This window comes from Melanaphis sacchari, unplaced genomic scaffold (assembly GCF_002803265.2).
Source record: "Melanaphis sacchari strain LSU unplaced genomic scaffold, SCAv2.0 Contig50_pilon_pilon, whole genome shotgun sequence".
NCBI classification, from domain to species: Eukaryota; Metazoa; Arthropoda; class Insecta; order Hemiptera; family Aphididae; genus Melanaphis; species Melanaphis sacchari.
This window is the reverse complement of record NW_020271344.1, coordinates 525177-583430: the sequence shown is the minus strand read 5'-3', so window position 1 is coordinate 583430 and position 58254 is coordinate 525177. Positions and strand designations below refer to the sequence as shown.

Below are 58254 nucleotides of genomic sequence, written 5' to 3'. Positions count from 1 at the left end.
AAAAGAATTTAAATAATTTTAAATTTAATTTAAAAAATATATATATTAATGTACATAATACTTGTGTATAATACTTGTAACTGTATAAGTATTACCTTTTTTCTAGTATTTATAAATTTATTATATTAATATTAAGCTGTATAGAATTCGTGTTTTTTTTTAATTTTTAATTGTATTAATTATTTTATTTTTAATATATGTTAGTAGGTAGATACATACCAGTAATAATAATATGTTAGTTCATTATAGGTCATATAACGTTCTCTATATTTTTTTTTTTTATGAAAAGTATGAGAGTTAAAATATTTTTCAGGTAACTTCCTTTTCCTGTTTTTCAATCGTTTGAATTTGAACCGCATGCCATATGATAATTAATGGCTATCGAGTGATGGGCATTATGAAATTGACCTAAAATTGTACCAACTTGTTCAAAGTGACTGAAAATTATTTTAAATTACTGCATATATTTAATATAATTGCCTTTTCTTGATAGTAATTACTAGGTACCTTATTAGTTTATTACAGTAAAAAACAAAATCTTATCAGAAATAAAAAAAAAAAAAATTATGCACCTTTAAGAACTAATTACTATTCAATTTACTAATTTGCAGAAATTTATAAAACTGATCTTTTTCATAAATGTTTTAGTATGTCTTAAATCTGAACCTATGTTGTAAAAAAAAAAATAGAAAAAATAATATTATCTAAAATAAAACAAAAATACAATTATTTATAATTATTTGCAACTTTGAAATTTTCAAAACGTACCTACATTCTCCATTCTAAAAATATTGAATACTCATATAGTCATACGTGATTAATAATGACTAATAATAGACTCGATGGACTTAATAAATATTAATAAATTAGAAGAAATCTTACAACTAGAAGTCGGTTAAGTTATTTAGAAAAAAAGCATCTATACTCTCTTACATCTTCAGATATTTGACCCGCAAAAATTATCATGGAATAAGTCGCTCAACTATTTAGTAATTAACTAGATTCAATATTAAACCATTGTATACACGATAAAAAAGTATTTAATGAAACGGTCTGTCGGTTAATATTTAATGGATATTTTATTATGTAATATTCCTTAGTTATTTATTTTTCTACTTGTATTTTTTTTTTTAAATATTGCATATTTCATATAGTAATTTTTATAATATTAGCTTTAGTTTATTTGTTTAATTTAAATGACAGAACCAATGTGTCATACAGTGGTGTAAAAAGATTCGCAGTATAAATAACTTAAAATGAATATAAATGTTTTGAAAATATCATTATAGTAAATACTAAATAGTACCAATAGGTTCAAGTCTCTATAGTCTCTAAAAATAATATTTTTTCTAACAATTAAATTATAAAAAAATGTTTCATTTGTAATTTTGTATATTATTTTAATTTTTAATTTTTGTGAGAATAAATTAATAAAAGTGTATGCATTTTTAATTACAAAATAGTGTATTTATTTTTAATATTTTTCAATTTTTAAATGGAAAACTTGTGAAGGATATTGTATCTAATATTCAAAATTTTTGATCCAATCTAAAAAATTTATTTAACACAAAAAAAAATGTAGAAGCCTTTTAAATAATTTTTTTTTTTGTCATTTCATTGAGAATAGAAAATCACAACTTACGTAATTAAGAGAGTGTTTCAAAAAAATTTGTACTTATGTTTTTTTGATAATTTTATAAGGATATACCCAAATAAATTTTAGGGAGCCTAGTCTTAAATTTTCACGCTTTTTTACTCAAAAAATTTTACTAACATTTTATCATAAAAATAAATTGTAATTTAAAAAAAAATATAGTAAATGTCTATACATAGTAGTATAAAAGCTAACACTTTTTGAAAATTATATCACATCTATAAAATACTAATATAAGTATTTTGTGGAAAATTTAAGTCTCTACAGTTATTCGTTTTGGAATTACAGCAAATAAACAGAGTGGATTTTTTAGAAAATACGCTACGATTTATCGATTTATAAGTTCTAATTCTATAATTATCGATAAAAAATTATTCACTGGATCAAAATTCTTGAAAATTTAATACAAAATTCCTATATCTGTATAAAATATTAAATACATAAAAACAATTTTTTTAATAATCATTTAAAGTTCAAATGTTAACAATATTTGTCAAAATCACGAAAATTTACAAATTGTTTTGCCGTTGTAAATGTATAGAATTAGCAATTTTTTTTTTGAAAATTGTTAGAAAGTATTACATTTTACCCTACTAAAGTACTAACTAGAACTAATTGGCTAACATAACCTATACTTTTTAGTTTTTACTGCTTCTTAGTTGATGTAACATAAAAATAAAAATACGCACAGAGTTAAGAAACCAATACATTCATTGCTCCGTTCAAAAATTTAAATTTAAAAATATTGATTATAGTGTTATAAATTTATGATTTTAAATTATTGATAATATTATTTTTAAAGATGTAAAAAATTAAAACTAAACATAATATACATGATTTATTTACAATTGTGTAGTGTATACTTGTATAATAATATTCGTTTATAGGAGGAAAATATTACGAATAGACCGGCTTCTGGGTGGTATTAAAGCTTATAATTTAATACATAGTACCCCTATAAAATCATTCTTTCATTTCGCAATGTGAAATCCATTGTTAGAAATTTAACACCTATAGAAGCCCTTATTTCCTACAAGTTTTATATGGTATAGGGGTTTGTTTTTTCTATAACTATTAGTTATAACTTATAACAATACATTTCTCAACAATAACTAGTAACTACTGAAAGAGTAGGCTTGTATGTAATAAACAATAGGTAGATAATAATGTTTTCTGATAGTCTTGTTTAGTCTTCCTTTTTTAAATGTGATTAATATTGAGTATATCATCATTTATCGAAATCTATTTAAATCTGTGTTTGTGGTTTTATTATGTATTTATGTCTATTGGTAATGTTTTTCAATTGAAAACTATTTATTTAATTATAATTTATATTTTATGTATTTGATATATTTTACGTGTTAAATTTAAAGTCATAAACTCATGAATGCTTTCAATATTGAAAGAAATAAAAAAGATTTTTGTCTCATTAGTAGTATTTGTAATCGCGTGCAAAAACACGTTTTAGTGTGCTGGATTTTATAATATATTGTTTCCTAATGTGATTTATTTAAACTACCAAATAAAACTACCGAAGTAAAGAACGCAACATTCTTGTTTCCCAACCTTGGTAAATACACAGATGCGCTTGTCGCTTATTGTAATTTTTTTTTTTTTAACTCAAATTTTATGCTTGACGAAAGTATTTAATTTGTTTATAAAAATTGTAACTCGTACGATATATTTATAATGCAATTAAATAATAACTTTATTTTGTCTACTTAAAACTTAATATGCTAATATCTAAATTAATAACACGTATAATGTGTTAAACAAATTAACATGGAAATGCAATATAAAACTACTATATTCACTATGTATATCTTCTTTATCTTTCTCTATTAAATAAAAATGTAATAAAACTGGTTTTGAGTTATTTGAGAATTTAACAATTTTGGACACAAAAAACCTGAAATTTATTATTTGAAATTCTAAAATTTTGTATGTTATTACTTATTACTTTTAAATTTAGTTTTTAATGATGAGTTAATTTTTAATAATAATTTCAAATAATTAAATGTTTATATCTACAATAATAATATAAACAGATAAAACACATTTTAACATTATATTTCAATTAATGATTACTTAATTTTGTTTCAGAAATAATAATGAATTGAACTACCTTAGTCAATAACCACAATGATTTATTGGGGAATTTTAATTCCAATTTTAATCACTTTAGGATTTTCAAGAAATACTTCTGGTATGATACTAATTTCTTTGTCAAAATTTTATGAGTTTTTTGTTTAAGTTATATTTATTAATCTATTTGTGACTTTTGTTTCTAGCAATTGGAATTTATTTTATACGGTCACCTGAATCATTGGTAGCACCACTTCACGATGAGGTAGTGTTTGACTGCACTCTTAATATTAATGTAGACAACATAAAATGGCTGCATAATTCAAAGGATTTTATACATTCAGCTCCAGTACATACCAACAGTAATAGTAGACTTGTTGTTAAAGTAGAAAGTATTGCAGAAACTGGTGATTATCAATGTGTGGCTACCATTGGTGCATCCTCTTTGGCATCCACAGCTGCAACATTAAGTTTGGCTACGCTGAAGGAATTTGATAATCGTCCATTATTATCAAGTGATGATAAATTTAAAATTACTGCAGGGAATACAATTGCTTTGAATTGTGGAAAACCTATTCAAAGTGATCCGCCTGCTTTAATTCAATATTATAGAAATGGTCAGCCATTACTCAGAACTACTCCAGTATCTTCAGCTGGATCAGTACTGTTGAAAAATATTCAATCTGAACATACTGGTCATTACTCGTGTTCTGCAACCAACAATATTTTATCCCAAGTAATAAATTCATCTATGTCTTTATACTTGGATGTACGTTCAAATCATGCTGCACTATCACCAAGGTTTATAAGTAAACCACCATCTTTATATATTGCTCAAAAATGTAAATATTTATTTTCAATAATAATCATTGGTTAATTATTTATATACATTTAATTTCTAAATTATTTTATATAACATTTTTTTTTTTTAAATAATTTTGAAACTCATTTATATATTGATTTTTACAAATATATTATATTCTAATAATTTTAGATTCAAATGTCAGTATTGAATGTGCTCCATATGGTGAACCAGTGCCTACAATTAAATGGCTTGGAATTCATAAGAACATAATTATAAATGACAACAAAACCAATATTGAATCGGGTTTGTTGACTATACGTAATCTTAGTATTGAAGATTCTGGTGTATATGACTGTATTGCTGAAAATAATCATGGGAAAATCAGTCATTCTATAACACTTCAAGTTCAAGGTATCTAAATATTTTTTGACAATTCTTATAAAACATATTTAATTTATCAAGTTTTTTATTTATATTTTAGAGCTGCCCTATGTTAAAAATGGTCCAAGTGAATCTGTGGTAATAGATGAAGGTAGTTCAGAAACATTAAAATGTGAAGCTATGGGAACACCAATGCCTAAAATTATTTGGTATCTTAATGGAAAACCGGTTAATGATACTAATATACTTGTTAAAGGTTAGCTATTTGTTAACAATAATTGAACAATTATAATTTTTTTTTTTTTTAATTATCTTATTCAGGAAACATTTTAACTTTAAACAATACTAAAAAGTATCATGCTGGATTTATTCAATGTTTTGCGTGTAATATTTTGGGATGCTCATATTGGGCTGCTATGATTCAAGTTAATCCAAAACAAATCACACAACTTACTTCTCAACAACATTATTATGAAGGTGATTTTAATAATTATATCATTAAAAACATAATCTGTTAGTTTAATTTGTTTGAAAATAGACAAGCCCGCCTTTAAAATATTAAAAACAGTATACTATACGCCTGTACAATAATATTGGCATTAAATAATTAAGAGTTTATGCATATTATGTAGAAGACATAAAACATGCATGAAAACATTTTTTTTTTCATTAAATATTTTTGGTTTTTACCTATTTTAAATAATATGCAAATAAATTTTAAAGATATTGTTCTATTAAAAACAGTTAATTGCACTAAATTTTTTATTAGATTCTACTACACGGTCTCCTCAACGAGACAGGAAAGATAGAAACCATAAAGGTAAAGGAAGAAAAAAAGATAAAAAAAAAAAGGGAAATGGTATGTTAAATTATAAAATATTGTATAGTCTTTGTATACAATTTATTATTTCAAATTGTCAATGCTTTATATTTATATAGAGATGGTTCCTCCTTCGCAACCAAATGTAACCAGATTAACAGAAAATTCAGTAATGGTACGATGGTTTGTTCCTCCAAATGATGGACTGCAAATTCGATTTTTTAAATTACAATATAAAGAAGTTGGTGGTAGTTGGAATACAAGCAGTGATGATATACAAATGCATATTCGTTGTTATCAAGTAGACAAATTATTACCTGATCATGATTATGTGTAAGTGTTTAACATAAAAACATTGTGTACTTAAATTAATTATTATACTAACAATAGAAACAATATTTTTCTAATTAATCTAAACTACTTAGTCAATAAACGTTAAAATTAATTACATTTTTGTATAAGACCCAGGTTTTATTATTTAAATATATCATTATCTAAAAATAGTTTTAACGTAAGCTAATTTATTTTATTATTATAAAAAAATGGTATGTTTTACTACTTTTACTTATTTTAGAAATTGAGTTTAATATTATTAAAAAATATAATTTACTACTAATGGACTATTTTTAATAAAATAAATCTTCATTATCTTCAGGTTCAGAGTAGCTGCAGTGTATTCAAATGATGACAATAAATCTGGTCCTACTTCAAAACATTTCTTTTTAAGTAGAGGACCACCTAACAGATCTTTAATACCTCCAACTTTAGTATCAGCCAAAGCTGTTGATAGTACTTCTATATTATTAGAATGGGAGGTATGTAGTATAATATATTTTAACAATTTTTATCTCAAGCATTCCTATTAAACACTTATGACTTAATTTTTAGTACCTGAATTCTGTACTAGCTCCAGTTCAAGGGTTCTATGTTTATTATCGAGCTACTAGTACTGCGGGCGATTACACAAAAGCCATTGTAGATGGCCAAGATACCCGTGTATTTGTTGTTACACACTTAATGCCAGATACTTCGTATGATTTGAAATTACAAAGTTTTACTGTACATGAAGCTTCTAATTTTAGCACCATACTCACACACAAAACATTTGGTATGTATCCTAAATCAAAATAAGTAATTTAAATATTTACAAATGTTATACATATACAGTGGCAGCTCGTGGTATTCGAAATGGGTGGTGTGCAATTCTTGCAAAAGTTTATTAGAAAAAAAAATTAAGTCTTTATCTAAAATATTATAGTACAATATTATTGAAATATTTATACAAAGTTTTAAAAAATAATTTATATACCTATAAATATAATACCTTATAACAGCTTTTCTCAAACTGTGGGTCGCGACTCACTGGTGGGTTATCAGTCAATTTTTACAATTTTTTGAATTATACAGTTTCCAAGAAATGTATGTTAAATTAATATTAAATATATTATTATGGTATAATATTGTTATTATTAAAAGTACATTTGTAAAAATATATTGATTATAAACCTATACAATAATAAAAATAATAATTTATACCTATTAAAAGTACCTAATAAACAAATTTTGTTAAAAAAATTTAAAACTTACAATTTTTTTATTTTATTTAATTGCTTTTTGAAAAGTGACACCATGTGGCCCATATGGGTCGTAAAAGATTTTTTGGGGGAAATTTGAGTTGTGGTACTAAAAAAATTGAGAACCACTGCCTTATAATATATATATAATTTGAATTAATTAACAAAAAAAAAAAATTAAACATTTTTATATATGAATTCAAGTCGTTTCCTATAAAATAATAACCCATATGGAATGCTGAGGCTACCGCGTGTGCAGCAATCGCTGCACACCACAATCCCATTAATTTTTGTCAACCCTCTACTCAATGGCCAAACAAATTTACACAGACAAACGGTGTTCTGACTGAGCTGTATACCAAATGATGTGTATTTATTACATAACTTCAATAAATTGTAGGAGTAATATTTTTGGGTATATAAGCAAATATAAATTTTTTTTTTAATTAATACAATATTATACGATAAATTATTATTATAGTTAAACTTAAATTGTATAAGGAATTTAAAATCCATTTTTACTATTTTATCTGTGTTAATTTATGTGGTGTGCGCACACTTGCATACAACCTAAACACGAACCACCACTATACATATATATAAACTTTTATTATTGTTTATTAGTATTATATTATGTTAATATTATTTAATATTAAAAAAATTTTAGGAGAACCTAAAACAAGTACAGATACTCCAAAATGGACTGACAACATACCAGATAATGTTGCAAATAATAATAATGTATATTCGACAATTGGTGGTGTGAAGTCACTCTACGTTTTGTTTGGTGCAGCTGTTGCTGTAATTGGAGCTATTTTACTACTTATATTTTTTACTGTGTGCATGTATAGCAAGCGAATGTCGTCACACTCAAATTCGCCAGGTAAATTATTGTTTTTTTGTGTATACCTCTATGTACTGTACTGCTATCACAATGCTTTAACTATTTTCTGTTTAATCTCTAGAGCTTAATAAGAGTTCTGAAGCAGTATCAGGACTAGAACCATTATCAATGAATGGGTTTGCCCTAAAAAATGGGAAAATGGTTAATGGATGCACTTTACCAATGGCCTCTGACAATACACACGGACACACTCATCCACCCAACGGATATGTGATACATCCAATTAACATTACTAGTAATCCACTTGCTCCTGATGCTAAAGTAAGTTTTATTTTATTGATTTAAAATTTGTATTTTTAATAAATTATTGAATTAAAAATGATAAAATGTATTTACTTTTAGAATGCTATAGAAATCTCTTATTTGGCAAATCATAATAATAATTGTTCTGAAAATGAAATTAATCCATTACCCAGACGAGCTATGCCCTTGCCTACAGATACTCAAAGGACATGGCATTCTAAAGACACAAAAGATGAAAACTATGTTTGAAGTAAAAGGAACCATTGCTGAATACAATGTTGTTTTTAATAAAAAGAACTTTGTTCATCTGACAGACTGAAAGGCGGTTTTATAAACACATAGATAAGATAGAAATCTACAAGACTGAATGCAAAGTCCTGCCAATAAATTGCTCATTGATTAGATACTTTTAAAATTATAACAACTCAGTTTTATTTATGTGAACAATTATTTTGTGTATACTTTTATTACACAGTCAACATTTTATACAAATGTATAATTGCATATTTTGAGTACAATTATCAGTATTGATATTTTAATAATTGCTCTTATTTGTTTGTTAACTATTTTTTTATTTTTTATTTTTACATTGTTTTTAGTTATACAGGGTACTTATGTGATTTAGATTAAGGATTTATATATATATATATACAATTATAGAATTTAATTTTTAGTGTACCCTTAAATATTTGTGATGTGTGTGTTTAATTAATTTCAACTAACATCAATAATAAATATCTCATCAACATATTCTAAAATCATAGTTAATTTTCAATACAATTTTGGTATAAACTACAAAATTTATTATCTGTCCAGTAAGAGAACATGCCGATAACATGCTTAACACCTTGCTGTTGAGACTGGTTTCACAATAACAGGGTGTTTCATATGGATATGTACAACAGATTTTTTTCAGTTCACCGTGCATTCTCTCGCTGGACAAAGTATAATAAAAATGTTATATCATTGCCATTTATAATAGTTTAAATATTTACTTATATTATTTTAATTTATGTTTTTATAATTATTAATTTCATAAATATATGTTACACTACCTCATTAAACTACTGCCCAAATGATCAGTTTTAATAGAACTGTTACACACCCGTCACTGTTATAAAATATTCTCTTGCTATTAATTTTGTTCGCTCATATTGTAATTCAGTATTAACAGTAACTATTTTCTACTTCCTATATTTATGTTTCTTGTATTATGTTATCTGAATTTTTAAAAATTTTAATGTATAGTTATAAATAATTTAACAATGTGTTAAGTCAAAGTGCAATTTTAGTTTATTTTTACATAAATCGTATTGTAAATTAATTTTTATATTACATTTTTTTTTTTTTTATGTGTTCTGTTATTTTCTTTACAAACCTTTCTTGAGTAACCATTCATTAACTTTTGATACATGATCCCCATGAATACATAAATGACCACATACTTCATGTACTTTAGTAGCTATTATTTTTTTATCTCCATACACTCTAGTTAAATATTTCTTCAAGGCTTCTTCTAACGCCCATATGTTGCCATCTACATTATTTATTTGAGTTATACGTCTTGTTCCTCTCATGGAAATTTTAAGATATACAGGTAACATATGATTGCGTGTACGATGGACGAAGTAAGGATATTTTCCAAATGTTGCTATAAAACCATGAATAATAATTAAAATATATAAATTGTATGATTATATTCAAATTACTTTGAACAATGATTTAGTATGATTAGAGAATTATGATGTTTAAAAAATATCATCTATTAAGTTTTTAAATAATTTGGTAATTTAAAAACATTAAAAAAATATATAATACATTACATTTTTAAATGGATATAATTTCAAAAATTAATTTTTTTGAAAACTTAGAAAAGGTTAAGTAATTAGTTATTAATGGTAAAACTTAATAATTAGAATCTATACAAAGTGAGAACAAACAATATTAGTAAATGATTGAATTGAAAAGGCACTCAGTAGTGGCACCTGACTAATTAAATTGGTGTACTCGAGATAAGAACTGACTGGTGGTAATCAGAATTCAGGGGTTATGTTGGAAGATCTTCAAATAACATATGGACATATGACTTTAGATGGCGGCTTGATTTTGAGTAAAATTAATAGTAGTATGATTTGGTAAATTTCATAAATTAAGGAGTAAAGACAATTTTACAGTGGAAAATTTTAAAGTTAGAAAAGCAAAGTGGAATTGCTTACCAAATCTATGTTTATTAACAACTGAATACATCAAAACTTCAAATTCAGAAATTCTAAGTTATAACTGATTAACTGCTGGTCAAAAATTTGATTTAGAAAAATATTCTACTTGGAAATTTAAAATTAAAATTGTTTTCAATAAAAATATTTAAGAATATTTTTTTACTAAAATGTTAATTTTTTAACTTTAATTTTGTTAATTGTGTAAAATAATATACATTTTTTTATAATTTTTAAGATGATAAATGTAACCTGTTAACTGTTATAATAATTACAATATGAATACATATATACACATTAAATATTATAATGAAGTCAACACATTATTTTGATGTTGTATACCTGTTTGTGGCTGCCATCCTGATGGCAAATCTTTTCTGTCAGATGGTGCTGGTATGAAAGTTGACGGAAGTAGTCTCTCAACAAATTTCCATTCTTCTGGAGAAGATGATACTTCATACTTGGCATAATATGATGGGTCTTTAGCTATTGGGCTTGAACGATATGATGAATCACGTTTGCATATTAAGTTCTATACATAAATAATAAGTTCAAAAAATTATTAATAAAATTCATAGTTTTGTAGGTAAATACAATTAATACAATAAAATTACCATTAATAAAATTAGACTTTCAATTAATTACTTTGTGTTTATTAATTAACGCTATAAAATTAAATTTAAATATCTAGATTAAAAAGTATATAACTAAAAATGAAGATTGACAGATAATTGATATCCAATGAAAATTTAATGGTTTAAGGTTACTTGAAGATGGTAAAAATTTGTCATGAAACTTTCTTGATTAATATAAAAAATCAAAAAAATCAATTTCCTATAGAAAATTACAAACATCTTACCCATTACTTTATACACAATTGTTAATTGGGTATTGTATCATGAAATATTTAAAATTGACTTACATTTAATTGCAAAGACATTCTATTTCTTAGTGTAGTGTTTTTGAAAAGTATTCGCAAAGCCATGACGAGTTACTAACAAAATTGTACTAAACAAAAGACAACAATTATTCCAATACCTATAATAAAATCGAAAATATTAATTGTAAATTGTTTTATGGCATACAAATATATTAATAATGTTTTATTAAAAAAGAGCTCAAGTACGAGAGTAATAGTGAATAATTAGTACCTACTACCTAAGATAGTGGCTTCTATCCTTGGTGTGATCCTTAGTCTTTACTTCTTAAATTTATGAGTTCAAGGCACTGAAGGCACTATCTTTATATAATATATAGATATCATACACGATAAAGATAACATTTTCATTTTTTTATCACACTTCTTATCATATACCAAGAAAATTATTCGTCTTTTGGTAGCATATAATTTATGCATAGATAATAAAATAAAAGTTTGAGTAGTTTGACCACGATTGGCACGATTTAAGACTAAAGACTTTCAAGTTACCTAACTACTCAACATATAATGAACAAGGCATTTTTTTGAAGTCTGATGAATAGCACCGATTATAGACCATAAGATCATATCTAACGCCCAAATGGCCTTTAATATTGCTAAATATTTTATACCACAATTTTTTGTAAACATCACAAAACCAATAGTACTCAGGCCTCGTTGATCGTAGAAACATGATTTTGGTATCAAAATAATCACGAGAAGTTGTACTAAATATTCTTAGAACAGATTTTTGATATTTAAATTTGCTGATTTTATATAATTTTTTAAAAAAATGAAAATTTTACAAACTTCAAACACAAATAAAATTGGTTAGAAAAAATATTTTAAAATTCTGTTCCAAGAATATTTAGTACAACTTCTCGTGATTATTTTGATACCAAAATCATGTTTTTACGATCAACGAGGCCTGAGAACTATTGGAAGTACGAAAGCATGTTTTACGGTCGATTGTTTTCTACTGTGACGCCCTCTTAATAGTTTAGTAATTGAACATGCCATGTCAATCAAATTAATTTCTTCAATTATTACTTCGGAAGAAAGTATTAAGTCATTGGCTAGCTTAATTTCATTTTTTATTTTTAATAATGTATAAACATACTATAGACTAGTCAATTAAAACAATATTAACCTCTATACACTGTCGCTAAGCACTTAATATTTTTATACATTTTAAGTTTTAACACAACGAATCTTTTTTCTTATTAAAATAGTTATGCTTTTGCAAAATCGTAGTTAAGAAGTAGGAACTAATTTATCCTAAATTTTAAAATAAATTTTAAATACTTATTTACAAATATATAAGTATTCAAAATAAATATAAATTTTTTCTAACAAACCTCATCGCGTGCGATGATATTATATACTTATTGGAAAAATTGATGAAATGGGCTTTTCTTTAGAATTTTGATGTCGAAGACAAATCTTGAATAAAAAAAAAAAAGATACCTACACAATACTTTTCTGCATTAAATCATACAATTTAATATTTAAATTCTTTGTGTGTGTATTTAAGTTGTAATATTATACATAGCTGTAATGGCCTATAACTCACCTTAAAATGAAAATATGTTATGTTTTCACTACACCCAATAATATTCATAAAACCTAAATGACAAAAATAGATCTAATTACATAATACATAAGCATATGTAAACACAGACTTCTATCTCAAAATAGAATTTCATTTAATTTCATCTGTTTTGTGCTTCTATACTAAGTATAGAAATTAGAAATCTAAAATTATTCTAGCATTTAAACAATAAAACCGTTTCTTTCAATTGCAGCTATGGCCACAGCCGCTTGATTGTCATAAGAATATGTTACTTAATAATATTACAACCACAACTTAGTATCTTGTTCTTCGAAGTTCGTATGTTTTTTAGTTTATGACAATCGCATTTTGTAATCTTAGTCCAACGTTGCGTTTGCATCAGGTCTATTGGTTTTTTAATTATTATTTATAATAATTAATAATTGTGATAATAATTAACTTCAAATTTATTTGGAAGTTTGGGACAGTTATCACAGAGTACAGGCATACGGTTATTACTTATAAAAAAAAAAAATAGTTATTACTTATTACAATATTACAGTTTGTACTGTTTGTAGTATTTGTACGTTTATAGGTATATAATTCAAGACTGTTTTATTCTTCCATTGTGAAAACAGTCAGCTGGCGTGTCATCCTGTACCAATCTGTTAATGATAAGAAACCTTTTGTTGTTTTCCTGAGCAAATACTAAATAGTTAATAGACTCATTTTTTCAAATACTCAACTAAATAAAAATTATAGTGATACACTATTGGTTTTGTCATAATTAATTGATAATTATTAATTTTACGACCAATTTCAGCCAACCGCGTATAGTTCGTGTTTTCAAGCATTGACTTTATGTTTCATCGTCTTAACTTAATGTCCAACGAGTACACTATGTTCTCATTGATACAACACAACAATTAATTACTGATCACAATATGAATACTACACGGTTTTAATAATAAAATAAATTATTTATTTTATTATCGGTGATTATCGTGAAATGGCCGGCAAAACGCCATCCGAAGTATGTACCTGCTTAATATACATTGTTACAATCACACCTTTATTATAATAAAAAATGTCAATCATTTTTCATTTTTACATAGAAAAGACTCCATAAAGAATTGATATCGCTTGTTAAAGAACCTCCTCCAGGAATGGTTGTAGATGCTGATCAAGCCGAACAGAACCTCAATATGTTAGTACAAAATTAATTTATTCATGTGTTGATTTAAAGTTTAAACAATTCTTATTTGATGATATACATGTAATATAATTACAATATTTTTATTTTATATATATCCTTTGATTATATTACATATAACATAGGAAATTTACCTTCAGCAAAATCATTTTTTTTTTTTTTTTTTATTGTTCTTGAGCCCAGCACTTAAGACCATTAGCTTTAACTATGTGAAGGTACAATTGATTTTAAAATTTTTTTTTTTGGATTATAAAACACTTGTATGTGTGTCTATGCCATAGATTCGTTGCTAAAAAACCGGGTGGTCACCCACCTGGTAGTTAGCGACGCCGGCCAATGCTTGACCTTAGAATACGTTAGTGGCTGATGCCAATCACTGCACTGGTAGTCTAACTTTAAGGTGGCTTCATATGTAGCAATTATTTTTAATAATTACAAAGTTAATTGACTTAAAATAAATAGTTCTTTAAAAATTATATACAGTTACATCTTACAAATATTTATTACAAAAAATCTAAGAATAGATTGAATTGATTTAGTTAGTTTATTCTCTTTTTTTTAACAATATTTACATTTTAAGGCAAATTATGAATATAAAATATGCAATTTAAAACTGCTTATGACTGTTAAAAATTGAAAATTCATTATAGAAAGTCATGTATAAACATATTGTTCTTATCTTAAAGTGGCTAATTCATTTTGATATTAAAGCTAACAAATAATTGATTCAACAATTGGTCAATACAAATTTACTATGTTGTCAGCTTCCATAACTATTTTTCATTTAACTAATATAATCTGATATTTTAGACTTTAAAAGGTTATATCATTGTACACATTAGTGTCAGTCAAACAAATTCCTATAAATGAAAATAATTTTATACAATTATATATTAGGTAAAAAAATAAATAAAAAATGTAATCATTCCAAAAATGTAAAATAACATTTTCTAATAATCTATCCAACTATCATTTAAGTACTTACTTATTTTTTTTTAGTAACTTAATATGATTATTTGTTTTAAAATTAATTAATTTTTATAAACCAAATGTTTATATATCTTTATTAGTATATAGTGTATCAACAATTTTTTTTTTTTATATGATGTTTAAATCTTAAATCTTATTTTGTAGTTGGACTATAAACATGCAAGGCGCAGAAGGTACTTTATATGATGGTGAACAGTTTCAGTTGCAGTTCAAATTTGGTACCAGTTATCCTTTTGAGTCACCTGAAGTAAAAAATATTTATTTCATTTTAATAATATATTGATTTAAATTTATTTTCATTTTTCTTAGGTTACATTTGTGGGCCAAAACATTCCAGTTCATCCACATGTGTATAGTAATGGGCATATTTGTTTATCTATTCTTACTGATGACTGGTCACCAGCTTTATCAGTTCAATCTGTCTGTCTTTCAATTATTTCTATGCTAAGCAGCTGCAAAGAAAAGGTGATTTCGCAAAAAAAAAATATATGTAAATAATAGTATAATTACTATAATTTTTATTATAATTTACAGAAAAGACCGCCAGACAATAGTTTTTATGTAAAAACTTGCAACAAAAATCCTAAAAAAACAAAATGGTGGTATCATGGTAAGCAAATGAAATTCCATATTTAATAAACTATGCACTATTGTAGTTTATTATAAAAATGAAGATTTTTAATTTAATTATGGTTTAATTCTTTTTTTTTTTTTTTGTTTAGATGACAAAGTTTGAAGCCTTGAACATCCATTATTTTATCTTTTCACTATAATATATTCTCATTTAGTGAAAACTGTGATCTTATGTTTATTGCAATTAAATGTACTCACTTTAACAAAATCATTAATTAGATCCAGATCCTGTAAAATGTACATTTGTTTATTATAAATAAATATGATTACCTTTCAATTATACACACTAATAAATATATAATATACTATTATTTTTTTTAAGTTGAATAGTAAATTAAATTAAAAAGTTATCTCAAACCACATTGCTATTAACATAAATTATAAACATTATATTTCAAGGGAAAAAATATTTGTAAAATATAATGTAATTATAAACATTACATAGATACATCTATATATTAAATTGTAAATCAAATAAATTAAATATATAGTTGTCAATCCAATTATTGGTTACGTCAAAATAACTTAAATGACACATTTTGAATTATTTAATTAATTGACGTGGATTTCAGATTTAATATATTTTAATAACAGAATTTTTGATCATGTTTTATTTCATATTTGTTTTTAAAACTACTTATCCTCCATCTAAATATGTATTACATAAAATAATATAATTTAATTTACTATGTTTTCAACCTTATTTTAAATATTTTAATTGGTTTGTCTCTCTTGTAAAAAAGTTTTTTCTACCAGTGGTGTTCTTATTTTTTCATACTGGCAAGCTACAAATATTTACATTTTTCTTTTTCTCTTACAAAATATAATAGTTAAAGAACATGAATATCTCTAAAATGCATTGAACACTCAATGATTTAATGTATTACCATTTAGGTAATCATTAGTCAACAATTTTCAATACTTACTGTCAAACTACTTAGTATTAGTATTAATTAATTTATTTTATAAATTCACTTTTTAATGTATATATTAATATTAATTTATTATATAATTTATATATATATTGTTTAACTACTCAATAAAACATATTATAATGTTTATCATTTCAGGCTCAACAAAGTATTTTTTCAAAAACTTAATAATTTTGTACAAAAGAATTTAACTTTAGTAGCTTATTATACACCTGTCATAAAACACAGCATACGATAGAAAAGTTATCGACCCATTCAATTTAATGATTTTAATTGATCCTAAAAAAATTATTGGGCCATTTTGATAATTGGCAAGCATTTTAGAGTTAAGAATTCCAGGTATTTAAATATCTTCAGTCATACGTTACTTAGCTGGCCCAAATTTTATGCAGCTCTTCAAAGCTTCAAGTATAACTTCAAGCCTGATAATTTGAGCTGACTGACAAGTTTTGAGAATTTATAAATAAAGCACAATATAACTTAGAGAAAAATGGTTTATTTTATTAAAATCAGTAGGTGATCCTATTTTGAATAATCTTTTCATAGTTACTGACATGTGATCCCATAAAGTTTTTGATAAATTATCGGTATTTGCCAATGTGTAAGATCTTGATTTGTTTTTTAATTCACTATTTCAGTTTTTCTAAAGTGTGAAATTAATTTTTATAACCTTTTTTTCAAGTTCTAAAGAAAAAAAATCTCACATGCTCAATTCAGGTGAGTGCGTAGACCATTCCTTGTCCCCCCCCCCCCCTATGAGAGACAATCTCACAAAAAAACTAATTTTATTTTAAATCCAATAAAAAAAAAAAAAAAAAATAATGCATTTTATTAAAAATAATTAAACTAACTTGACTGGGGTACACTTGTTTTCTTTCCATTTTTTTTTTCATGTGTTATACACAATTTATTTTTATATTCTTGACACTTGACAGTTATACCCAATAAGTTAGGTAATTCTAAAAAGTGAACAATCATTAACTAAATTTAAGTATATATTTTACTAAATTATTCATCTAATAGTTATTTATATATTGGATTAATGGAACATAATACAAACATAGTAGGTATTATCATTTATCATACAATTCAAACGAATTATTTAATTTAATTATTAAAAATACGCCAATATCTAATAATAAAGTGGTTATAAATGTTATGATGTATTTGTAATTGATGTAGTGTGAATACATAACGAGGTAAGCTACCTAAACGAATTATAATGAATCATGGTTATTGATTATTAATTATAATAATAATTATTATTTTGTTATTATTGCATAGTTTCCAAAAAGCATGAAAAATAATTCCCATTGTTATATGAGTTAAAATAGCGTAGAAAACAAAAAGAGCTCAAATTGGGTTATATCAAACTAGAATCCCTCCCAGTTCCCACACTAACACACTGTTTCCGTCTATGATTTTAAAAAATATACTCAATTTTAGATATTAGTAAGTTCACCGATAGTTGTCTCAAGACAAATGTATTCTATTGCAAATTCTTATTACACTTCAATAAAAAAAAATTTTTATAATAATCATAACATTCATAACTATTATTTAAATACACGTATTGGCTAATACCTATTATCAAAGTCTCTAATACAAATAAATTCGAATAACTTATATTATTATAAATATCTTAACGCAGGTGACGTAGTAATAAATGATACATTTTTCAGTTCTTCCTGGAAAATAATCAGCATTAAATCAACAACTGGTTTGGTTAGTGATTTTCATTTTACCAAAGCTAATTTTTATGCACTAATTCTAAGAAATTTAAAAGAACAGTTCAAATTGATTATTTATATTCTTTAATAAGACACATAACAATATTATATAATATTTAGTATACTAACATTTTTTTTTTCATTATTTTCATAAAAATATGTATGTACCTACGGCTACAGCTTGTATATTCCTTTAGTTTGTTACCATTCTTAGAATAACTATTAATATGTAAATATCACATTCTTGCTTTAAATTAATTTATACAAAAGATAGTTGTCAATACTCAATAGGCTTGTGTAGATACTGCTTTATTGTGACAAAAATACAAAATTGTGTCAAAGCTAAAATGTGGTGGTGATTAACTTCCAAATAGATATTGAGTAAGTACTACCTATTTAAGTATTTTTAATTAAAATTTATATTTACACATTGTAAGTATTATATTTATTTATATATTTTTATATATTTGTATTTTTGACTTACAAAGTTATAATATATAAGTTTATAACACCTAGTTAAAAAAAAAATAAAATATTTACTGTCAGATGGTCGTCTTTATTCAGAATCATTTTTCATCATAATATTTAATGATTTATCCGTTACAGTTACCTACCAACTTGATGGCATGGTAGATACATATGACATCTACTCTACAGCAAAACTGCAAATACCTCAGTTTATTTAAATGTTGTCTTAAAAACATGCAAGCTTGAACTTAAATACAAATTAGTCTAAATAAGCAATAAATTATTCTTAGATTTAAATTACACTTAATAAAAATACTTTATAGTAAAAGTAAATAGTATCTAAAAAAAAAAAAAAAAGAATTAATGTGATGATTTTTTGTATATTTTGGTATAATTTTGGTATTTTTATAGATATAATCTTAGCCATCTCATTTATTTTCGTTGTCTTTAGATATTCTCGTAATTGACTAAGTAAATAATATCAGATATGTATAACACCAAACCTATACCTTGTTTGCCGAAAAAGAAAAGGATGTTATTTCGCGCATACGACTGATGCTGAGAAAAGGTGATTTGAGTGATTACAGTAGAGATCGCCAATCTATACGTTTATAAGTTAAGCCATAATCCTCTGTTCCGTGAATAGAATTGCAGCTAGTTAAATTAGTGGATATACTTATTAATTATTATCGACGAAATAAAATTCTGCAGTAATGTATTTTTTTGCTTCATACATTACAGTTACTCATTACATTAAATCACAGGTATACGAGTATTATTAATATTTCTATTTTATCTTACAATGATTTTTAATGAAGTCTAAAAAAGAGGTATTAGAGTATATATTAAATATTTTATTATAATACAATAATTAACTTCAATATAAATAGGATGTTATCAAGATTCAAAACTCATCGTTAGAACTTAGATTTATTACTAGTTACGACAATAAGAATTAAGGAACCTACAATAAAAATACAAATTCCGCTTTTAAAAAGTACTATTTTTTGGGCGTTTTCAAAATCGGATAATGATTAAACTATTGCGAAGCCGTCTAATAATTTATACAAAGGTGAAAATGTTATGTTTTATGCATGGCCATATCAGGGTGGTTTTCAAAATTCAACTGTTATGTAACCATTAATACTTGTCATTATCGTACCAGCAGAAAACATTTTACCAGTTATATAGGTTTGTGACTATTTCACCCACTTCCCCCTGCTTATTGTTTGAAATGATCATAATTTGTGACATTTTAAAATAGATTTCTATCAATCACCCTTTGAATGACAAAAAAATACATACCTATCTTCTTTTAACATCATTAAAAAGGTTATTTTTATTTAGGTACCTATTTATTTATTTATTTATACCTATTGGTATTTTTTGTTTATGTATATTATTTATTTATAAATATCTCTTTTATATATTATATATACATCATTAATTATAAAATTGTCTGTTTATTCTTAATATTGTAATATTCAACTAAGGTTTTTTAAATTACCTACTTGTATTGTTTAATACATATTATACACCTATTCTTATTTTTTTCTTATTAATTTTTATAGTATCGACATCGACAATAGTTGAAATAATATTTACTTAATGTTTATAGAATATGTTTAGAATATACGAAGTACTTAGGTACTCGTATTTTTACATTATCATATATTTTTTTACTTAGTTGTTATGTATTGTATTTGATCTAGCATACAGCCGTTTATATTAATAAATAAATAGCCATTTACTATTGGAGATAAAATTCACATAAAAAGCTACATGCTGACTTTAGCCAGGTTTTAATAATCATATAATAAACATTACCTACTATTAGAGAGGTATTATACGAAATTTTGAAATGTACCTATCATTATTAGATTTTTTGATCAAAGTTATGGGTTAACGCCGTTAACGGTTAATTATAACTCCTGATATTTAAAGATATTTAAACTGAATTTAATTATGCTTATTTGTGTAAATTTATCTATTTATTTTGGACAAAACTGGGCTGGCCAATTATACATATACTATTTCGTTGTTAAGGCGACCACATACTAGAATATTTAACGTAGGTTTATTGTACTACGAAATAATAATTCGTTTTTGAAATATTCTCATTTTTCATATTTTATTTTAACGTGATATAGCATAAAATATACCACATTACGCTACAAGACGATCAAATCCTCGAATAAAGCAATGAACTGCCTTTTTGAGTTACTTTTATCGTCGGACAAGGACGATTATCCAACAACATCCGGTTTTGCTTGGCTTGAATCGACATTTTTCCTATTAAAAGTTATTGTGTGTGAACTGTTTTCAATCTGGACCGGAACCTTTAATATCTTCATCTGGTGTGCCCACGTTTTCGTCGATGTCTATTGCCTTACTCCTACTAAGGTCGATCATAATACAACGGAAAAAATGATCCGGTTTATTATAGCAGTCGGGTTGTTCATCATAATTCTGATGATTCTAGGCATCTTCTACCTTATTACGTTCAATTTTCTGAAATACGTAATGGAAGTCGCGCTCTGGATCAATATGGTCTGGGCCAACATGCTCCTGGCCTTCGGATACTGCCGGGTTTTGATTTCATTTGTCACGACAGTCATGGTTGTTACACGCTTGATGTACACATTCCGGGTCGTTGCACACTCAATCTACCACGTGCTTGGAACCTCCTCTATCACGTTTTGGTTAAGATGCCCAGACAAATATTTCACGATCAATAGCCTCATTCGCTACTCCATCTTCATCTATGGACTTGCTTGGGCTACCGACATGTTCTTATTAATCTATATCTTGGGATTAATGATTCTAATCAAGCGTAAAACAAAATCAATGCCAAGTACTTACGTATTCTTCGTTGGAGCTCCACTCTTAATCACTGCAGTGTACTTCAGGATTTCGAGTTTATCGTTTTTCATGTTATAAGATTGTTAATTAAAACTGGTTAAATATATGTTTGAGATTGTTAAGCTAGAATAAATAATATTATATTATTACAAATATTATAAAATTCTTGAAAATCACTGAAAATATACAATAAAATTAATTTAATTTAAAGGTATGTTTGTAAATTGTAATAAATAAAACTTCTTGTCGATTATCGAACAGAATATCCAATATGAAATGATTGGAATAGTAATCACCTAGGTTGGTCTGGTCACTTATATGATTGACTTATCAATAACATAGAAAACATTTGATCTTTTCTATGTACTTCCGCAATTCTGCAATTAACAATAAATAACAGTGTAGGATAGTTTACCACTGTCATAAAATGCATACTATAAGATCATTGATATAGCTGGTAATCGGGTACTACATAATCACTTAAATAGGGTATGAGCGTTGCTTTTTGAAGGGCAGAGGGGAGAGGGCTGCCGCCTAGTGTTGTAAAAAATACCCATGTATTTCAGTAAAGTTATCGTCTGTCGTGTTATAGTTATTTTTTTATTGTAATCGCTCAGTGGCGCAACTAGGGGAAGGAGGTGCAAATGGGTCTTTAGCACTCCTTATTTTTTTATATCTATCTATTATTGTTTTAGTGAAATACCATGACTCTGTGAGGGATTAACAGTTTTAGCACCCCACATTTTGGAGATTTAGTTGCGCCTATGTAATCACTCCTCTTTCAACCACACTAAATAAAACTATTATTGGAGTGGGCAATAATATTTTTGGTATAAACATAAAATGTTTGAAAAAAACCCAAAAATATTCATTACAAAAAAAAAAAGAACATACTTAAAATACCATCCAAAATACTTCATGTTAAAAGTATTTGAATACTTTTACTCAAATACTTCAAAAGATGTTTTTAGCTGAAATAATTGTCACACAACCACTGTTCTAACATATTCGTATCAACTAATAATAACTGCCATCAATAAAAGTCACAAACAATATGTGTTACTGTGTTAGTGTATATTCAATAATTTTTTTATTTTTTCATAAAAAAAAAAACAACCAACATTTAACTGTTTTTGTCCGATATGGACTAGACTTAAATTGTTTATTTTCCAAGCATACCTACCAGTCTATTCTACTCATACATAAGTAGATACCTACGTCATAATTGGAAGAGTAGAGTTACTTTGAGTTTCAACAGCAAGCTGACTTACAAGAATGAAATTTATCGTCATCGCTATTAATATTATGTTCACTACATTTTTAATTGTAGTACCCAAATATAAAGACTTTTAAGCACACAAGGTTCAAATTACACATAAAATTAAAAACTATTAGCTGAATTACCCGTTGCTGCCGGGTTACTCTAAAAAAATAAGATTTTGGATAATTAAACATATATAAATATGAACAATGAATACATAGTTATAATAATACGATAATGTTTAGAAAAAACATAAAATGAAAATTAATATATATACCTATATGGCTACATACCTAACGCGTTTAGTTCATTTTGGTACCAGGTAACCGTTAACATTTATAAAAATGGGGGTCCATAATATATATTATATTGAAAATAAATCATAGTCCGTGAGATTATATTTTTTCAATATAATATAGTTTCCAAATTATTGATTGCTGAGTTCCAAGATCATTTAACTAGCCAAGCTATAGCGAGAAAATACAAAAGAATTATGTAATAGATAAATGTAAAACAAATTGACTTTGGAACATAAGGTAAAGATTCGTATTTTTAGACGTTTCGATTATCAGCAGAAATTTAATTTTTAAACAAACTCGTTAATACAATATTGTCACTTGTCAGCCTACTGTAACCACTGAAAACTCTATATGATATCATGTAGAGACAGTTTATCACTCATCTACAATCTGTATTTAATATTTAGTTCACTAGATCAGTGCTTTCGTATCGTCTTTATGAAAATTCGAGAACATTCTCTAGTCTCTACCAGAGTTTATGAAATCATGAATCATGAGTCATGATCGTGTTTCAGGCCTTCAGGGTAATTTATTAGATTATATTGAGCCGTAGTTGATAATAATTTTTTTTTTATCTTCTATTATCTATGAGACATCGAGATAAAGAATATTCTTATGAAGTAGGCCAACCGAAAACTTAACACACCAATCAGCTGATTGGACATTTAAGTGTTGCTTTAATTTTGTTTCGTGGTATGACTGTGCTGTTTGTTTTGATTATAATTTAATGACGAATAAAAAGATTAGTAATAGTGGCTAGTGCGCATAAAAACAACGTAGAAATAACAGTTGTGATTAATATTTACTGTTTACAAATACGGAAGAATTTTTAATCAAACTTACACTGAATCAAATCTGTGGGATTCGATATTGTGTCGTGAACGCTAAAGTATATTTGAACAATCCAACGACGCGTTGTTAAGCAAAACGAACGAATTCAGAGTGTTGTTGGGCCTAAGAAAAACGATTACGCATTTAGCGGTTTTAACCAGGCGTAGGTAAGACGATGGCAATTCCGGTAGTCGGTATATTTATTTAACGTGTGCGAATATTTTGTTTCGCTAGAATGAGAAGATGGCTGCTACTCTACTAGAGAATACAAAAGGGATGACCGATTCCGAAACTCATCTGTTGTCTTTCAGCCTCGATAATTTGGAAATCGATCCCACCAGGTATAAATTATTGTTTGTAGTACAGTTGATTTTCAAGAAATGTCTCTGTTTTTGTTTAAGTACGTACATTAATGATAAGAACTTTTGGAGGGTTGGATACGGGAAGACGTGATTTAGATTATTAATTATTGCTCTATTAATAAATTTCGTTTCACGATTCAAAAATATTGACATCTTTTTTTTAGATTACCGTGTTTATTTTGATTCCTTGAAAATAATGTGTTTATTCTCGGTGTTTTTATTATTTTATAATCCCCCCTCCAGCCCTATCATCACAACTGTTTTGCAGAACAGTTTATTTGTGAAAGTAGAAAATAGATTAGTTACATAAATAGAAATATCTATTTTCAGTTTTTGTCAAAGGTTAGAATTTTAGTCAATACCAAAGTATTAATTAGTTTATGTGTACATTGTACATACAATATATATTTATTTTATCGTAGGAAAATTAAAAGTATTTTATTAGGCAACTAAGTGTTATTGTTTTTATGAATTTTACATTCAATTATAAAATCTTATTTTAAGTTTATACTAGCCTGTTTAAATGAAACTCCTGAACATAGATCAAATTATATTTTATACTAAGAAATGGTTATTATATTTTTTAGGCCTCATAAGTATCCCGGAAACATTGTTGAAAAAGATAATGACAATAAAGAACCCTATCCAACTGGTTGTGTAATATGCCGTTGCATGAATACAAAATCACTAACCTGTGCATATCCTCAAAAACAAAGTACTGAATTGCCAACAAAAGATTGCATTCTAAGGCCTCCTAAGTTAAACAGAGTAGAGAGGTGTAAGCAACAATATGCAGCAGCATCTCCTGTACCTGTCAATCGAAGGTTTAATCGTAAACAATTAAATCGAAAATGGTCGACTGATGATGAATTTCTATCAGAATTATCATTGAACAATAACAATAATAGTAATGAGTGTACCAATGTCATACCATGTACGGACGATGTAACAATTGACGAGTTGGCCAGTTATTTTGAAGATCTAGTTCACATTCCTAAAAAAATGTCTGACATGGCTGAACTGATGTACAATTAAACACATATAGATCATTTATTGTTATTCTGTTTATGTTTTAGGTAAAGCTTTTACAAACTTAAAAGGATATAATAATAATTTGTTGTAATCAATCATATTCGATTGTTATATTATGTATAGCAATTGAGAATACTGTTTTAAATGTTAAAATATGAATTGTTGTCAATGATCGTTTTAAAAGACCAACTCATGAAACAGTATAATTATATAGCCACTTATTGAATAATCATATGATGTGTATAAGGAAGTAAATTACTAATACTTCATTACTATTCATTATGTAATATACCGATAGTCAAGTGTGTATTTTCAATAATTTTTTTACTAAAATAGTTTGGTTGTAAGAATAAAAAATAAATATATATATATATCTACTCATCACTTAAATTAATTTAAATTTTTTCTTAAGTGCATATAGTTAACTATTTAAAATTATACGAATTCTATAGTTTATTCACATGTATTTTTCATTAATTATTTTACAACTAAAATGTAAAACAAACTGCACATTTAATATTTTTAATAAATGAATCTAACATTTTCCGAAAATTACTTATCCTTAGCCATATATAAATTGAAATTGTATTAGTTAGGCAAGGTTTTGTATTAATTTTAATAGAATTATGTGAAATGTATTTTGCAGAAATCATTAAATATTAGTTATTATCTAAATTATGAACAGTTATTAGATTTTAAATATATGCAAAATATCATGACATGGGTAGAAAGATTATATTTTAATATTAAAATGTAATAATTGATCATAATTTGTGTGTAATAATTTTTATTACTTATTAACAAAATAATGTTATCTTATATTTTAAATTTATTATATTTTTTGTAGAACATGTAATATCTATTCATTTTTAAGCATACAAAATAGTAAGCTTTCAACTTTTTAGAATTTATAAATATATCTTGTTTAATTGTTGTTTAATTATATTCATGTGTAATTTTAATTAAACATTGTTTTATTTTAATTCAAACAACCAAACCAATTTAATTTTAGTAATATTACCTATATTTTCTGTTTTAAAATTTATAAACGTACTTATAATTATATGTTTTATTTATCTACTAAAGTATTTTATTGAATAATTTTTTTTTTTTGGAAAGGGTAATTATTTGTCAAATTAAAGAGTGTAAGCAATCTCTTGTTATGTCAAATGTATGTGATTTTGCATATGACTATTATTACCAATTACAATTGAATAAATTTAAAATAAATAAGACTTATTGTTTAATTTTATAACTTTTTAAGTAAAAAAAAAAAATTGATTGCTCAATATTACAAGTTATCTTTAATAGTTATTTAAAAAATTCTTTTGTAAAAATGTGCCTGATAATTAATGCAGTTATAGCATAACGCCAAGCATTCCATATATTTGATATCATACAATACTGTTAGAGATTTATTAAATTATACTAAAGTACAATTATTTATATAAACAGGTAGAAACAGATGCAATGAATGTTTATTAAAAAAAAAAAATTAATCATTGATTATTAGAACAGCCTATTTTTTGTGCATCACTCTTTGGACCATTTGCACATCCTTTCCCACAACAACCATTGACTGGTCGATAATTTGGTGTCCAGCCACCTAAACTATTATTACTATAATAATCCATTGGATAACTTTCTTTAGAATTGAATTGAATTTGATTCATAACTACAGCACCCTCGTAAGGCGACAAAAATGGTTTTTCAAATGCAGTGCCCCAATCAATAGACAACCGCGGACATGCAATCTGTATCCAAGCATCAACTGTATCCCCAAATAAAGATAATTTCTGTGGAAATATTTCTGATAGGAGAATAGTCACAGAGTTCTTCAAATGTGATCTCATTTGTTCCTAGAAATGACACAGTATAATACAAATTGAATATTATTACATATAATTACAAATAAGCACATTTAAGCAATAAACATACATGAAAATAATCCAAAACTTTAGTACTTCCTTGTCTGCCTAGAGTGCCTAAAATCAAACCAAAAGTTTTTGCATCTTTAGCTCGTTCAATTGCTTTCAGCCTCGTATCTTTCATGACATCATGATCATAGTATTCTCTAGTCAATTTTCTTTCATAAGGGTCATACCTAAAATGAATGCATATGTCACAAATACTATTATACTGGCTATTGAATAAAATGTGTCTCATTAATTGATAATAATAAGAACAAAATGGAAAGTAAAATTTAAATTATTAATATTTATTTTTTAAATTAATCTTTATTTTAGTTTCAAAGCTTAATTGTTAGTGTAACATTATTTTTATTTATTAGAATTTTAATATTAGTCTTATAGTATTTAATAAAATAAGTAAGAACTTAATTTATTAAAAATTGATATTTTTATTTAAATTAATAATAATTGGTGGACAGTAAATAGTATAAACTAGTAAATTTGGAAGCTACCTAATTACCTAACAAATAATTGTTGATTTAATTTGATATGTTAATAAATATGTTACTATGAAAGAAAATTAAAGAAATCTATCCGTACTTGTTTACCTGTATGCTGCAAGTTCAGGATTAGCTATCATAATGGATTCTAAATGGAAACGACCATCACCTAAATAAATCAAGCAATCAGCGTCTGAAACCTTTGGTGAGGTACATCCCAAAATTTCTCCGGGTGACAGTGGTTTTTCTTGAGGAACTTTTACGCAAAAACTAAATAGAAAAATTATGAAAACAGAAAAATCTTTAATCAAGGTGTAATTTAGAACAATAATCATAATGTTCAACTACTAACCCGTCTGTTTTTAATTTATTAATCAACCCTTGCAAAGTGGTGACAAACTGAACTGTGCTTACAAATAATAATCTCTGTTGTTTAGTAAAGTTCAATTTCACAGTTTCGATAAGGTGGATAGCGTCGATTTTGATGTCGACAAAAACATATAACACTTTGACCCCTTCAGTTTGGTCAACAGGAATGAGACAACTGTGGCCATAATGCACCAACAGGTCGACACCAAGCGCTTTGGCCGTGAAATCATCAACACAACATGCACCGTAGGTAACATCTCCCATAATTACCGTGTCTGCACAGGTGAATTTTTCGATAATGTCGCACAACTGTACAGCAAACATGGTCAGGCCTTCGGGCATTTGCAACGCAACGCGCTTGGCTTGCATTTGACGTAGTCGCCATATGGTTTTCGGCAGTTCAAAGTTATAGTTGGATGGTAACGATTTTATAGCGGCGATTAGTTCCGGGTCGTTGGTAATCTCATCGGGTATTTTGTTCAGCACTTTGGCCGACGGTCTGAACACCTTCCGTTCGGTTTTAGCCTTTACGACTACGGCATCAGACATGATCAATGTTTCAATTAATACACCGATACCTCATAAAAATAAACCAACTATATTCATATTCATTCGATTATTTACAAATAATAATAATCACCAATTGTTTCAAATGTTGAGCATTAAATATTATTTAATAAATTCTTTGAAAAATTGAAATTTTGAATTATTGGCCTAAGTACACAGCCCACAAGGTGACAAGATAATAAATATATTATTAATTTATTATCACAATATAATCAGTAATGTTAAGATTTTCAAGTTTATTATTTTTTATCAAACATAACAAAAATTACAGAATAACAATTTTAAATATCTAAGCATTAAAGCACGGAATAATTCTCATACAAGATCACTGAATAGATTAATTATTAAATTTTGTTTCATTTTGTGGTAAGACCATAAAAAAACTAGAATGGATACTTTTACAAAATCTTCTGTGAACTCGGATATTTCATTGTTAATATACCTACTAATTTTATCATGCATAAACTTGATAATTTTACGACTATTCTTTTCTACTTTATATAGATAAAAAATTTCAAATATGTATTAATTTAAAATGGTATGAACTATGAATGTGTGGCGTGTGCATATTAAAATTTGCATAAGACTCACAGGAACAGCATAAAAATAATAGTTTAAAGTTTAAACAGAAAAACAGAATATACCTATCATGGTAGTTAGTAAGGAAGTCAAAGACTAAAAAATAAAACTTATTATAATAAAGCTGTAGTGTGCATATAATCACAGGTAGCATTTAATGTTTTAAGCTTTCAGAAGATCCATTTTTTAGTAGGCACAATCTAGAAACTAAAAATTATATTTTAATCTAAGATCATATAGTTGAGATATTCAGTACTATCAATTAAAAATTTAATTATAGCTACTACTTACTAATGATAGTATTTCATGATTCATGAAATGTACCCATAAAAATTAGGGTCAACATTTTTGTGAGTAGTGTGATAGCAAAGGGTTATACTGGAGAGAATCACACAATAATACGTATTATAGCTCAATTATGGGAATGGTTAATAAATTCACGCTAATATTAAATTATAAACAAAAATATATTTTAAATTTACAGATACAAATTATTTTTTAAATAATTATCATAATCTTTTAATTGAGAAAGAAAACCAGCATTAGGATTAATAGTTAATCTTGTTTCTTTAACGAGTTTGAAAGCATGTTCAAAACCAATTTTTAAATGCTTCATAACATATGCTATAACAATTGTTGGTGAGCGAGATATACCAGCATTACAATGAATAAATACACGACGATTCTGTAGACGAATAGTTTCAATGTATAAAAAACATTCATTAAAAATACTATTCATATTGAATGATGGTAAATCATAGGCTTCAATAAATTTGTACATATAATTATTGTACTCGGGTACTGTAACACCAATACTTAATACATCAGTTATTTGTAATGCATTTAAAATATTTGGATCACAAGCAATATCTTGTGAGCCAAAATATAAAAACTCAAACACATGGCCAGCATTAAGATCTGGATTTGAATCAACAATAAAACCATAAGATTGTTCGTTTAACAAACATTGTTTTTTAAAACCATCTGCTAATTTTATTTCTTTAAAAATAAGACCACTTTCTGTAATTACTTTTGTTTCAACGCTTTTTAAACTTTTTTTTTTACTTTTTAATTGATCTAAGAAACTCATGATTTTTAATCTTTTCAATTGACTTGGCAGTACGAGCTTCAAGTGCAATTCTTCGATTTTCTATACGTTGTTTCACTATTTCTTTTTTTAAATCTAAAGTCATTTCCACAGGACTTTCATTATGAACTGGTTGTTCCACTTTATTATATTCTAATGGTAAAGCTAAGTCTTTTTCATCATATCCAATGTCGTACAAATATAAGCCATGGCTAGGTGCTGTTGAAACTTTTGTATTCCAACTATTAATTGACGGATTATCAAACATGTATTTAACATCATCATACGTAATTATTTGCTGTGCAACTTTAATTAGCACACCAACCGTACGTCTAATCTAAAAACAAAAAAACAATAATTTAGTTGAAGTATGATAAAATGTATAATCGTATATTTTTTACTTATGAAATACCTTAAATCATTATAACTTTAAGGATACAATAATTTAAAAATATTTAAAATGTGTAAAAGTCTTCATGTATATAAAAACAGAAGTTTAGAACATGGTTGGTGTTTACAAGTGTGTTAACACTTAATAGTTATATTTTAATATTATGAGTTAAATATGATGCAGCAGCAGGTATCAAAAGTCATAATTCAGTCATAGATAAACGAAAAAAAATAAATGGTACATAAACTTTTTTTTTAAATGTATAAAAAGATGTCTTAATCTTAAGGTTAATATAGCTATTAGGAGAAATAGCTATATTATACTAAGACTTCATGTACATGAAAAAAATTATAGAACTTTTGAATATTCAATAATTAAATAATAAATGTAAACTGTTTATTATAAATTAATTCTATAAATAAAATCAATACTACTGCTATTAAATTAATACTTAAAAAATACTAATGAAATTAACAGTTAAAAAATAATAATTAAGTGCATGTTGATCATAAATTCTTACTTGTTTGTAAAGAAATGATTTTGCATCAATATGAATATCCCAATAGTTATAATATTTATCAATGTCTGTTGGATAAAATGAACGGCCTGGAACTATTTCAATATTATTCCATGTACGTATTGTACTTATTCTAGAAAAAAATTTAAGTATTAAAGGTATAGCGGTTTTAATATACATATATAACATACACAAACTACATTTATCACATTGTTCAAAATTAAAAATATGAATTTTTAAGTTAATAATACATAAAATATTATATGCAATTTATTGTAAAATTTATTATTTTCACAATATTGTATAAATATTGACAAATCAATAGACTTATTAAGATTTTATCGATAAAAGTGGTAAAATATAAATATCAATGAATTACAAACTTATCTCACTAAATATCTTAATCCTTGCATTTATTATAATGTTGTCTGGGCTACAAAAATTATAAATATCAAATAATCAACTCAATCAAGTTTTTAAAGTAAAGGGCATTTTATACTTTATGATTTAGTTAAATTTAAACCAGATTTCAAATATTTAATATTCTGTTTTTATTCATGCCAAGAAGGAACTTTGGTGGTAGTCAAACACTTATTTATTGCCTAATCAAATAAACCATCTGTACGTCTGCTATATAGTGTATATTAAAGACACACCCTTACACACGGGTCGATTTCTAAAGATCTTTCTTAACGTGTATAAAGTATATAATTTAAAAGAAATATTTAGAAAAAATTACTCTGTATTGATTCCAGATTTTCCCATAAATGTTTTGAAATCTTTAGTTCCAATAAATAGTGGTAGTACATTCTTCACTAATTCTACATCAAAATTATGACTACTACTGGAACCAGTTAAAAAAAATAAACATAGATATTAGTTTCGATTAAAAAGGAATTGTTTAAAAATAAGATAACTCACTGAATAAAATAACAACGTTTCACTTCCGTAATTGGAATAGGGAACACAAATCTTTCAGCATATAGATCTTTAAATTCTGATTTGATTACTGCTAATCGATATAAATATTTTCTCCACTTTGCACATGCTCTTGCATTGAAATCATTGGGAACTATTTGAGCACCAATAAGCCTTATAAATTATGAAACATATTATTATTACATTGAATCAATAAACAATTTTAATAATTATGATACAAAATATTTCAAAAAAAATATATATATATATTTTAATAATAAATGTATTTAGATAAAACTAACTGATTTAATGTATATACATGAATAAAATAACTTTTAAAGTGCCTACTACAATAATGATAGATAATTAAATGTACAATCATTATTAGTTGAATGAAAATATATTAAAAATCTATCTAAGTATTTTAGATATTTATTATTAAATAGTTAATATTTTAAACACTTTATAAGTTATAATTATAATAATTAAAATTTGATGATTATAAATAATATAGAAAATAATATAATTTATAACTATACATTTTAAACATACTTAATAGGAACTTCACAGGAGTTTAAGAAGTTATTCACCTGGAATACAAGTTTATTTGGATGACAGGTATATGGTAGTTCTAAATCTAGATGAGCAGATGACTTAAATGAATGAACTCCTTGGTCTGTCCTATAAGTAAAATAAATAATTTATTAATATACATTTTTAATAATATAATTTCAAAAATATTGGAGTTGAATATTTAAAATAAAATACAATAAATAACAAAATCTTAGAGCATATTATGTAATATACATTTTAATTTAGTAAAAATACTATTTAAACATTATGTGAAATCCAAAATTTGAAAAATTAAAAACAAAATCAGTCTTGAATTAAATTATTAATTATTGTTGAAGATAAGCCATGATGATTTGAAAAAAATAACTATTCTCGTAACTAAATATCTATTATTTAATCTAAATATCTAAGTAATTGTTGTAATTGTTATGCCATTGATCAAATATTCGCATATTGTATAATTATATTATTATTTAAAATCATATAATGTCATTAAAATGGTATTAGTGAACAACATATTAATACTACTGCACATAGGCATGGTAACGTTCTATGTACTATCCCTTCAAACCATTTCAAGTGGGAATTTGAATCATTTCAACTTGACCTGTTCACCACCAATGAAAACTAGTTACCACTTGGCTACTTTATTATTCCGAATAAAGTATAATATATAATATGTAAATAATTATAATTTTGTTTTCAAAATAAAAATTATATTCTGTAATATTATAGATACATCTTGGAGGGTACTTTAATGTTTACAAATTTTACAGATTGATTAATTTTATTTTAAATAGTTACTAACCGGCTTGATAAATGTAATTTTGGAGTATTTAAAGGTTTTAATTGTTTTAAAGCATATTCTAATAATCCTTGTACTGAAGATGGATCATCATTATGTAGCATATCATAAGTCAATTGTCGCTGTACTCCGCTAAAAATTTAAACACAATCTAATATAATATTATGTATACAAATGTTTAAGACTTCAATAATTATAAATTATAATACAACTAACATACTTAAAAGTCAAAAAATAATAAGATAAATAATACAAGTTATTTACCAATACACTGCATGTGCTAAAATTATTAGCAAAGTAGTCAGAGATAAAAGAAAATATTCTACAACAAATCACATTTTTTAAGTGAGATTTTAGTATAGCATTGGTAAACTAGATTAGGTACATTTTAATTTATTTCAAACATAATATTAATTTTCTCTAGAGAAATAACAATAATATAATTGATAATACACATAAATAAATTTAAAATATAAATAGTTTGTTAATTTTTCAAATTGTACAAATTAAATGTTTTTCTCGCTGAATGGCAAGATGTAATCAGCACAATTTTTAAAAACTAAACTAAACTTCAAGAACACGTTGTATAAGAAAATATTTAAAATATCAATGGTGAATAAATTGTTCCGTAACATAATTGAATAACTCATGATTTATGCATTACATTTTTGTAAACCATTGAATAATTACATTTTTAATATATAAAAAATATAGTTAACATAGAGTAAGTACCTTCAAATTGCTTACCGAAATCTAGTTCCAATATATGAAAAATACAATAAATATCGGTTTAAAGTCATATTTTTTGTATCTTAAAAGTAAGTTGAAAGAAAATGACTAACGTCAACTTGTAAAACAATTTAATAAGTTATTACTTATTACTAATAACAATGCTTTTTAAATATGAACATCTTATCTTTTACCGAAATACCGACCATAGAGTGAGTTCTCTATGGTACCGACTATGATACGATTGATAATAAAAATAAACTGATAAAAATATGAGAACAAGAGTCTCTACTCCTGTAAATTACCTTACGGCTGTGTCGCTGTGTGATCCCGGATCCGCACTGCCGAAGTAAATCGGTAATGCATATTGATATTACCTATTTTATTAGATATTCTATCTTGTGCCTTGTGGCAGTTCTTTCATTTTGTAAGTTAGTCATTTAATACTACGCGTAATACGTCTATACCTACTACTGTAGCCTGTAGGTAATGTAATTGACGTATATAACAGATATTTTTCGATTACCGATTCTTAAACCGTGAAACGAGTAAATATTGACAACTACAATGAAATATTATTTAATTTTCTATTACATATACCTACAATACAGTTATTTTAGTACTGATCAGTTATCAAACAGTTTTTTAAAAGAAATGTTGAACACGAATGCTAAAAAAAATCTTAGATCATACCTATACGTAATATAATTATACAAAAAATAATTAAGATGACTTTTAACTCATAACATAATAGTCTATTTTAATAAATTTATAATTTTTTTTTTTTAAAAAGTTAATCAGTTAATTTTTATGAATTATAACAAATAATTTAACAATATTAATATAATCTAATAAATAATATTTAATTAAAGCACTAAACTTATTATTGTAATTAGTAGGTATTTGGAAAAATAACATTTTTTTATAGTAGGTATGACGTTACAAAATATGAATGAGTAGGTACATATAATTAAAAAAAAAAATCATAAATCATTACTGCTTGATAATACCTATATACATATATATATATAAGTACCTACAACTAAGCTTAAAGTTAACTATAAATTAAAATATTTTTATTTCCTGTGTATTGTTGAATAAATTGGATTCCTTGACATCCATATAAAGAAAAAGCCAAGTCTTTCTTTTGAAGATTTTTTTTTTTACAAAATGTTTCCAATAAATTAATATCGATGTTTTTATGTCTATATTTAATAAAAGTCCATATCTTTGATACACCATACTTTGCGGTCTCTATTATATTTTCTGAATATTGTTCTGCATTAATAAGTTTATACGCTTTTTGTATGGGCTCTATTTCTAAATATCCAATCACCTTAAAATTAGGTAATACCGCTAAATATGTAGAATATTTATCTGATTGATTACTTGTATTTGAAATACCATATTCCAAGCACACATAATCATTCACATCTTTGATTGATTTTTTTATGTTTTCATTATTATAATAGTTTTTACATAATATTAAAATCTTAAAGAATAAATCATTTTGTTTAATGTTGACTATGTCATCATCTAATATATCACCATTAAAACGTAGTTTATAAATATTTTGATGTAAAATATCGTGAAAAGATTGACTCCAATAAAGAGGAATATCAGATAAAGTAATTCCACAAGCGCAAAGTTTTTTTACATGTTTAGGTTTTAATGTTGATAAAAATACTGGAACTAAAGCTCCATTTGGCAATTCCACCATATAATTATCTTTACCTGTATCATATTCTAGACCAATATCTTCAACAGTTTCATTTGTTTTCACACAGTTCTTTGTTTTTTTCTTATCGCATGATTTTTTAATTCGCAAAATATCTGATGTAGTTCCCAGTGGTTTGTCCTTTTGTGAACGTTTTGATTTACTTTGTTTTGTATTTCTTATTTTAGTATGAATGGTTTTTTTAATTTTATTAGAACGATTACAATGATTGCAAACTGGTTCAGAGATAACACTTTTTTCAATAGATAATTGAGAATTTGATCTTTGTTTAGAAATTGATTTTGGTTTATTACTATCGGAATCTTTATGGTTTAATTTAAGTTTTGGTTTAAAAATGTCAATCTCATCAATAGTTTCAGTTTGTTCAACTTCTGTAGCCTCGTTTTCGATTAAATCTGGAACATTTATATTGTTTGATGGATGCTGCGTTAATAGCTCATCACAAATGTCTAAACTTATGTTTAATGGTGTTTTTATTTGTATAACTGAATTATCTGTACCTGGTGTGGGATAAAATTGGCTTTTCAAATCACTATTATCTTTACTTACAAATAATACATCAGATAGACTACAATCTGATAATATTTGATCTAAGTTTAATTCATTATTAATATAAACATCTTTCTGTTGCAAGTTAACAGAATTAGTTTTCATACGAGAAAAACCAAAATCTGTTATATCTGATGACATTGACGATTCTAAATTGTTATTTATATTTTCGGCAATGTTAGAAATATTAATCAATGTTGGTCGTTTCTTATTTGTTAAATTCGAATAGGATTCATTTTGTTTCGATTCCATACTAACAGACGAAGTATTAATCTCTTTATTTTTTGATATAGTTCTTAAATATTTTATATCAGGAAAATCAGAATCAGAAGAAGATTCAAAAGCGTATGCAAATTCTTTATTTAAATCAATTGAGCTAGGATATGCAATATTTTTATTCTTAAGCCCATGTCTTTTTTTCTTGTAATTTGATACGTTTTTTAAATCAGATAAGTTATATTTATTCTTCGATGGGTTTAATTTGTATGATAAAAAGCTAGAATCTGATTCGTATATTGGTTTTTTTCTTTTAAGTTTTTTAAAATATCGTATTGAGTTGTTTGTAGTTTGACGTGATAAACTTGACGCTAGCCCTGTATTAAAGGTTTTAGTAAAATCTATTTTAGCAGGATCATGTTTTATATTACTTCTAATTTCATTTTCCGAGTCTGAACTAATAGATAAATTATAGGAAGAAGACGATTTTGTAACAGAAGCCATTTTGGTTTACAATACTTTTGAATATATAAATTTTTTGCTTAAGTTGACACTGGCTAGTAGGTTTGTGTTATTTTGAAAATTTGATTGGTGTGTTTTAATACATTTCTGAAAAAATATGCCCAAAATCATTAGGTATGAATTTTAGGAAATATAACTATGTATACATATAGTTGGTTAATGGATATAGGTGTGTAGTGTGTACCAACAGTTTAATTAAATGTCATACTTGATTCATAACATAGATATGTAATATCTTAAAATAAATAAAAAATATCATTGTGTATGGTAAAATTTATAATAATATAATATACACGTAAACGTTTCTATAAATGTTTTTAAATTAAAATAAAAAAATTATTACCTACTGTTATTTATCGTTTAAATAAGTAATTTCATCTAAATTTGAGATTGAAATTTCTATAAAAAATAATTGCTTTTACATATTTTTATATTTTATAGTTCTAGTATGAACTATTTATGACTTAATGAAGAATCTTGTATTAAATTTTCAAAACTTTGATATAAAAATTAAAGTTTTTATAAATTTTCAACAGTAAAATTATTTTTTAATTTTCGTGATTTTTATGAAATTTTTCAAATTTTAACTTTAAATACAGAAAATATTGTTGCAATAGATTTTTGATATTTTTCAATTAAGAAATTAACAATTTATGAGGTTTTGTATTAAATTTGTAAGCATTTCTACTCGGCGAATAATTTTTAATCGATATAATAGAAAAATTCTTATGTTAATAAATATTTCAGAAATATTTTAAAAACTTGATCGTAAATAGAAAATGGTAATTTAAACATTTGTTGAAAATTTCAAGTATCTACGGTTATTCATTTTAGGAACTTTATAATCAATTTTGTTGGTAACTAGATACACGTAAAAATTCTCGCTTTTCTTAATTTTTTTTGTTTTTCTGATTAAAAAAAAATGTATGAGAATTTTTAAACTATAGATAATTTTTAGCAAAAACTACCGCTAATATTGAAAATCAAAGTATTTTATCAACTACTTTTCGTGTATACATTTCGAAAAACACATATCATTATAAAATCAATACATTCATCACTCCATTTAAAATCTAAAAATAATGATTGTAGTTATTTTATAGTAATTCTTTGAGATTGATTTGAAGAAATTTGAAATATCATAATTTTTTGATGATTAAAATCTTAAAATTGTCATTTAAGATGAACTGCCACCGGGTGCGGTAAGAATATGAACTCATAAAAAGTTTGAATTAAATTGATTTTTATAAATTATTATTAATAATTAGTGATTAGCCATTAGCTATACCTACTTAATATCATAAAGTAGGTATTTTGTTAAATAATATTTGTTGTGTTATTTATACATTATAAGTTATAACTTATAAAGGATACCTATCTACAATAGTACCTACAGGTCATACAGGTACAAATTTATTTTTTAATTATTTATATTATTTGAAGATATCTCAAGATAGAATCTACTATCCAGAGTCTAGACACTATTGTTTTAATTAAATTTATAATACTTTTAAAATTCATGAATTTTTATTTTAACTATAAAAACTGTATTCAGTTTACGCTCATATTATTTTAATAGATATTAACTCATTAAATTGTATATAGTAAAAGTACAATAATAAATTAAATAGGTACCTACCTAAATACCTAGTGGACTCCATATCTTAAGGCTTAGCCTGTTTCGTAAATAAATATAAATGTGTTCATCAATAAGTTGTTATTTTTTCAATCAATTTATTAAAACCCTATAGCATAGGTTAATAAATTAAGCGTATTAAATGACATTGTGGTTATTTTTTTTTGATAATAAATTAAATCACAATATTACTTTTATTAGCACAATATTAAAATAATTTATTCTTGTGATATTTACTCAATGCAACGATTTAGGGGTTTCCGTTTCACAAAGAAAATATAAATAAACACCTAGTTGATTAAAGATATGTCAATTATTCTAATTGGCAGTTATGAGCTACTCAGTATATTATTATAATATATTATGTTAAATAATTTATGATAAATAGCTTAATAAGCCATAGAGGTTTATAATTAACGTGGACCGCGGTGAAACGTAATAATGTCACGGTAATTTGTTGTATTATTATGACGAAGGAAGAAATACGACCACAGGTTTTGGACCTAATTCAGTTCTATTATTTGGTAACTAAATCGTTGATCAATATTGTTCTGTAAATTACACAAATATAAATAATAAATAAAGTTACCAAGTGTATAAATTTAATCGTAATTACGTATTACTTTTCGGTAAACAGTTAACTACTAAGCCGTAGATATTAATTAATTAGCACATATAGGTTAAACTTAAATAACACCAATAGATTAGTGACTTTAAAATAAATGGACATTTATTATTTAAATAACATATATATATATATATATTCAAATAAAGTAGGTATTCACTTATTATATTTTTTTATTAATATTGACAAGTTCTTATAATAATTATATTATGTCATAAAAATATTAAATTTACGTATACAATATTCATACATAATAATAAATATTATTTATTAATTGATCGTCTTTTATTTTCAATACTATTTCAGATTTCTCAGTTTAAAAATAATAAATAATATGTATTTTTTCTTTTTTAGGTAGGTAAGCCTGTACCTGTAACTGGAAAGTACGTATTATCAAAAAGAAAGTTATCTACAATAACATAATATTACACGAATGGCTCTTAACAGGAAAAATTTTTTGTAGAATCCATGACGTCATATCTCATGAAACTGTGATAACACAAATACAAACGTAGTTAATACCAAATTACTGTTTACCTTTGGTTGGCGTCATATGGTCATAGCCGACTGATTTTCTTAGGGCATCGCGCACTTTTCCCGAAATCATGGAAAATTCAAAAAGTATATAGTGTAGATAGGTAATACAGCATTTTCAACTGTGACTTGACAGTTTAGCCGATTCTTTGTTATAGTCCCACGCTCTCGTCGCCCAAAAAGCGTCAAGACGCTTAAGACATTCCACAGTTACCAGACGCCAATTTTTATTGTATAATGCTCACTAAGAAGACGATTAATGCTGTAAACGTTGTAAGTTCATTACCAATTGTTATAAATCATTCAAATAGTTTAATAGTGTTTTTGGTCTAATAGTTATTATAATTTTGTTTAAATGAGATGTAGGTATTTATATTTTATGTTTGTATGTACATCTATCATAACTAGTAACATATAATTGCTTAATTGTATTGATTTTTTTATATATTTTATGACATTATATTTTTAATATAATATATACAGTAGAAATCAGTTATAACAAGTTCCTAAGGCATCAAATTTTTCTCGTTGTAACGTGTTAATATAAGTGCTTATACACAAAAAAAAAAAAAAACAAACAATTTGATTTTATTTATATGTAATAGAAAGACAAAATTAATACTGTATCTTATCATACAAGATGTTTCATCAAGATTCTTCAACTGTGCAGTATGCAGTCATTTTATTTGAAGTGGCATGGTTTAAAACAATATTTTATTTTTAAATGTATTCTGTATGATTGAAATCATTGACGATTAAATCCCAAATTCTTTTACAATCAAACTATTTTTCTTACTATTTTCTAACTACTTAATTACTCTGATTTTTTAACAAAAAATAACTATTGATGCGACTTGATAAACTTTTTTTTTTAACATATTTATTTTAATTTGTACAATCTGTAACAGAAATATTTACAATAAGCATAATGGAGGGTTACAATAGGTCATGGTTGGCTTGGTTGAATGAGCTATTCAATAATAGCACTTCATGGCGAGAAAGAAATAAGTAAATTAGTCCACTAAAAGATCATGACACCAGCTACGTTTTAAACGACGGGCAGGGTCGCCTGGAATTGTACGTGAAGAGAGGTTTTGGATGAGAGGGTTACGGTGATTAGCAAGTTTGAGGTAGAAACGCTTGTATTGGGTTTTGGCGATGTTTTTTTACTGTTGGAATGAGGAGGTCTCTGTGTAAGGTGTCATTCGACACATAAAGATTTTGATTCGTTGAGTTTGAATCCCCATTCTTTGTACTATGTCGAGAGCATGTCGAGGTGGATTTGGATTCTGTTAGATGCCTCGAGAGGGTCATGGTAGAAGGCTAGGATAGCTTTATCATCAGCGAAGTCACCAGTGGTGGTAAGGATGGTTATTTGATAAACTTCAACACACAACTTACGCTATCTATTAATTTAAAAACATCAGAACTTGAAAAAAATATGTTTATGTATTTTATATAACATAAAAGTACAAAACATGATATATAAGCAAGAGCACTCATAGAGAAATTCTCAAGGGGGACAAAATTTTAATTATGACTATGAGATATGAAGGGGCTTACAATTTAAAATTATACTATTATATTTTATATATCAAACTGGAAGATTATGAAATAATAATTATTTAACCAATTAACCATATAAGTTATTTATTGAATTTTCATTTCATTAATAACATAAATTTATTAAAATATTAATTTATTAATAAAAATTGTAAATTTCTTTTTTTTAACACCAAATATATTTATTACTTGTTCTATGTATTTATTCATTTTATCATCAATTTTTTCCCTATGTACACTTATCATGCACAATCCATCAAGTTCATCTTCATTGTAGATCTTGTGTAAACATTTTTTCAACATTTTACAGAGGGGGGCGTGTCCCTCCCTTGCCCCCCATATTGGCGCTCTTGTATATAAATAGTACATATTAACAAAATTAAAGATAAAATTTGAATATAAAGAGTAGGTAGCAGGTGTACCTAAATATGCACATAATAAGAAAAAGTAACACCTGTTTATAACAATTAAATATTCTATAATTCAATGTAATTTACTCATTGTAAGCGATACTTGTTGTAATGATTTCTACTGTATATTATTTCATGAGCATAAAGTTTGCATATTTTTCACACTATTTACATCAATAACTTATTATTATTTGTAAAACATAAGCTTAAAGCTAATTAAATAATTTTTTTTCAGGGCCTTTTATTAACCACTATTTTTGTGTGGTCATATGTTGTTGCTGCTGCTCGGATTATTCATGATCAAACATCATTTTGTAATTAACAAATCATTATATCTAAAATAATTATTTTTACTTATATTAAAAAGTCCTTTTACTAATTGTCTTGGTTCTGTGAACTAAACATGGAATCAGCTACTGCAGAAGAACCAATTAATCAAAAGTCTTCATTTGATTTGTCATTCAAGACAAAATCAAAAGAAATTAATGACATGTTGATTGATATTGAAAACAAATCTATCAAAACTGATAATTTCCATGATATTTTACAAAAAATTAATGAACTTCAAGAATTATTAAATGATTCGAAGACATTTTTGCCTGCCTATAATATGAAAAAGTGTTCAGATGAGATCAAGGATATAACTAAGCGTTATGAACAATTGCATGTAAAATTACAGCCCAAAAAGAAATTTACTTTTGGTAAACAACCAACTCGACAACCAACTACACCAGAAGCTAAAGCTAAAGCTGAAGAAAAGTTTGAACCAATAAGTGAACCTAAAGTTTATAAAGAAGACTGCGGATTTAAAAACCGTTCTGATGAAAATCATTTAATACTTAAGGAAGATGAATCTTTTATGAAAGATGTAGCTTTGGATACATTAACCAATTGCATTGTCCTTATTTGTGGTACACCTAGTACTGTGCGTGCGACGTCATTGACACAGTGCCATGTATATGTATGTGCAACAACATCAATTTTTATTGAGAACTGTAAGGATTCAGTATTTATTTGTGCTTCTCAACAGTTACGTATTCATGATACTTTTGATACTAGTTTCTATATTTATGTAACCAGTAGCGCTATAATTGAAAACTCTAAACAGTTACAATTTGCTCCTCTTTCACTTAAAGGTTTAATACTTAAAAAAGCATTTGAAATGGCTAAGTTTGATGAATCTAAGAATAATTGGAAAATTGTAAATGATTTTGATTGGTTGTCATCTTATGAACCATCGCCAAATTGGTGTGAAATACCAGAACAAGAGCGCAAACAACCATATGAAGACAATATGTTGTTGTACTTATACCCAGCGTTATTAAACCAGGAATCAATATTTCCAGCTGGTTATTACGACAATAAATAAATAACTTTTTTTTAATAACTTAAATTAATTTATTTTTTTAATAACCAATTAATTTTTTTTTTTAAATAGTTTTAATGTTTTTTTTTGTCTAAAATAAAATCTATGAGATAGAAAATGTATAGCTTTGTAATATTAGTTTTTAAGATATGAAAAAAATAATTAAAATAATATTTTTTGACCAAAGTTATAATATATTGTGTTAAATTTTTTACTTAGTAAAACTAATTAAACAAAGATTCTTTATTTTTTAAATCTATGGGTTACTGTATGAGTACCTAATTTAAAAAATCTAATAATCCGTAAAAATAATAATTGATTATATACATATCAATATGTCGATCAAAATGCTGGATACATATTACATATTATAATATCGAAATCTGTTTCTCTATATGAACTACTATTAAAACGTTAATGTCCTTAATATGCTTTGTCTTTTGTATAATTTTAAATCAAGCGATTGCCCTAAGAATTGGGCAATTAAAATAGTATATCTATTGTGTTGGTGGTATAGAAATCTATAATTTGTTACTGTAAAAACAGTGTGTTTATGTAATCTGATCACAATTATTATGTTAAGAAAATGATTAAATGTTGCGTATCATAGAAATATTGATATCCTGTAATAGTCTACCCAATACGCTGAGTAGTACACATTTAGATTATGTCATAATCTGTTTGAAATATAAAAATAATATCCATGTATGAAAAACAATTTAAAGGCATAAGCTAAATCTCCAGAACTCTGGTCTTGGAGAAACATGTCCACCATACCTGAAGGAGTCTGCAGCACGTTATTTCAAAATGTATCATAGTTATTGGTTCCACAGCATCCTCACACCTCGCATTGTTACACTTTTTTATCTACTAATTTGTGTTTTATTAAAATAAACAACCAATTTAACTTAAATCGACTTAGCAAATAATTTAATTTGACAACATTTAAGCCACAGACAGTCTGCACGCTACTATATGCTATTGTTATTTACCAAAATAGATTTTGGTTGAATAGTATCTGTTTTTATATAACATATATATATAATAAAATCATTGAAATAAAGTATTTTTATTATTTTTTTTGTACTTGCCTACTCTTAAAATTTTTCTCTAATTACAATATACTAAAAATGTAAGGGTTGTTGCCTATGTCTAGCATATATTTATTATAGGCACTTATACTATTTTACATAAGGTGTTTTGGTATTTAAATATAATATAATGGTGCCTCACATTATTTATCTCGATTAAATTTTTGAAAACTATTATTGTATTTTACATTTATTTATTTATTCAAATTGTAAATTAGTTCAAGAGTATATGATTAATTTTCATTGTTATAAATCATCAAATTCATAATAGAATTAATGCTATAAAAAATGACCAACATTTCTTTTATTTGAGGTATTTAAATTTAAAAAAATTTAAATAAAATACATAAAGCTCAGTCAATCCCCTATCGCTTGAATTAAGTGGGATAAATTGGATTTGACTTGTGTATTTTTTTAATTATTATCTCAAGTGTAACTTATAAACATTCTAGAAAGCAAGAAAAGACTAATTTATGAAGGTTTTAAAATGATTGAGACTGAATTGTAATGTAAAAATAATACTTATTGCCTTATTATGATACAATCAAAAGTTTTTAATGGTCAATTAAAGATAACAAAAGTAATCTGAATCATAGTAAAATTTATTTTTATTTTTTTTTATATGGCGCTTATTTTTGAGAGTAGGCCTGAAAGCTTAGTTTGGACGCCTATTTGGCAGAATTTTTAGTTGGGCACCCATACGTTTTTGCCATGTCCGGTTAGGGGATGGCAGCTTTGCCACTTAGACAGTTGCTTGCTCAAAGAGCGATGCCACCCGTAGCTGGGATTCGAACCAGCAACGGTGAGCGTCACAATCGACGCCTTAGTCCGCTCGGCTACACTGTCCTCCATAAGATTTATAGGTATTAGGTACCTACATTAATTTATGAAATAATACAACCTTTATATATATAGGCCATTTACACATGAAACACCCATCACAGCCATATTGTGAAAAAGAAAATCAATAAGAAGTGTTCTTACTTAATGGACTAAAACTGAAAATAAATTCTTGTAAATCATATACAAACGTTGGGCACATTTAAGAAAAATAGGTTTAATTTCACTTTATAAATAAATATATTGTTAATTTTAAAATACTTATTTTAAATTAATATAAAATATATGGGCAGATAAGTAAATATTAAAAAAATAAATAAATAACAGTTGAGTACAATTGATCAAAGTAAGAAATTCTTGTAAATAAAACAATCCCAAAACCAGTCTTATTTAAAATGATAACGTACATATTGTTATACTTTCTCAACCAAGAGAGCAATACCTTGACCTCCTCCAATACAGGCAGAACCAATTCCATACTTAAGATTTTTACGCCTGAAACCAAAAAAACAAATATTTAATTTGTATGTGTAGTTAATTTATCTATTATAAGCTTATTACATGGTTAGCTGTAAGTTATATTACTGTTTAGCAATGATATCAAATACATTTAGAAATTAAAATTCTGTTCATCATACAGATTTACAAATAATAATTTTTTTTTTTGACTTTCAAACAATAAGATTTAACTTTTGACAAATTAAAATATTGAATTTAAAATTACAGGTTTAAAGTTTAAATATACTTAAGGTCAAAATTAAATTATATAGTTTGTATTAGTTAGTCTACAGGGGAATTAAACTGTATGTATTAATTGGAACTAATGTTTTCAGTATGTTTAATGAGTGAGGGATGAGTCAATTTCACCAGTTTAATTATCATGTGGATGGAGTACACACCATATATTATACTTGTAAAAAATTATATTTATTAACATTTATAGTATTATCAGTAAATAAGAAGTCATAAATCAGGGAAGGGCAGCTTGAGAGAGCTAATTTTTAGAAAATTAAAAATCTAGCAAGCCAGAGCATAGAAAGCAAAAAAAAGATAATTCAAAATATGCATTTTAATTGGCATTTATTTTATTTATAATGTGAATTTTTAACTCTAAAATTGTATGCTGAAATTTGAATATGTAACAAGGGCCAGATATAAAAGGCTTACAGACTGCTAGTAGCCCATCCCTGCCATAAGCAATAAAATATTAGTTGAAGATTAAAAACCTTTTGAACTTATTAAAACACATTAAATTAAAAACTAATTAATTATGTAACAAATTAATTACACCTAGTATTTTCAAGTATAAGTGTAGAAAAAGTATTTTAAATTTAAATAAATAAATAAATTTATAAAATGTTCAATTTTGATCTTTAAGATAACAGTAAAAAAAAATTAAACTTTAGAAAATGTATTAATGTATTTATATAATTAAATAGAAAAAACAATTTAAGTTAATAAAAATAAAGATTTTTTTAATTGAAAATTAAGTTGCTATTATAAAAGAAATAAAATAAATTGAAAGTACCTATTAAAAATTGAAATTAGTATAAAACAAACGGAAAATGTATTTGAAGTATAAATTAATTATACAGTGTAATTAATTATTAATTAGTTATAATACCAAAGTGCAATGTTCATTAAAATGTTTATCAATATCAAATAAGTCTTATTGTAACGGTTTTCATGTATATTCAGCATTAAAAAGTGATGTAATGTATAAATTAAATAAATAGGTCAAGTTAAATAAACACTTCCTAGTTTTAAAGGTCTAATAATAAATATATAAAAAAAGTAACTCGGTTACCTGAGTTCATGGACAAGATGACTAGTAATTCTGGCTCCTGATGCTGCCAATGGATGTCCAATTGCAATAGCACCACCATTAACATTAAGTTTTTCAATGTCAAGTTTTAATTCTTTTTGGCAAGCAAGAGTTTGAGCTCCAAATGCTTCATTAATCTTAAAAATAAATTTGTCAGTAAATACAATATTCATTTTCAAATTCGAAAGAAACTTTAAAATAATAATTAAAATTACCTCAACCAAGTCAATATCATTAAGGGATTTTCCAGTAATGCTCAATAGTTTTGAAATTGATGGAGCTGGACCAATACCCATTATGCTTGGATCAACACCTACTACTGAGTAACCAACTAATCTTGCCAGCGGAGTCAGAGAATGTTTTTTCAATGCTTCCTCACTAGCCAATACGACAGCTCCTGCACCATCACATATACCCTATTAATTAAATAAATTATAAAGAATATCGGTAACCTTTAATAAAAATAACATTACAATGATTAATATAATAAACATGCTCTTACAGATGCTGAACCAGCAGTTACAACTCCATTCTTTTTAAAAACAGTAGGTAATTTTCCTAATGTTTCAAGAGTTGTCTTTGGCTTTGGATGTTCGTCAACATCAACAACTACATCTGATTTTTTCACTTTTATGGTTACTGGAGCTAATTCAGCACTGAATACATTGTTATCTTGGGCTTAAAAATAATTACAAACTTGTTGGTACAATGTGTATAGATTTTGAACTCAAATAAAGTTATAAAATTGCTAGTAATTTTTTTTATTACCTTTTTTCCATAAAGTTTGTGAACGCAAAGCAAATTCATCTACTCCTTGTCTTGTAATTTTATATTCTTCAGCTAATTTTTCTGCTGTCAATGCCATTGGTAATTGACAATATGTATCAGTTAATCCAGTCCAAAGACTGTCTTCAAAAACATAAGCTGCTCCAAGAGGTATACCGAAACGAGCATTACGAACAACGTGTGGAGACTGACTCATGCTGTCTACTCCTCCAGTCAATACAACATTAGACTCACCACACATGATACTCTAATGAAATACAAAATACGTGTTATCTAAACTAAGTATTAAGCTAAATAAAAATATTTTTGATAATTTTTAATAAATGCTTTATACAGGAAGTCATGTATACTTCATAAGTTTAATTTGAAGTAGATACCTGTGCTCCATTAACAATGGACTGGAATCCAGATCCACATAATCTGTTAATACCTAATGCATGGCGATCTTGTGGAATTCCACAATGAAGTAGTACATGTCTGGGTAAAAATGCACCATCTGAAGACGAGTTCTACATATAAAAAACAAACATTATAAACTTGTTTTTAGAATATTATGTCTTTAATTAAATATCATGATACACAATAAGATAATACAGTGGACAGTCGTGGAGAAATAAAAAATTCCACTACTGAGAAAACCTCTACATAATGGATATTTGTGAGAAATTACTATATATCCACTATAGGGAGACACTAAAGAGAATTGGTTATACATACACACATATATATATGCATTGAAATATTGATTTATTATTTATCATATATATATGTAGTATAAAGTGGGTATAAAAATGTTTATAAAAATTTTAACATAGGTACGTATTCAGTATTCACACAATGTGTAGCATATAACTGATTACCTACAAACACATAACCAAACCATTTTTCATTTTTCAAATAAAAAAACCTTTAAGATCAAATATGAACAAAATGTATAAAAGATAAATATAGTATTTTTATTACTTAAAAATGTTTGATATATATATGTATTGTGTTCATTTATGAGAGGTAATTTTTAATTTTGGTGCCAGTTTTTAGTGTGCTTGTCCACTATTAAGAGATTATAAATTTTATTATGTGCATACATTTTTGCCTAAGAATTTAAGTGTCTACTATTGGGAAAGGTTCACTAATGAGAAAAGTCCATTAATAGAGGTTTCACTGTATACATACAACATGCATATGAGTGTACAAACTTACCATTAGAACATTTCCAATGACAACCGAATCAACAATTTTTGGGTCTACATTACCAGCTGTAAGTGCAGCTTTAGCAGCTACTATTTGTAGTTCAGTAGATGAAGTTTTCACAAACTTACCTCCATACGTACCAAAAGGAGTTCTCTTAGCCGCCACAATAAAAACACCTGATACATGATCAACAAATTGTTTTTTATTAAATTTCAATTATAATAATAATTTATAATACAATGATTGTTTTGATATATAACAATGTACAATTTACCTTTTGTTAAAGCCATCTTGCGTAATGTAATTTATTAAATCTGATGACAATATTCGATAATTAACTTGTTTGATGGTCAAGTGTAGCTAGACGACAAGCAATGGCCAATGACTGAGAGTGCGAGTGATGTGAGTTGCAAATTGGATTGAAGAATAAAGAGTTACAATTCTAATTATTATTGTTTTGGCATTGTGACATAGGTGTCAAGTATACAGTACACAAACACGACAGACGAACAGAAAAATAGATACGTGTAATACTGTAATACGTATTACGTACTAATACGTAATAAATATTACTAATATTATTTATTACCTAATCAAAATCAAATTCCAAAGTCAAATGAATAAAATAAAAATAAAAACTGATAAAGATAAAACCACTGCCGAACAGCTGTTGATTGTTGAATCGTGCATGGTCATTTTGTGTTACGTCACCGAATCTTCAGGTATTAAACGTTAGTCATCACAAGAAAAATGTATACTGATTACTTTTTTTATTTTTTATTTTTTATTAAACATAAGACTTTCCTAGCCTATACTGATTACTAAATACATAGGTAAGCATAAAACAGATCTACACGCTGCAAGTACGCAACTATTATTGATCTATGACATACATCCATTGTTTAAATTGGAAGAACGATAATATTAAATAATATGTAATAATGTATCATCTGTGTAGTGTGTAGGTAAGAACTAAGAAGTGTAATTGAATAAATTGTTTGTCCCCTTCATTCTATGGACGACAATATTTCGTTTGGGGTTACCCAACATTTTTAAAAACTAATAATCCTACCTTCGACATTTTTTTGATGTGGCAGTTTTATCTGCATTGTCTTTTTTTGTCAGTTAAGGTCACCTAAATTTTAGATTCATCCTTTCACCACCACACACACAAATATAATAAAATTGTAAAATTTGCATATTTTAACTTAGCAACTTTGTTTTATAATTCATCAAAATTGTCTATCATTGTTTAAGTCAGGATTTGGGACCAATACATTTTACCAACTTTTTAAATTTTTTTATCTTTAAGTACGGAGTTGTGAAATTAAGTAAAATTTTAAACCCTGATAAACATAAAAATGAATCAATTATGTTTACACTTTACATATAATATCGTAATAAAAGTTTTTTAAAGTTTTAAAACTATTTTAATTTATAATCAATTCCTTAAATCCTCTACCCAATGTTACATTTGATTTCCAAGTAGCATTATTTATCGAGTTCAAACTCTATAAATAAACTTTTCGTCTTTTTCAATTATTATTATGTTAATGACTTATGATCGACATTTAAATGATAATTTATTAATTGTTTTCGTAATAAGATACCACAATCAGCCATCAATATAATATGTATTATGTTGTATCTGTTGTAAAAACATACAGTATAAATCATAAATCATAATATATTAATACAGTTTACGTTTACAATAATTCATTTCATTTTGCTATTTTTAAAATTAGGGTAAATACCTACTGCATTGTAAAACTGTAAATTGTAAAGTATACCTTACTTTATAATTAAAATATCAATAAATGCCGTTGGAATGCCATAGATAATAATTATCCATTTAAATTTTATGATAGTCAATTAACTCTACTTTAAAATAGAATCTAGGTAGTATGATGGATTATTGTAAACAATGTAAACGTAAATTTTGCTATGTTGTACACTGTACACTGTACGTTAGTAAGATGACAATAATGAATAAATGCGGGTGTGGCATCCTTTTAATAAAACATCAGAAGAGAATAATATTATAGTCTATAAAGGTAACTTATAGTTGATTTGTGCTTTACACCATTGAAAAACGTAAAAAATTCTCCTACATAACTTTAATTTTCTAAATGAATAAATTAAGTAATGTAAGTAATAGCTAGTTGGTTTGTTTTAAAAATATCGTGTACAACAACAACGTTATTAATAATAATGAAATGTAAAACAAACAATCTGGTACCATTGTACTAAGAATTTAAAATAATTATAAATATTTCAATATTTATAATATTATTATGTAAATTAAATTAAATTCTTCATTAAAGAAAGTTAAGCCGTAACTATGTTAAACTTAAACAGTAAACATAGGTAATATAAGATAATAAAGTATTGAAATAAATATTAACTAAGAACAACTAAAATTATTCTCACTTACTTAATATTTTAAATATTTATTTTTAAGTTCTTCATCGAGAAAAATTAAATTACGATAAGCCATTAAATTATAATATGATATGCAGGTTACCTTTTACTATACTATTTAATTATTTAAAATAAAGGAAACTATAAACTGTGTAAAGATCATAAATAAATTATTTTAATTTATTCATACAAATTTATTAGACTTTTGTAAGTAATATGCTTTTATTTTTCATACATATCTATGTACAAAAATATACCATTAATAATAATTTAAATAAATTGGTACTGATTTTAGATTAAAATACATCTAATAATATTATAATAAAAGATTAATTATACAAAAATCAAAATATTTTTAATTATTAATGTGTTAAAAATAATAAATCGTTAAACTTATATTAAAATTATAAATAATAGAATAATTAATACACATGCACTTTTTTAGTGCCAAGGATTAAACTAAAACGACTTTAGATTGTAGAAATTAGGTAATATAAAAATTAATATTGAGCTACTCAGTGACTTAAATAAAATTAGAACAAATATTGAGAGGTAGTAGAAGCGCTCAAAAGCTTATTATACCATTCTTATATTAATTTTAATTGATATGGTTCTTTATCACAGTATTAATTTAATTATTTTTTATTTATACCTAAATGTATTTTATTTAAGAAATTGATTTTTATAAAATTAGGACGATACCGACTATAGAGAATAATTATTTTTACAAGCAAATATAATGTATATATATTTATATTTAAATAGAGAGATGAACATAGAAGATGTGAAATGGAGAATAATCTAATAATCATATTATGAATTTTATGATACTCGTATATGACTAGGTATACCTATATTATATGTGTATAAAAAATAAAAACAGTAAACAGTAAACAGTAAAAAGTATAAAATTGTATTGTAAGTATATCTGTATATAGTTTATACTATATAAATATAATTATAGAGTTAGGGTAGCACTGTAATTACAGTATACACTTTTAACTAGGTATAATATGTAATTTAGTAAATGTTATATTATTGTAACTCCTATGAAAAATAGTTTGATGACGATAATAATAATAACAGTAATAAATAATATTACAACATTATAATCACTAAACCTCATAAAAATCAATTAATTGAAATATCAAGAAAATACTTTCAGTTAAGTTTCTTTACGTTTAAAACAATAAAACATGTGAAACAAAAGGTTTGAAAATATGATTTGAGGTTTTTTATACATTTTGTCTTTTATTTATAAATTACATAATGTGCAAGTTGTTATTCAATATTCCTTAACTATTAAATTATTGAATATCTATCACTATAGTATAAAAAGCTATTTTTTTAGCAAAATGACGAGATTTAGCTGCCGTGAATATGATTTAACACGTTTTAATGTTGACTAGGTACCTCCTACTGACTACTGCACGCAATCCATTCGATCGCTTACTGGGTGAATTCGATTGCTGCATCTCGAATCCATACAATTTCAATTTTTCACGCAGAAAAACTATTTGGCACTCGTATAAAGTTGTAAATTATTAATATACTGATGATACGTTACAATATTTAGTTTAAACATATTTGTGTCTAATAAATATACATATAATTTGCATATCTAATTTAAAAATATATATATATATATAATATTATTGAGCAAACATAGATTATAGGGTATGTATTTTGCCATTTGGAATCAACTGAATTGAATCTCAGTTTTTATAACAATTTAAAATTTTGGTTTTCGGTTTTCATTTACGTATTTCGATTTATAATAGTATTGCTGTAAACAACATTTTATAGTCGTTATAAATAATATTATATAGTTATATAGATATACTAAATAATAATATGTTATATTTCCAAATTAATTTGTTTTTTTAGAGAAATTAATTTAATTTTCTTAATTTTAAACACCATTTTATTTTTGAGTTTAAATACCAATTTTAATTATTATTTTTTTTCGATTTGAATTTTGTGTTTTAAATACCTACTATATAATATTAGGTATGTAATGTTAATTTTTTTCCTAAATTTTGTTTTTGTTTTAACCGTTTTTAAGTCTTGAATTATTTAGGCATATTATTATAGAGTGTGTTGTCAGTTGGATTCACAGACCGTACCTTTGACGACATCGTCCGTGTACGCCACCATTATCCGGTAGTTGATCTGCTTTGGGTCCGTTTTGCCGTACAGATACTTGTGTAGCCCGTTGCTGAGCGTCCACACCCTTTGTGCGGGCTCCTTATCGACCTTTAGGTCGTTGGGGAAGCTGAGCAATGTGGAACCGCTGGACAACAGGCCCTGTGTAACCGAGTTGAACGGGCGCCCGGTGTGCCAACAGCCCACTTTGCCTGAGGTCACCAGGTTGTAGTACATGACGCCCTTCGCGTCAACGGCCATGCCAGACGATTGACACGATTGGTGGCGGGCGCACCGCGAATCGTTGAGCGCAAAGAAATGCTCGATGATGTCACCATCGCCCAGGGTGTCGTTGCGCAACGATGCGGTGGGCACGTAGAACTCGTTGTTGCTCGACAGCGAATGGAAGTAGAGCACCCGTTGTCCGGCACCGCCGTCCGGCGACAGACACATGCCGAAAATACCGTCCATCCAGTTGAACGATATGCCGTCCATGGTGTAATGGCAGTATAACGGGTCTGGATAGAAATACGGATGGTTGATCCGGCGAGAGACGTCCTACAATAGTAATATAACATAGTAAAGTTATTATTTTAATGATTTTACGGTTGTTGTCAATTTCGAAGGGTACGTGACCGACGAAAGGTCAGTGCGCGCAAGCCATTTGAGTAGGTATAATGGATGTGATATTGTGATATATTATTATGATGACGGGAACATCTTACATAAGGTTTTTTGTTAACAAAAATGAATATATATTTTAATTAGCGCGATTGGTGTACCTACTCTACGCATACATTTATATGTAAGTACCTGTTTATAACTGTAAACAACCAATCCGTATTGAAATACATCAGACATATAAGCATACGCATCTTCACAATTATCGTTGAGAATTTCAACAACAATGTTTGTAAACAGCGAATCTTTCAACGTTTGATTTGTCGGGATAATGAAACGCTTGATATGTGTGTCAGTTTTTAAATCAAATACATCTAGTTTGACTGGACATATTTGATCGACTCTATTTGCCAAGTTTATGGCTCCTGTGTCCAATACCCACAATCGGTCACACTTGTCCACTTCCATCCGGAACACAGACACCAAACCGTGACAGCGGTTCATATTATTAGTGTACCTGGAAATTTATGAGATTAGATGACGGTTATATGTTGAACCACTCGACCGAATCGTGGTCATCAATTATTATGTTGGCATTACGAAATAGAGATAAAAATCAAATTACCACTTCCACGAGGGATAGGGCTTCAGCATTGGAGACTTGGTGTAACTGTTCAAATTCACGTACGCTAATGTTACTGGTATTCCTGGTCTCCATTGTGGCAGGCTTAAAAACATTTTGTTCTTCCACACTTCCAGTCCCAATAGTAGGTTGTTAACTGGTATAAATGCACCGGTATTGATAGCCGTCTGTTTAATATCTTGATTAGGATATTCTAGATCTATTTGGCCCCACGTAAAACGATCTTTAAATCCCGTGTTTTCGTTTCGACCTTTTCTGTATGGTTTTTTCACAATCTTACGTTTAGGGTAGTCTGAAGGAGTTTTGTTTCCCATCATCCACATAGATAATAGCCATGGCACCAGTACTTCTAAAATATAATATTTTTTTCAATAAATTTATTAAAATAAAATAATAATAATAATTCACAGGTAACAATTTTGAAGTAAATATTTGATGGACATATAATACAAAAGTAATAATAATAGTAAAAAAATTGATTTATACATAAGTGATGGATACTAAAGTAACTTATAGCTGTCTATTTTTAAAGATAATCGAAATTACCATTATGTTAAATTATGGGTAATAAATATATTTAACAAAAAAAAAAAAAAATCAAAAATATTCGGTGATTTATTTCATGAAAGTATTATAGCTATTATTTTTTTATTTGTTTCATTATTATGTTTTTAAGTTTTAATGATATTTTAACCAAAACTATTGTGCTACCCATTAGCTCGCAATGTTATAATATAGTTAATAACTGTAAGAGTTGTTTCACGGTAGATTTGTTAAAAATTAGCAATAGTTGCTTATTACCCGATCGTTTTGGTACTTTTCCTTTTTACATTATTTAAAAAAAAAAATCATTTATATCTACATTCGAGGCTTTCAAATCACTGCGCTTGGAAGTGATTACTTTAATAGATTTTGAATCATTACCTGTTGATGACACTGGAAAGTTTACTTGGCTTACTGTTGAAACTTCAGTATGATGCTGTGGTTTCATCCAATTATAGTCTGCAGGCCAAACGTATGAGTGAGGTTGGTTGTAATGAACCATCTAAAACAAATATTAGTAATATGATATAATTTAATTAATTTCTTTATATTTTTATTATTTCATAAAAATGTTCTCAAGAAAATTAATTTAGTGTGAAAATAAAATGCAATAAGTATACTTGATAATTTATAAAATAATGAATTATATCTATTATAATTACACTAATATATCATAAAAAATAAACAGTTTTTCTAATTATCAAAATAAATTAAACTATATTTAATGTAGGTTACGGCTATTGTATTTAGTAGTATAATATATAGGTAGTCAAGTTACTGTCAATAATTATTGCCGTAATATCAAATTCTATTGCGGTAATACTTACTGGAGCGAATCGGTGTGTTATTTTAAACGTTTGTTAAATGTGTGCAAATAGTGCTTTACAGAACTACGAGTATACCGTAAATGTATAAATTTACCTATATATGTACCTTATACATATTTATTTTTTCTTTGTAAAGAAAATTATTTACCAGTAAATAAAATTATAATGGTTAAATTTTGGTAGGACGTGTTGTTATGAAAATAATCGAAACACAAATAAAAAAATAATTTGGTGTTAACACACCTGAAAGACATATCTACGCATATAATTATTTGGGGTACCATGGTTCCTCCTCCAGTCCTCGATATCATAAGGAAAAAAAAATATATAATTATTTGGGTAACTAGTTTATTTTTTTTATAATTAGGTATTTCTAAATGAAATTACAAACCATAATAAATAAATATAATCTTGAGTAAATAATTTCAATGTATTAAAAAATACATATATAATTTAAGATTAAGAAAAATTATATTGTAGGTACTGATTACAATACTTAAGTAATTGAAAGGCATCGCACATTTCGCAATTCCATGAATGTTAAAGACAAGTATTAGGATTAATAAAAAAATGTCCTCTGGATATTTTTTTAAATTAAAAGAGACGAATATATAATTAATATAATATTAATTATAGTTTATGAAATTAAAAATAGAATAGTTATAAAAAATGAATTAATGTTCGAACTTTAAAAAATATTTTTTTGCATATAATGTATAATATAGGTGATAATAATTTTAAATAATTTTTATTTAATCCTGTTATCCTGACATAAAACGACGATCAAACATTTTACTCGAGTTATTTGATTCTAATATAATACTTAATAATATGTGCATAATTAATTGGTACTTACTGTACATTTGTGAAAAATCCACTTTTAACGACAACCGTGATGTATAAGTGTAGTCGTTTATTGTTTAGGTATAAACCTAATTAGTGTACACTGTGACTTGCGGAGAATACGTCGAAGTGTCTAGGTTATCGTTTGGTTCTGGTTCGTATGATAGACGTTAATGTGGCGTTGGAGTCGAAACAGCGACTAAAGACTGAACGGTCTAAACGGCGAACGTGCAGTATTAATAATAATAGTTTCACTCAATCGTGCACAACAATGGTCACCCAGTTGTGGCAGACGTTGTCGTCGTCGCCACCACAGTGTTTCGCGCAATAACGTTAGATATTCTTGACTAGGGTAAACAAAACGAGTAGATCTTTATGAAGTCATGAAAGTTGAATGAAAAACTACGTGTTCAGCAGCTTAAATTAATATGAAAAAAAAAAATATAAGTGAATTAATTTTAAATAAACGGTTTTTTACAATTATTATAGATTCCCTGTAAATGGATACATTTGGTTCAACTATAAATAAACCAACATTGATGTAACAATAATATTCATAATTTATTCTGTACATTTATTGTTTGTAATAGCTCATTCTAAAATATAAG

The 58254-nt window shown here is 26.0% G+C and overlaps 11 protein-coding genes across 21 annotated transcripts in view; 4 read left to right on the top strand and 7 right to left on the bottom strand.

The window, feature by feature from the left end:
- The window catches only part of LOC112599277 (interference hedgehog-like), a 16321-nt gene extending 7380 nt beyond the window's left edge, over positions 1-8941 (top strand). For 2 of the 3 annotated variants that reach the window (XM_025346086.1, XM_025346087.1), the window contains exons 2-13: positions 3758-3860; positions 3946-4581; positions 4734-4955; positions 5026-5181; positions 5247-5402; positions 5695-5784; positions 5865-6078; positions 6401-6560; positions 6634-6853; positions 7987-8202; positions 8285-8484; positions 8566-8715. In XM_025346086.1, the coding sequence (XP_025201871.1) occupies positions 3797-3860; positions 3946-4581; positions 4734-4955; positions 5026-5181; positions 5247-5402; positions 5695-5784; positions 5865-6078; positions 6401-6560; positions 6634-6853; positions 7987-8202; positions 8285-8484; positions 8566-8715 (2484 nt within the window). In that variant the 5' untranslated portion in view covers positions 3758-3796. Of the gene's footprint in view, positions 1-3757; positions 3861-3945; positions 4582-4733; positions 4956-5025; positions 5182-5246; positions 5403-5694; positions 5785-5864; positions 6079-6400; positions 6561-6633; positions 6854-7986; positions 8203-8284; positions 8485-8565 lie in introns of those variants that run through there. The other variant, XM_025346088.1, reaches the window with a different exon arrangement.
- An 841-nt stretch (positions 8942-9782) lies between these two features.
- Positions 9783-11948, bottom strand: LOC112599278 (probable 39S ribosomal protein L49, mitochondrial). 5 transcript variants are annotated; one of them, XM_025346089.1, is made up of 4 exons: positions 11841-11948; positions 11605-11720; positions 11025-11214; positions 9783-10117 (listed from the first exon to the last, which is right to left on the bottom strand). In XM_025346089.1, exons 2-4 carry the CDS (start codon positions 11665-11667, stop codon positions 9837-9839), a joined length of 534 nt encoding a protein of 177 aa, XP_025201874.1. In that variant the 5' UTR covers positions 11668-11720; positions 11841-11948; the 3' UTR covers positions 9783-9836. The 5 variants fall into 5 exon arrangements, with proteins under 5 accessions (XP_025201874.1, XP_025201875.1, XP_025201878.1 ...); XM_025346090.1 differs by having other exon boundaries at positions 11838-11947; XM_025346093.1 differs by having other exon boundaries at positions 11605-11690; positions 11841-11945.
- A 1925-nt stretch (positions 11949-13873) lies between these two features.
- On the top strand, positions 13874-16266 carry LOC112599279 (ubiquitin-conjugating enzyme E2 W). Its single transcript, XM_025346094.1, has 6 exons — positions 13874-14186; positions 14269-14360; positions 15501-15603; positions 15666-15821; positions 15891-15966; positions 16079-16266. Exons 1-6 carry the CDS (start codon positions 14163-14165, stop codon positions 16090-16092), a joined length of 465 nt encoding a protein of 154 aa, XP_025201879.1. The 5' UTR covers positions 13874-14162; the 3' UTR covers positions 16093-16266.
- A 7975-nt stretch (positions 16267-24241) lies between these two features.
- LOC112599335 lies at positions 24242-26075 on the top strand. 2 transcript variants are annotated; one of them, XM_025346196.1, is made up of 3 exons: positions 24242-24535; positions 24607-24713; positions 25322-26075. In XM_025346196.1, the coding sequence occupies exons 2-3, from the start codon at positions 24616-24618 to the stop codon at positions 25767-25769; spliced, it is 546 nt and encodes a 181-aa protein (XP_025201981.1). In that variant the 5' UTR covers positions 24242-24535; positions 24607-24615; the 3' UTR covers positions 25770-26075. The 2 variants fall into 2 exon arrangements, with proteins under 2 accessions (XP_025201981.1, XP_025201980.1); XM_025346195.1 differs by having other exon boundaries at positions 24244-24539.
- Positions 26076-27226: 1151 nt separating this feature from the next.
- Positions 27227-29218, bottom strand: LOC112599317 (2-(3-amino-3-carboxypropyl)histidine synthase subunit 1). Its single transcript, XM_025346166.1, has 4 exons — positions 28529-29218; positions 28285-28446; positions 27705-27870; positions 27227-27625 (listed from the first exon to the last, which is right to left on the bottom strand). The coding sequence occupies exons 1-4, from the start codon at positions 29092-29094 to the stop codon at positions 27266-27268; spliced, it is 1254 nt and encodes a 417-aa protein (XP_025201951.1). The 5' UTR covers positions 29095-29218; the 3' UTR covers positions 27227-27265.
- Positions 29219-30137: 919 nt separating this feature from the next.
- On the bottom strand, positions 30138-30791 carry LOC112599312 (dual specificity protein phosphatase 19). The gene has a single exon (XM_025346158.1). It carries the CDS (start codon positions 30779-30781, stop codon positions 30170-30172), a length of 612 nt encoding a protein of 203 aa, XP_025201943.1. The 5' UTR covers positions 30782-30791; the 3' UTR covers positions 30138-30169.
- LOC112599311 (tRNA pseudouridine synthase-like 1) lies at positions 30727-35101 on the bottom strand. 4 transcript variants are annotated; one of them, XM_025346156.1, is made up of 7 exons: positions 35017-35101; positions 33986-34114; positions 33157-33285; positions 32608-32778; positions 32426-32530; positions 31690-31819; positions 30727-31115 (listed from the first exon to the last, which is right to left on the bottom strand). In XM_025346156.1, exons 2-7 carry the CDS (start codon positions 34084-34086, stop codon positions 30753-30755), a joined length of 999 nt encoding a protein of 332 aa, XP_025201941.1. In that variant the 5' UTR covers positions 34087-34114; positions 35017-35101; the 3' UTR covers positions 30727-30752. The 4 variants fall into 4 exon arrangements, with proteins under 4 accessions (XP_025201941.1, XP_025201938.1, XP_025201939.1 ...); XM_025346153.1 differs by lacking the exon at positions 35017-35101 and adding an exon at positions 34730-34906; XM_025346154.1 differs by lacking the exon at positions 35017-35101 and adding an exon at positions 34730-34906 and having other exon boundaries at positions 32426-32527.
- Positions 35102-35765: 664 nt separating this feature from the next.
- Positions 35766-37718, bottom strand: LOC112599390 (protein PF14_0175-like). Its single transcript, XM_025346281.1, has one exon. It carries the CDS (start codon positions 37716-37718, stop codon positions 35766-35768), a length of 1953 nt encoding a protein of 650 aa, XP_025202066.1.
- A 2802-nt stretch (positions 37719-40520) lies between these two features.
- On the top strand, positions 40521-43929 carry LOC112599343 (tubulin-specific chaperone C). Its single transcript, XM_025346213.1, has 2 exons — positions 40521-40804; positions 42740-43929. The coding sequence occupies exon 2, from the start codon at positions 42908-42910 to the stop codon at positions 43871-43873; it is 966 nt and encodes a 321-aa protein (XP_025201998.1). The 5' UTR covers positions 40521-40804; positions 42740-42907; the 3' UTR covers positions 43874-43929.
- Positions 43930-46133: 2204 nt separating this feature from the next.
- Positions 46134-50189, bottom strand: LOC112599342 (3-ketoacyl-CoA thiolase, mitochondrial). The gene is made up of 8 exons (XM_025346212.1): positions 49878-50189; positions 49613-49779; positions 48790-48921; positions 48395-48659; positions 48129-48304; positions 47842-48042; positions 47609-47763; positions 46134-46296 (listed from the first exon to the last, which is right to left on the bottom strand). Exons 1-8 carry the CDS (start codon positions 49891-49893, stop codon positions 46215-46217), a joined length of 1194 nt encoding a protein of 397 aa, XP_025201997.1. The 5' UTR covers positions 49894-50189; the 3' UTR covers positions 46134-46214.
- Positions 50190-54109: 3920 nt separating this feature from the next.
- LOC112599340 (protein yellow-like) lies at positions 54110-57824 on the bottom strand. The gene is made up of 5 exons (XM_025346207.1): positions 57660-57824; positions 56358-56478; positions 55416-55782; positions 54983-55307; positions 54110-54727 (listed from the first exon to the last, which is right to left on the bottom strand). Exons 2-5 carry the CDS (start codon positions 56476-56478, stop codon positions 54128-54130), a joined length of 1413 nt encoding a protein of 470 aa, XP_025201992.1. The 5' UTR covers positions 57660-57824; the 3' UTR covers positions 54110-54127.
- Between the last annotated feature and the right edge of the window lie 430 nt (positions 57825-58254).

What these genes read in the sequence shown, in the direction of transcription:
- LOC112599390 (XM_025346281.1), bottom strand. Translation starts at nt 37,718, where the DNA reads ATGGCTTCTGTTACAAAATCGTCTTCTTCCTATAATTTATCTATTAGT.
- LOC112599279 (XM_025346094.1), top strand. Translation starts at nt 14,163, where the DNA reads ATGGCCGGCAAAACGCCATCCGAA. An exon ending in CCGGCAAAACGCCATCCGAA is followed by an intron (nt 14,187 to 14,268) that starts GTATGTACCTGC and finishes ATTTTTACATAG; the next exon opens with AAAAGACTCCATAAAGAATT. An exon ending in TAAGCAGCTGCAAAGAAAAG is followed by an intron (nt 15,822 to 15,890) that starts GTGATTTCGCAA and finishes TATAATTTACAG; the next exon opens with AAAAGACCGCCAGACAATAG.
- LOC112599311 (XM_025346153.1), bottom strand. Translation starts at nt 34,782, where the DNA reads ATGACTTTAAACCGATATTTATTGTATTTTTCATATATTGGAACTAGA. An exon ending in AAATTACATTTATCAAGCCG is followed by an intron (nt 33,286 to 33,985) that starts GTTAGTAACTAT and finishes TTTTACTTATAG; the next exon opens with GACAGACCAAGGAGTTCATT. An exon ending in AATCATTTCTTTACAAACAA is followed by an intron (nt 31,116 to 31,689) that starts GTAAGAATTTAT and finishes TTTTGTTTTTAG; the next exon opens with ATTAGACGTACGGTTGGTGT.
- LOC112599317 (XM_025346166.1), bottom strand. Translation starts at nt 29,094, where the DNA reads ATGTCTGATGCCGTAGTCGTAAAGGCTAAAACCGAACGGAAGGTGTTC. An exon ending in CCTGAACTTGCAGCATACAG is followed by an intron (nt 27,871 to 28,284) that starts GTAAACAAGTAC and finishes CATTCATTTTAG; the next exon opens with GTATGACCCTTATGAAAGAA. An exon ending in AAGTTTTGGATTATTTTCAT is followed by an intron (nt 27,626 to 27,704) that starts GTATGTTTATTG and finishes TGTCATTTCTAG; the next exon opens with GAACAAATGAGATCACATTT.
- LOC112599312 (XM_025346158.1), bottom strand. Translation starts at nt 30,781, where the DNA reads ATGAGTTTCTTAGATCAATTAAAAAGTAAAAAAAAAAGTTTAAAAAGC.
- LOC112599342 (XM_025346212.1), bottom strand. An exon ending in TCATTGGAAATGTTCTAATG is followed by an intron (nt 48,922 to 49,612) that starts GTAAGTTTGTAC and finishes TTTTATATGTAG; the next exon opens with AACTCGTCTTCAGATGGTGC. An exon ending in ATGATATTGACTTGGTTGAG is followed by an intron (nt 47,764 to 47,841) that starts GTAATTTTAATT and finishes TTTATTTTTAAG; the next exon opens with ATTAATGAAGCATTTGGAGC.
- LOC112599340 (XM_025346207.1), bottom strand. Translation starts at nt 56,478, where the DNA reads ATGGTTCATTACAACCAACCTCACTCATACGTTTGGCCTGCAGACTAT. An exon ending in CCCTATCCCTCGTGGAAGTG is followed by an intron (nt 55,308 to 55,415) that starts GTAATTTGATTT and finishes ATAAATTTCCAG; the next exon opens with GTACACTAATAATATGAACC. An exon ending in TTGTTTACAGTTATAAACAG is followed by an intron (nt 54,728 to 54,982) that starts GTACTTACATAT and finishes TTACTATTGTAG; the next exon opens with GACGTCTCTCGCCGGATCAA.
- LOC112599278 (XM_025346089.1), bottom strand. Translation starts at nt 11,667, where the DNA reads ATGGCTTTGCGAATACTTTTCAAAAACACTACACTAAGAAATAGAATG. An exon ending in GAATGTCTTTGCAATTAAAT is followed by an intron (nt 11,215 to 11,604) that starts GTAAGTCAATTT and finishes ATTTATGTATAG; the next exon opens with AACTTAATATGCAAACGTGA. An exon ending in AGGATGGCAGCCACAAACAG is followed by an intron (nt 10,118 to 11,024) that starts GTATACAACATC and finishes ATGGTTTTATAG; the next exon opens with CAACATTTGGAAAATATCCT.
- LOC112599335 (XM_025346196.1), top strand. Translation starts at nt 24,616, where the DNA reads ATGGCTGCTACTCTACTAGAGAATACAAAAGGGATGACCGATTCCGAA. An exon ending in TTGGAAATCGATCCCACCAG is followed by an intron (nt 24,714 to 25,321) that starts GTATAAATTATT and finishes TATATTTTTTAG; the next exon opens with GCCTCATAAGTATCCCGGAA.
- LOC112599343 (XM_025346213.1), top strand. Translation starts at nt 42,908, where the DNA reads ATGGAATCAGCTACTGCAGAAGAACCAATTAATCAAAAGTCTTCATTT.